The sequence below is a fragment of the Vanellus vanellus genome, assembly GCF_965231255.1.
Source record: "Vanellus vanellus genome assembly, chromosome: 5".
In the NCBI taxonomy this organism is placed as follows: domain Eukaryota; kingdom Metazoa; phylum Chordata; class Aves; order Charadriiformes; family Charadriidae; genus Vanellus; species Vanellus vanellus.
In genome coordinates, this window is record NC_138910.1 from 63770906 (window position 1) to 63842994 (window position 72089).

General features: G+C 39.6%; 1 protein-coding gene across 7 annotated transcripts; it reads left to right on the plus strand.

Moving 5' to 3' along the window:
- Positions 1–2136: 2136 nt before the first annotated feature.
- ZNF644 (zinc finger protein 644) lies at positions 2137–54371 on the plus strand (the record flags this gene model as incomplete). Of its 7 annotated transcripts, XM_082483692.1 has the most annotated exons (8): positions 2173–2189; positions 24580–24635; positions 37493–37565; positions 38875–40924; positions 41366–41921; positions 42133–42738; positions 52708–52810; positions 53445–54371. In XM_082483692.1, the coding sequence occupies 5 exons, from the start codon at positions 38906–38908 to the stop codon at positions 53635–53637; spliced, it is 3477 nt and encodes a 1158-aa protein (XP_082339818.1). In that variant the 3' UTR covers positions 53638–54371. The 7 variants fall into 7 exon arrangements, with proteins under 7 accessions (XP_082339819.1, XP_082339816.1, XP_082339818.1 ...); XM_082483693.1 differs by lacking the exons at positions 24580–24635; positions 37493–37565 and adding an exon at positions 45324–45446 and having other exon boundaries at positions 2137–2189; XM_082483688.1 differs by having other exon boundaries at positions 37493–37598; positions 38875–41921.
- Positions 54372–72089: the final 17718 nt, after the last annotated feature.

Sequence of the window (72089 nt, forward strand, 5' to 3'; positions counted from 1 at the left end):
CCATATCATAGTAAAACTTTTTCTAATGTCTGTCCTAAATGTCTTCCAGTGCAGTTTAAAACTGTTAATTTTTGCCCTCTCTGCAGTGGATTTAGTGAACAATGTATTTTTCTCCCCATATTCTTTTCTTCTCTAGACTAAAAAATCTCAAGCATTCCTATTTTCAATTAGAGCCATGCTTTTTAAAAATTTTTTGTTTTGTTTTGTTTTTTGTTTTGTTTTGTTTTTATTTTTTTTTGCTCTTCCCTGTATGCCTTTCTATTGGACTTTTTTGAAAGAAATTTTTCTTGAAATGCAGAGCCCAAATCTGAACACAGTATTACAGTTGAGGCTTTACCAATATTAAATATGAGAATTTCTTCATATGTCCTAGATATGACAGGTCTGTTTACACATCTCTCTGTAGTGCTTTTTTTTTAACGGTGTGACATCGTTGACACATGTTCAGTTTGTGTCTACTCTGATCCCCAACCCCTTTTCCTGAAGACCCAGTGTTTATTTATCTGTTTCCAGTCTTGTAACTGTGCAATTGTTATTTTCCTACTTAAATGTTGAAGATGGCACTTGTATTTATTCAATTGCATCCTATTTCTGCAACCAGTTTGTCAAGAACATTTTGAATTCTTTTCTTGTCCTGCACCATACTTCCAGCTCTGCCTGCTTGGCATTGTGGGCAAATCCAATAATGTAAGCTGTACTCTGTCATTCACATAATTAGACTTGGTACCAAACTCAGGACATACCCACCTCCAAGGAAATGTATTCTCTATATCCTGCTAGTTGTCACAGTGAAGCATTGCTGATGTAGTTTTGTACCACTGCAGAGTCATTTCATTATATGTCTTTTGCTTGCTTAATTAAGAGTTCTCTGAGATGGTGTCAAAAGCCTTACTTAAGTTATGCCATAACAAATCTACTATTACTCCCATCCAAGGCCCATTATACTATACAGCATGGGATGATTTTAGCTTGATATGATTTTTTTGACAAATCCATGTTGGCTGTAACTTATCACTTCATTAGCTACCATGTACTTAAAGATGTGTGATTATTTGCTTCAATACTTTTCTGGGAATAGAGGGTGGAATGATTGACAGTTCTTGGCTCTACCTATTCCCTCCTTTTGAATTATATGTGCTGTTTTTTTCCTTTTTCTCTCTCCTGAAATCTCAGTTGTCTTCGTGAGCTCTCAGTGACGACTACTCACACCTCGAACGTTGCTTTAATCAACTTCTCACTCTAGTGTGAAATCCTCTGGGCCTAGCAAATCCGAAGAAAAAAAATCTAATTTATCAAGGTGGTCTCTATGCATTTACTCTTCTCCCCTGAATCCCTGCCCTTTTGGATCGGGGTTTGCCACCAGAAGCACTAATCTGAAGAAAAAAATGGCACCGCGTGCTTCTGCTCTCTCGCTGTCACCTCATAGCTTCCCGCCCCCCCGAACGGACTGACAATCCCCGGGTCGTCTCCTCTCTCCTCTCGTCGCTTCTCTGCTCTCAGGTTTCCTCTTCCCCTCTCACATCGGCCGCCAGCCGCGGCTCGTCGCGGGAGCCTGCTTTTCTCCCTGGCACGGCGAGCGCCTTTGTACCGCTCCTCCAGCACTTGACCTAGTTTTCCACTTTCTGTGGGGAAAGGCACCGCCAAGCAACCGACGCTCCGGCTCCCCGCTCCCGAGCGCGCTGCGCGGCCTGGCGCAGGTGAGGGGAGGCCGCGCCGGGCGGGCGGGCTGGCGGCAGCCGCGCTGGCAGTCCGCCTTCGAAAGAAAGGCCTTTTGAGGAGATCGCCCTCCCGCCCGCGGGAGGCATTTCCTCCTCGCCCTCACAGCCCCGCCGGGAGGCACCCTCTGGGGGCCGGGGAGAAGGGGGGCCGCGCGGCGGTAACGGTCGCACACCTGCCACCCGCGGGAAAGGGGGCGCGAGCCCCCCCCCGGCCCAGCGACTGGCTACGGGTTGGGGGGGGGGGAGGGACGAGGGGGAGGAGGGCTAGGGAGCGCCGGCGCGGGAAGGCCGCACGCATGCGCGCTGCGCCCGCCGGGCCGCCCGTGGGGCTCTGCGCGTGTGTGAGCGCGTGTGTGTATGTGTGTGTGTGCAGCCGCGCGCGCAGTGGCGGGGGTCGGGAAGCTTGCGCGATGACGTCATGACGCCGCGCGCAGGACGTAACCCCGGTGTGACGCACACCCCGGCGAGCCCGTGAGTTTCCCGTTATGCCTTTTTTTTTTTTTCTTTTTTTAATGCCCTCCCTCCACCTCTCCCCCCTCCCCCCGCCGGCCGCCGGGAGGGGAGGCGGCGCGCGCCCCTCCGCTCCGCTCCGCGCGGCGCCGCGTGGGGCGGGGGCGGCGCGGGCTGGGGCGGGCGCGGCGAGCCGGCCGCCCTAGCGGCGGTTGGCGGGGAGGGCGGCTCTGCCTCCATCCTGCCGCATCGGGGAACATGGCGGCCGCCTCCGACCTGGTGCGGCACCGCGACTCGGCCGCAGCCGCCCGCGCCGCGGTAAGTGGCCGGGCCGAGGCGGCGGCGGCGGTGCGGCGGAGAGAGGGCGGACGGGCGGGCCAGGAGCTCCCCTCCCCGGCCCTCCTCGTCGCCTCCCTCCGTCGCCGCCGTCGCCTCTCGCCCCCTCCCCGAGCCGGTGAGCGGCCTTCCCGGTGCCCCGGCCGGGCCGGACACAAAGGGCTGTGCCGAAGAGGGTTTTGTTCGGTCACATGAAGCGGCACAGCCAGTGAGCGCGGAGCTGGGAGGGGGGAGCGGGGCCGCCGCCATTGCCAGGCGCGGAGGAGCTGGGCAGCCCGGTGCCGCCGCGGCGGGGCCTAGGGCGCGGGGAGAGCCGCCCGGGGCCGAGCCGCCAGCGGCGCGGGGCGGCGGGGAGCCAGGTAATGCCCCGCGTGGCACCGCGGGGGCGGCCGGAGCAGGAGGGTGCCGTCGGTCGGGGTGGCCGGGGTCACCCTGGGGGGCTCCGGCGGGCGTCGGTCCACTCCCGACGTGCCAAGGCGGCGCGGCGGGTGCTGCTGGGCGGACCTGCGCTCTGCTTCTCGCTCGCCTCCCCGGTGCGGGTCGCCACACATGCTGCCCACCCGGGCTCACGGTCAGTCCGGGAAAGGCTGCCTGCTGCTGTCCTGGGGCAGGGGTAACGTGCGATCCCCCCCCTCCCTTTCATTCTCTTCCTTCTTGGCATGAAGCAGGGCGGCTCTGAAATGCACGGTGTTGTTACAAAGGGCTGGCAAGTTCCTGGCCTGCCGTGGGACTGGCCGGTGTGCCCTGCGTACCGGGGGCAGTGCCGCTGTCTGCAGTGCGCGGGGCTCCCGCACCCGAGGTGGTTGATTACAGCGAAGGAAAAGTTATCAGTTCAGGTATCAAAGTCGTGTGTTCGGGCTCACAGCTGCTTCAGGGTCTGGCGGTTTCTCTGACAAAGTTTGTGTTACATCAGGTTGCAGTGATGGGCATCATCTTGACCAGCGTGGTTTGTCTGAAATCTGGAAAGTTTTCTTTCTTCTTGTGGCTTATATGTTACCTTTAGTCTATTGGAAATACTTCTGTTGGGGTAGTGTGGGCTGTAAACTGACAAGTCACAGTGGTAATGAAAAACAAGCACGGTATATCAAAATAGGTTTCCATCAGTGTTGTACAACTCCGGCCCTTTAAGCAAGAGCTCATTCGCAGTGATATTATAATTCCTGCCTTACCCTTCTAGCACATAATTTAATTATGAAGATTGTGTCATGGAACTTAGCTTTCAGACGCATGTGGGGAATGAATATGCACCAGATTTTAGAGTAAGAAGCCATTTCATGTTGTATAGATTAATGAATTAACACACGGGACAAACACTCTTAAGAGGCTGATAAGCATCTCTGGAATTCCACCACAGAATTATACCTTTTACTGAGAAGTTTGTGCAATACGTTACTTTTTTGTACAAGTTGTAAAATATTTTTTTCATTCAAATTATAAAACAAATCTCTAAAGAGAAGATTCTTCACAGTTGAGACTAAAGTACTTTAGAGTTTTGATAACTTAATGTGATTTTCTGCATACAATTCTTCACTACCTGACTTGTGCAAGACAGGTGACTTGAAGGCAGAATAAATGGACTGCTTAACCAATGCAAAATAGATCTGAAGAAGCTTTTAGTGGGTCACTTAGATACAGAGAAAATGCAGCAATTTTCTTATTCGAGAGGAGTTTAAGTAGAATGCATGGAGGAGCAATGCAGTGTGACAATCCTATTACACTGACTTATAATCAAAGCTGAAGTTCCAGACCTGTCTTAATGTAACTGCAGAGGGATGTGGTGCAGAGTTACACAAGTAGTACAGTGAGAATTGAAATTAATAAACTTCAAAATAGTCTTAAAATAGTTTCTTCTGATGTCTAGCATTCATTCAAATTAAATTTTTTAATTTAATAAAATTTTCTGAAGGAACAGGAGTTTTGCGGAGAAAAAAAACATTGTTAATGTCACCAAAGAAACTTTTCTTTTTATAGACATTTTTTTTTTTCTTTTGCCTAATCTGTATGGTATGGTTTATATTTAAAAAAATCCTTGGCAAATATAATTGTAACAAAGTCAGAGCAAAGGTGTATACTATTATAACTTTTATTTTAAGTTTCCTGAAATTGAGCATCTAGTTTATATAGAGTAGCACTAGGAGGAATATGCCTAGGAAAATGTGTATGAAAGTTCTTGAGTGAATGCTAAAAGAGAATACTACTGTCTTGAAATCTCAACAGGTGACCTGGCTAGTAGGAGGAAAAGGCACTGCACTCAGAGCATCCTTGTGAGGTTATTTAGTACAGCAACAATTGATTGAAACAGGAGCATCAGCAATTGAATAAACAGGATGTTAAACAATAGTGGCAAAGCATTCCACTTTAAAATAACAGTGTAGGCTGAATTTCAATATGGACACTGAATTCAAGGGTTGTCAGTGGAATTTCTTGTGGAATAGTTTGTGTTTATACTTATTAGCAGAATCTACTATCATGTATACTTTTTTTTTATTCAGGCCTTTTGAAGTCAGTTCTGGAGAAAAGAGAACTGAAAAGGGAATAAAACACGTGCTCATACACAGTTATTAATTTCAAACATTTTCAGACTTTTTACCAGCTTGCAAAAGGTCTGAGAACTTAAAACTGGAAAAAATACAAGTTGTGTCACTTGCTGTGCAGTTTCACCTGAGGTTGGTTTGAATTAAAGGTCTTTAAACAGTTGCTGACTGGCTGCCTTTGTTTGTCTAGTTGATAACTCATTTTCCTTGTGTTTTTACATTTTCAAACAACTTTTTGTCTTCAACAAAGTTCAAGTGGTGTGCAGCTGTTAGAGGACTGCCTTAAGATACTTATTTTATTCCCTCTATTATTTTAATACCAAATGCACTACTCTAATGTTACAGTTATTTTAAGCCAAATTGAGTTCCCTCTGTGCTCTGGATTGTGACTATACTGTAATATGTATTCAGAGATTGGGAGGGAAATAATTTAATAAAATTAGGTTATGTCTGAACAGTGTTGCATTCACTTAAATTGACTTTGAGACTGGTTTATGTTGGTGTAGCCTCCAAAGCCTGATTCCTTCAGATGAAACTAGTGTCTGCCTAGCTTCAGAGTGTAAAGAAATCCCTGGTGAAATAAACCAAAACAAGTCTATCTTCTCTAAAAATATGTTCATTTATTTTCTTGAGCACTCTAAAGGTAAGCTGATTTTTGATAATTAACATTTTTCCTTGCTGCTTTTTTTTTTTTTCCCAGTGTAGATGCAAACTTCATACAGCTACTGGAAAAAGAGCTTCAGTTACCCAAGGAAATTGTGAACGTTGGTCATTCTGACTGATATGCATAAAGATATTACTGGGTTGTCTGGGTTAAAGAATTTAATGTAGTTTGTAGTATCATGAGAAAATATCCTTTTCATGCTTTTCAGGCACATACACTTTTGTGCCTGTGTGCATTGTGTCCCTGAAATCAAAACTTGTGTCTGTTAATAGGAACCGTTCACACAAGCAGTGATGGTAGAAAAGCCAGGCCCGTGTTGCTCACAGAACTGTAGAAAGGCTTCTTTTTGGTAGGAAAGGGTGTGGAATGGTCATTCTGACTTCCCCGGTTATGTAAAAATGGACACAAACAGAATGCATCTTTACAGCACAGGAATGCTGTAATGCTGTGAGATTTAATTTGATGCTCACGTCACAGCTGCCTGTCAAGAAAGACCATGTAATGAGTTCGCCTAAACTTCTAATGTGTGGGGTTTTTTGGGTGTTTTTGTTTTGTTTTTTAAAAAAAAATTGAAAAGGGCATGATAGTCATGGGATCAGTCATGTAACCTAGTCAGCAATGCAGTGTCATGTAATGAGTATTTCATCTTGGTACAAAGTCTACCCAGAATTCTGTGGTATTTACTCATTGCTTCATTGAGGGAGAGGAAGTTTGTTTTTTCTTAAATTTAAAAGTAAGGAAATCAAATAATCCAAATAAAAATTAGTATGCAGTTGTGCTGCATTTCTGTCACTGTTCAACTGTGCTCAGCAGCTGTTACGTTGATAAAATGTTGCAGCAACACCCTTATGTTGCCAATGAGGTTAAAGAGGGGGAAGACAGCGGCATAACAGTGAGTATGCATTTTTTGGTCTCGGTTATGCTAAATATTAACTGACTTAATATTTCTGAGCAAACTTGGTAATGCAGAGAACTCTCACTCCAGTAGAGGTAATTGTGATACCCTTGGTATGGGAATTGCCAGTTTCAGATGAGACTAAATCCAGCTACTGGAAATTTTAAGTCTCTAGGATTGCTACTGAGTGCTTAATCTTACATATAATCGACTAGTTGAAGGATGGTGGGGTATTTAGTAATTCAGTGTTTCTTGAAACTTAATCCAGAGGATGTGAAGTTTGTGCTCAAATCAGAATAAAGGTCAGATTGCTGGGCTTTGGAATATTTCAGGCCTATTGTTAGTGTGTAGTAACTATTTTCAGTATGTTTAACATTGCAAGTTAGATACCATACACCATAAAAGCTTTGGTGTTTTGGAGACTTTTTGGAGTACAGTCTTATTCTTTTCTGAGTGAAAATAAAAAAGGTAGAAGTTGCAGTCTTGAGATACATTTGCAATCAGATTTTTTTTTACAAAGGAACATTATTTTGTGAGTATTTGAATGATTATATTTTTTGCTTGCTTTAAAAGAGTAGTTGATAATGTTACAAACTTCACAAAGCAGCTGGAGCTGGGGAAAGGATGCATCTTGGGAAACAAGATGGAAGGAATTACAGGTGCCTTATTGATTTGTCCAATTGTAGCTGAAGACAGGGATTGAGATCATTGTAACTTTCCTGTTTTCTGGGCCAACTCTTAGCACTCCCTTGTGAAAATACTTTCCGCAACAAAGTGATAAAACACAAGCAAAACAAGGTGCAAAGTGTAGGTCTTGTATAACTTGCCTTTATGTACAGGCTGTTACCTGATGTGTCCTTCTTTAGGTTGAGTGAACGAGATGAAGAATTCCTTAACAAATGTAATCATCATAATGTTGAAAAGTAGTAATGAATCACCCCTGCCTGCCTCTTCACAGAATGATAATTTGGTGCATTGATAGCATGTGTGGTGTTTTATCCTACCTACCTTCCCAGTGTGGCTCTTTCATGGAGACAGGGATGAGTTTTCCACCCAAGATTTCTTTCCAGAAAAGGCGTACAGCAGGGTGTCAGGGGACTGCTTTTGGAAAACTGTTACTTAGGTCTGCTTCTAAAGCATGGCAGCTCTGAAACTGCTCCTTGCTGCTGCTGGTAGGAAGTGGTGGGTATCTGCTTCTTGTCTGGCTGCAGCCAGTGGGGTGATGGGTGGTGGTTATGGTTTGGGGTTTTTTGGTTTGATTTGGTTTTTTGTTTTGTTTTGCTGCTCTTCATAGAGTGTTCTGGTTGGTAGGTTGCTCTTTTTTTTTTTTTTTTTAAACTCCAGTTTTGTCTTAAGTGGCTGTCCTCTGAATATATCTGCTGTTTGCTCCTGATTCCACTTGCCTCTCCTAGGAGTGCGGTCTGTTTGATATAATTCTTGAGTACTTTTTGAAAAAGACCTTAATGTTTCTAATGTTGTTGCTAATATATTTCTTCAAGTGTAGGCACATACAACAGTTTTGTGGCTGTATAGTTTCAGAAACTCTCTAATTAATTTTCCAAATTTATCTTTTTCAGTCAGAAGAGGTAGGAACTTTGTAGAATTTATGTCCTAAAATTATGCTCCTGACCACCAAAGCAGTGAATGTAGGTTACTGAAGTGTTTATTGTATTTATGATTTATTTTGTTTGCAAAGAAACTGTGTATTTTTATGCATATTCTTAGACCCTTCACCAAAGACACTAGATTCTGTGTTCCCCTGTGATAGTTGGTGGGGAGTAGGGAGAAGGAGTGTTTTTTCCGAAAGCTGCTTTTTTTTTTTTTATTGTTACTGTAAGCTGGCTTGGTATTAGAAACTATATTTTCAACAGAAGACAGCCTTTGCTTGAAAAGTTCCAATATAAATAACTTTGTTTCTTTACACAGAAATGCTGCTTTTTGTTGTTCTAATACTGTAGTTGTTATGAGTGTATCTTCTGTGAGAAAGTCTTGATTGTATGTGCTATCACAGGGGGTGGGAAGTGACAGTTTTGCAGCTGGCTTCTCTCAGCTTGCTCCCACAGTGAAGTGGGTACTCTGTCCTCTTCTGCTTCCTTTTTTTTTACGTATATATTGACAACAGTGAAATCACTTAATCTTTTATGTTCTTCAGCAGCACTTAAAAACTGAGAACCTGTGGCATGTAATAAAAATAAATGCATTGTATACAAATTATAATGAATGTTAGAACTCTGAAGTTACTTTAAAAGCAGTTTTTCATCTTCTGCGAAGTTGAGAACAAAATACCAGGTAGTACACCTTACTCAGGTACTTATTAACAAAACAAAACAAAAATATGTTGTGGTAGTTTTCTTCCGGGGAAGAAGGGGGAAGGTAAGTTGGGTGTATGTGTGATGGTGAATTAACCTAGATAAGCTGGGATGAAAAAATTTGAGGCTTTGGAGCAATTACAGAATGGGAGGGAGTAGAGCTTGCATGTCTAGTATGCAAACTGAACTGAAATGCTGATGAAACTGAGGTATAAACCAAAGGAGACTGTAGATACTGTTTGTTGTATATTCTTTCTACCTCTTTGCTTTGGGGAAACCTCTGAAGGTTTGTTTCGTCTGACTTGTTTTCTTGGAAGTGCTTTGGGATAGTGATTTTCTTTTTCTTTGTCCTTATGAAGCCTTGAATGTATTGGACAATAGTGACACCTGTTGTGACGAGAAGTGGCAGACTTGCTGATTAGCTGCTTTAGCACAGATTCTCACAGACCTTTCCTTTTGTTAGTGTTTTGAAGTAAGGTAGGTATATCACTAGTATTCAGTGCCGTGTTCCTGTAAATGACAAGCCCCTCTTCCCAGACTTTCTAGGTGGTGAGACTTAACTGGCTAAGTTCACTGTGATTCTCACTGCTATCCATGAGGCAGAAAGTGCTGGTTGTTGAGAGAGGTCCAGTTTCTTTCCTGGCATGTGTGAGGGCCGAAGAGAAAGAGGAACAGTCTGTTCAGAAAAAAGTTGTTCCCCAGGTCTACGTCTCTAGTGCAATTGTAAGGCTGCTATTGCTTTTCCCAATTTTACCAGCAGTAATGTGTGTTAACAGGTATAATGTAGTTCTGCACAAGAGAGTACCAAAAATAGAAATGATACTTAAGAGAAACCATTCAGGTTCCTATATAACTGAAGTGTCACACTATTTCTAAAAATACTATGCAGGTACTCTGATAATTCATTTTTAGAAACGTCTTTTAGACACTAAAAGCAACTTGGGAATTTGCATTCCATTTTTTAGTCCAGTGAAGTTCTAGCAGAGGTGAGCAGAGAAGGTGATGTGCAAGAGGTAGTCTAGCAAGGATTTTTGTCAAAAACAACCAAAAATTGCAATGTTATAGTGGGAGGGGTTTTGTGTGTGTGTGCAGTTTGTGTGTTCCTTTGCCTGTCTGTCCAGACAAATCTTTTTTTATAAAGATTTATATAGACAAACAATTTAAATCATCTTTATCTTCTTTATTGTTTTCCAGTGTTGGAACAAGATAGAGTTCGAAATTAAGACTATATTTAGGGTAATGTATTGGCATTTAGTAAAATTGTGAAGACATCCAGGTTCTGGTCCTGAAGCATGCTGATGCATACTGTTTTCAAAGGATATAAACATAAAGGAGGGAGGATTAATTAGTGATCTCTTGTGTTGTGGTTTCCATGATCTTCGTAAAACAAATTCATCTTCCAACTTAGTAATACTAATACTAGCACCCAGGGTGATTTTGTTCATAGTAATCTCTCTGTAACTTCACTTTCATTCTGCCAAATGTTTTTACCTTAACTTTTCATTCATTTTTTTTCAGTCATCTTCTGAATGCCATTTTCAGCAGGAGAAAGTGCAGTGATTTTTACATTCTTGAGGTTGTCCCTTTTCTTAATGTTTTCTGTCACTGTAGATTCATTAGCATTTCTTCCTGACCTTTCATTCAGAAATGAAAACCAAAGCTGCATGATGTTAATCAACAGTTTATTTGAAGGAATACAAAAATATTACTGTTACTTTTTGTTACCAATATTATTCTATTCAGAATTCACACTGTGTTTTTAATAGGACAACCCTATTAGTGTAAAAAAAACCAATTAAAAAAAAAAACAAACAAACAAACCAGAAAATAACAAAAAAAAAAACACCCTAACCCCCCCTCACCTTTTCTTTAGTCTTGCCTTCAGTACAAATCTGACTGTTTTATGACTACCTATACCTCATAAAAAATGAAAAGACACAAATATCACATTGTTTTCCTCTAAATATTGTAAATTCCCAGCAATTTTCTGATAGCCTTAAATATAGTAAATGAATAGCTTTGGTTAGGGTATTTTGAACTCTAATTTTGGAGAAGTTGACCTGTTCTGTGCCCTAACTTAATTTGTTTTCTGTTTTACTTGTTTTCTGAATTTTCTTTAGTTTTGTGAATCCGGGGATAAAGATGGAATATTTCTTAAATTAAATTTGTAGTTATACCTTATGTATCTCTGTACATTTAACAGCGTTCTGGAGAGTGGTTCATGGCCCTTATTTTCTCTGAAGCTTTTTAAAGTTGATTAAGTAGGAATTCAGTAAGTTCTGAGCATTTTTATCAGAATTGATCTAATTGCTTCTATATGTTGTCCATGAACTTAAAGAAAAGTTCCTATCTTTCCTTGAATCCATTTAAACCAGAAGATTTCACATTCATAAGTATTCTCTAAGCATTTAGTGTTGATTATATTTTCTTCAGTGTTCCAGCTGAAAACAAACATGAAATACTGGAACTAACCTTGAAAATCTAACTTGTATGTTTACAAAATTCCCAAGAATGAGCTAAGATAGTAGCTCTGGGGCCAGTCAGTGGGCAAATAGTCAACCTTATTTATGGCCTAAAAGTAAACACAGAACCTCTGTTGACATAGGTGACTAAGTTTTGGGGACATAGTATTAATTGTCTATATGAATTTATGAAGCCTTTGCAGGAGGTATTGTGGTGGTTGTTTTGTTTTAACTGTGGATGTCCAAGACAATGACAAAATTTCCTTTATCTTAGGTGCTCACTTTCATTTGTTATTAGTGCAAATAACATAAGCTGTTTACTTGCTAGAAGAAAATATTACTGTCTCAGGGTTACCTGCTTTTTAAGGTGCAAGGGAGGTGTGGGAAACATACATGTTTCTTTGCCTCAGTTAAAAAAACTGTCATTTGTGTCCATATGCCAGAATGGAGCCATATGGATGGCTTGTCCTAGCTGTGTGTATATTCGTTTTCTACTTTTGATTCTCTACGACCCTAGCCAATGTAGGTCCGGTTCTTTTGCACTACCCCTGTAATCCAATGTAAAGCATATGAAACTGGTTTAGCATATATGTCTTGTCTTTTCTGTTTCTTGGGCTACTTTTGAAAGTTTGGTTGGGAAATCTGTTTTGGTCTGCAAAACTGACAATTCAAGCGCATATATTTTTTAGCCCCAAGCAGATTAGGTGCCTGAGGACAGCCAATGGGCTGGATATGCACAGGTGAGAACAACCAATGTGGCATGCTTTTTGCTGTTGTCTTTTCTGAAAATCTTACAACTTTGAGGATGTACCAGGAGGATGCTTTCCTGTAGCCAGAACAGGGGTGTTCGGTGCTGTAATTGATCATAGGATGGACACGTCAGCACTTTTATCATGAGATCAGTATTTCATATGACTGGCAATTTATTTCACATGACCAAATGGTGGCAATGAAGTGGCCGAACACATGCAATGTAATGGGTTTTCCGTTTTGTGTTGTGGCAAGTATATTGTGATCCTTAAGTACATTTGTTAGAACCTGTGTGCCCTGCCTAAGTTTATTGGTTGTGCATCATTATAGCTAGCTGGTGGAAACTATGCCAGCAGGTATGTATTTGCAGGTGTGACAAGGCAGTAAAAAACAGTATACTTTACTACGTGTATGCAAATGAATGGAGGTAAGTCTTTGCATGAAACGCTGCACACTTACACCTGAAATCCCAGATATCTTATTACTAAAAAAAATACAAGTTGGGAAGACTGAGTTTGTCCATTGGCAGTCATGTGTTTGGAAGAATTAATTCAACTAATAAAAGAATCAAAGATAGAAAGGTTTTGTCTGATTGTTGGCTAAGCAAAAGGAAGCGAATGGTGGAACAAAGTCCACAAGCGTTCAAAGGGTTCAAGTTTGAAGAGAGAAGCCCTAACCTAGAAGCAAAGCCTGTCTAGGACTGCTGTACCTTCTTGCAATCTGATGTGGAGACTCCATGGAAGTTTATTAAACGGTGTGGAAAGTAGACCGCAAGGTACTGCATAACTTGGGTAGAGGGACCTTGGGAATGGTCTTGAGAATATCTGCTTCATAGCAAAATGCTTTTCCTAGAGTAATTTTTGAGCAGCTTTAGTAACTTTACAAAACACTTGGAAATTATACTGTAGGAAACAGTCTTGTATGGTGATGTATGATAATAGTATGTATGATAATAGTAAAACTTGTGGTTGCTGTTTGATTGAACACAGGGACCATGAATAGGAGCTTGCTAATGAGACATGAATGTTGTGTCAGAGCTGATCTGTGGTTGTGGTGCTGGTGATGTGTGGTTGGCACGATGGAGTGTTCAAAAGTGTAACTAGTGGTCTTGAACTGTCTTTCAAAGAGGTGTTTGGACACGTTTGCCCCAGTTTGCTTGCCAGGTGTGATATTAGAACCTGGGTTGTAAGATGTGGGCTGTTCCTATTTAAAAAAAAAAAAAAATCAAAATACCTAATGCAGCTATCTAGCATAAAGATGTAAAAATAAAACACGATTGGTTTGATTATGTTGCATTGCTACGGCTTATCTAAAGTAGGAAATATTTTTTTCCTATTTATGTAGGTGATGGACAATGTTGGAAGCTTAAAGTGCCTCCAAACCAAGAGCAAACACTGAGTAGCTTAGTGAGGAATGGATTTTTACTTACTTTAAAAAAACATTTTTGATAGCTATTAAGGTGATAGTGTTGACAGCATATTCTAACTTTACTCCTTCACCAAAACCAATCCTCTGTCATCAAAAAGCAGGCTCCTGCAAAATGAAGGAGAGGCTTAACATTACTGGTTACATATGTGTGACTCCCCAAAGTGATGTTTCATAGGTTATAAGTAATAGCATGTGTATGAACCCAATTAGAAAGCTTCACTTTTCACAATTGTAGCTTCACTTCAAATCTGATTAGCAGTAGTTGAATCCTATTGTATAAAATACATGTATATTTTGTTTGGACAAAACTATTGCAGGAAGAATGCCATTACTGGAATTTATATTTTTAGATTATTATTCTTTTATATGGCTATTTTCTTCATACTGGAGCATTCATTGCAGTAACAGCTTAGTCCTCTGATAAGCAATCAGGCTTTTGGGGAGTTAGCAGTGGTGTTTAAAGATGCTGATACTCCAGAGTGTCTACTCTGTCCTCTGCTGGAGGTTATAGTCATAGAGATATCAGAATAAAATCTCAGCCACACCAATCCAGAGTTCAGCGTAAACCTTTCTTCACTTCAAGCTTAAGCCCTTACATGTGAACTATTTATTACTAGTTTATAAGCAGAGGTCTACAAATACTTATGGAAATCTAAGCGTGAAATCTCTAGGAAATTTTTGTTAGTTTTTGCATTTCCACATGTGCTTCCTCTGAGGCTATGAGCAGGAGATTCTCTTGCCTGCCATGGTCTATGGGAAGTGTCAGAAACACTGTCTAGACAGACAACAGCAGGTATTATTAGAGCTCGTGATCCCAGCATAGCTACCTGTTGAACTGGAACAAACTTGTGAGAAACTGAATTTGTACTGAGGATACTTATGCACTAATACCAGTTCACTGTTTCCTCCCATCGCTGTTAAGAATGGTTATATGTGTCACTTTCTTGTTAGTGCCCTCCCACCATTGCTTTCTTCCAAACTGTCATGATACAAGAAAGGGAGATTTTTATTTTTTTTTTAAAGAAGTGAAAATAGTGTCATTTATCACTAATTTTGAGCTGTAGGATTTTAGGTTCAAGCTTTTTAAAAAGCTGCATTGCAGTCTTAAGAAAGCCAGGAAAGTGTTTCAGGTGTTGTCATTTTTAAGACTTGCAGAAATGTAGTGGAGGAGTTGGAAATGAATGTGTACACTATTTTGTCTTAAAACAGTTTTCTAAATACAGAAGATTCAGAGACATATCAGTCTACTAAGAATTGCTTTTGACTCCAGCACCTGCTGATTTCTTTTAATCTGTGATCTGAGAAGGTGTTCTCTGTGGCTGCTGTCACTGTAATGACCAAGGCTATAAGCCTGCTACAGGTAATCTTGTCTTGGGCTGTGTTCCTAGAGACTGCAGGTTAAAATAATGAATTGCATCACTGTTCTTCTCTTCCAGTGTCCTGCAAAATGTTAAGTCTCCTAAATGTAGGTTGTTGGTTTTTTGTTTTCTTTTCTTTTAAGAAATGGACTGCCATACTGTTCTGTTTTCATTAGTGTAAACTGAAATTGTGTCGAGTCCAGCATTAGAGTACTGTTAGGTAAGTACATTAGATTGAAGAAGACAGTCTAGAGGGAGATATCTGAAGTATGTAGCCAGAGGGAAAACTCCTGAGCAGTTTGCCGCCTTTGGGTTTAAACAGAGATTGCAGTAAGGACTGTTGGCTTTGGAGCAGTGTTAAAGCTGAAAAGAAAATGGCTACCAGAAATCATTGTTGCTACAGTAACAACATGGCTTGACTATTAATGTGCTGCTTTAACTACTATTAGAAATGTTGTGTGAGATACTGCTTTTAGGTAAAAGTGCCCTTAATGGGAACATTAAATCCATTAATAGATATCATCAGGCTTCTTGTTTTAGAATAGTAATGTGTTTATTGGAAAAACTAATTTCTAGTAAGTATTTTTAAAAATGTGATTACTGCTTTTTCTACCCCAAAAAATTGCTTAATGGTTTTACGTTGTATCAATGAACATAACGTCCTTATAAAACAACTTTCAGGGAGGAAAAACAAACAAACAAAAAACCAACAGTACAGAGTAATTATGTCTTTTGGTAATCTTTTTTTTTTAAAAAACCCTAATACTATTTCACAAAGTATGTGGTATCTGGTAACATAATTCTAGCTTTCAGAAATTAAGCCATTAATGTGGTTTTTTTTGTGCAGCAAAGCTTTTGTTTAAGATATTTTTATATTTTGAGTTCAAAATAAAAAAAAAAAAGGCCAACCTAAGTCCTGTTTGAAGATTTATAAATAAGGATCAGATTTTAGAGTGGAATCTACTCAGGGATCTGCATTGTATTTTATTTTATAAGGATGTAAGTGTATGTATTGTGGAGTAAACTTTTTGCAGGTATTTTTATTAACAGAGAAGAGTGCAGTTATGTTGAAGAATTTCAGAGGTGTGTAATGCAGTATGTCAGGAAAGCGATATATGAAGTGCAGTGAATGTGAGAAGGTTAATTGATGCATTTCCCTGTGTGTTGGGATTCCACAGGTGGCAGACTTGATGGCAGGTGTGGACTGAAATTAAACTGTGTCTGCTCTTTGTCAAAGTCCTGTATGTGTGATGTGTCCTATATTACCTATAGCAGATCCCATTTTTTTGTAGTGCTTTTGGTTTTGGGGAGATTTTTGTGACTGTCAGACTTCCTGACTGAGAAGGCACTGGATTCATTCAGTGGAGATGGAGCTGATAAACTATTCTCTGTTCAGGGGACATAAGAAAGGTTGTTCAGTGGTCACTGGTTAAAATACTTTGCTTAAAGTGTGCATCCAAAATATGCGGTTGCCTATGACTTGGAATGCAATTATCTGTACTTAAAGCAGGGTATTTCTCAAGTAGCAGACGTGCTTTATTTACTATGTATATATTATTTTTATTGTACAATCTTATTTCACACAAATTTGGTGGCCTTCTATGATGGTGTTACAGTGTTGGTGGATAAGGGAGGAGCAACTGACATCATCTACCTGGACTTGTGCAAAGCATTTGACACTGTCCTGCACAACGTCCTTGTTTCTAAATTATAAAGACGTGGATTTGATGGGTGGACCACTCAGTGGATAAGGAATTGGCTGGATGACTGCACTCAAAGAGTTGTGGTCAACGGCTTGATGTCTGAGTGGTGACCAGTGATGAGTGGCGTTCCTCAGGGGTTGGTGCTGGGACTGGTGCTGTTCAACATCTTTGTCGGCAACATGGACAGTGGGATTGAGTTGCACCCTCAGCAAGTTTACCGATGACACCAAGCTGAGTGGTGCAGTCACGCTGGAGGGAAGGGATGCCATCCAGAGGAATCTGGACAGGCTTGAGAGGTGGTCCTATGCAAACCTCGTGAAATTCTACAAGGCCAAGTGCAAGGTACTTCACTTGGTTCAGGGCAATCCCTAGCATAAATACAGGCTGGGTGGAGAATGGATTGGGAGCAGCCCTGAGGAGAAAAACCTGGGGCTGTTGGTTGATGACAAACTCGGCATGAGCTTTCAGTGTGCACTCGCAGCCCAGAAAGCCAGCCACATCCTGGGCTGCCTCAAAAGCAACGTGGCCAACAGGTTGAGGGAGGGGATTCTACCCCTCCACTCTGGTGGGACCCCACCTGGAGTACTGTGTCCAGCTCTGGGGCCCCCAAAATAAGAAGGGCATGGACCTGTTGGAGCAAGTCCAGAGGAGGGCCATGAAGATGATCAGAGGGCTGGAGGAACCTCTCCTATGAAGACAGACTGAGAGGGTTGGGGTTGTTCAGCCTGGGGAAGAGAAGGCCCTGGGGAGGCCTTATAGCAGCCTTCCAGTGCCTAAAGAGGGCCTGCAGGAAAGACGGGGAGGGATTCTTTATCAGGGAGTGTAGTGATAGGATGAGGAGTGTTTTAAACTGAAAGAGGGTAGATTTAGATGAGCTATTAGGAAGAAATTAATTATTCTAAGGGTGGTGAGACACTGGAAAGGTTCCCCAGAGAAGTTGTGGAGGATCCATCCTTGGAAGTATTCAAGGTCAGGCTGGACGGGGCTTTGAGCAACCTGGTCCAGTGGGAGACGTCCCTGCCCACGGCAGGGGGGTGGGAACTAGATGAACTTTAGGATCCCTTCCAACTCTAACGATTCTATGGTTCCTTCAGTATCTTGTACAAAACAGTCTTCTGACTGATTTCAATGGAATACTGCCTCATTTGCAGGCATATGTGCCAAATACATAAAACGCAACTTCAAAGTTGTTGAAACTCTATAAAGACAGTCATTTGGACAATAGAATGCTGCTGCTGCACTAATTTGATGTAGACAACCTTAACTTGAACTTTTCTATTCTTGTGCTTAGCTTTGCCTTCTTCATGGTTTTATTAAAATTCTGTGGGTTTTGTAGAAAGGAGAGGATGACAGTACAAATGTCTAACACCACTGGACAGTTTGGTATTTTAAAAATGAACCTTGAAATGTAACAGGATGTTTTCTTAAAATGAGCACATGGAAGCTGCTGCGTCAGATGCTTTCTTTTTTTTTTTATGTGGTAAGCAAGATCTCATGTAACTTTTCTGGAGCGTGCTCATGCAGTGCTTATAGTCAGAGGGTATGCCAGTGTATTTTGGGGTGCTATATGTAAAGCTTCTGTGATGATATGGTGAATGTATAGTAATTCAGACTGGAGGAGAGAGTGATTCCATAGCTGAAGGGTAGTGGCAGTTCTGGCACAGGTAATATATTGATGAGATTTTGCTGGCAGCATAATGAAAGGAGGAGTGTTCAATGTCAAGGACGATGCCAAGGTTATGTACAGTGCCATTAGTAGTTTAGAGTGGAATGGAGAGATGATGTCATTCTGTGCTTTAAGCTTTTCCTATTTGAGAGAAGCTGTTATACTTAAGGTATATAAATGCAGCAAATGAAGAGCTAGTTTATCTGGTCAAGATAAGGAGGCTGAAGAATGACTGAAAATACACAGGTGTTTATTATGCAAGTGGTATGTTGATCTGTAGCTTTAACTGGTAGAGAAATAATAAAGAAAGCAAGCAAATTATTTCTCTGCAGCTTATTGCTTAATGGTGATTCTCACTGTGAATAATGCCATTCAATTTAGTTGCATATTGATGGACTGTAAACTTATTAAATATCAATGATACTTAGAATGTTACAACTAATATTTGCCGAGGGGGAAACTGCATTGATAAGTAACCTTCAGAAACAATATATTAATATTTTCTCTTTAGGCCTTGAAGTTCTAAATATTTTCACAACTCCATCTTTAAACTGATGCTTCAGTTTAGAACTGTTATGATGCTTTCATTTGTATGTGGATTGTTACATATTTGCTTACTGGATAATGTATGCTCAAAGTAAACAGCTCTTAAATGATGTTGTTCTCCCCTTGCTTGTCTGTAGACATTTTTCCATCTTTGTTGTTTGCCTATTGTGTACATCTTTAATTGCTTACTTCTTTATCTGCTTAGTGCTGGAGAGGAAAAGTTATCTTTTTGACCAATATGTGTTTTATTAGTCCAAACCCCAGTTAGTGTAGGATATTTTTCCCTCTCATGGCTTTCCACTTTTTCCAATTTGCGTAATAGAGATTTTTGAAATAATGATTAAATCTGTTGTTTGACTTAATTGATGGTAAAGACACAAGTTCTTTTTTTCATTCAAGCTACTCTGATTACTTTTTTCCCCTACTGTGATACTCCTGTTAATGTTGCATTCATCTACTTGTAATCTTGTTTGGACTGAAATAGCTTCACAGTCTGAGGTATGATCAGTCGTATTAATTTCCTACGCTGTCACACTTTTCCTTGAAGTGCTTCACCATCCCATACGGGGTGTTGTCAAAAAGCAAAACTTTCTCTAAGTAGAAAAATGAGAGATTTCAACACTTCCACGTGAAAGCCCTACCACAGCTTTGGGAACTGTGCATGTGGCTTTTACTGTGATGAATAGACAAAGGAAGAACTGTAACTTCTTTGAACTATTTTTCAGATAGCTCACAAAATCTAGCAGGAGATTCAAAATGCAGGAGGCAGTCTTCTCTCTTGCAGTCCCTTGCTTGCTCGATCTCCTTCAGTCACTGCAGATTCTTTGAAGTCAGACTTCTGGATAATTCAGGCTTCAGTAGGGTACCTGCACTTAAATATTGCTTTGCATTAACTGTTTTAGGAAGAGTGATTGCTATTTTTCCTTTGCAAATTTAATTTTGGTAAATTTGATTGTGGCATGTATAATTCAGTTGGTTAAACTAAGGTTGGAATAGCATAGATTGAGAGGAATTTTACAAATTCTCAAAGGGAATTCTGTGATTTTTAGAAAACCTCATGTTTAAATTCAAGTGATTATTTAAATTAATCTACAGTGAATGTTCTAGATATTTGTGGGTGCTGAATGTAGATTGTTATTTTTATACTTTTTCATAGAAATCAAAGAGCATCAAAGCCCCTTGTGTAAACAGAAAGCAGGAAACTACATCTTTTACAAACAAAGTCATTGTTGACTACTTGTTGGGAAAATGGCAGTATAAGCTTGTATTTAAAAAGTTTTTCAGCTGTATTAACTGATTTACAATACTATGGTCAGCTACGTTTTAGCTTTTTCAGTACTCTTCTGAAATTATGTTATCCTTGGTAGTTGTGTGTACAGTTTTAGCTGGAACTTCTTCTGGGCTTCTTGTGAGAGCCTTTTCTTAGCGTAATCTCTGCTTTCTACTGGCTATTTTTTCCTTTATCGATTCTTAGGATTATTAGATTTCTGTAAGATTATGGACGGTTTCCAGAAGGAAATTTCTCCCCTCCACTCCCCAGCTTTTAAATTTAGCAGATTTTAATGCTGGGACAGCAGTATTCTGATAAATGTAAATGCCACTCTCAATCAATTAATCTTATTTTGTAAGTCCCAGAAAGTACCTGAAGCCAAGACTACAGTTTCAAACCTTTTGCTGTGGTTTTATGTTAAGGTAGTGAAATGGACTGTTTAGCCACAGCTTATACCAACAAAAGTCATTCCTATAGTGTAGATTATTCTAGCCTTTTTTTTTTTTCTTCTTCCTTCCTTCCCCCACAAGCATAATCAGCTATGGGGGCAAAAGCTAGTTTTGTATTACATTCTAATTCTATTTTTAAAAAAACACATCAACAAAAAAACAAACAAAAAAAAAACCCAAACCAACCAACCCACCAAAAAACTGCTCTATGTATTATGTTCCTGACTGCTGACTGCAGCTGTTCCAGGAGAAGGTGGTGGTTAAAGATGGTTAAGTGTCTTTTCTGAGATAGGTGTAGAAATGTCAGTTACCACAGATCTGTTAGGAAATAAGGGCTAAGTAGTAGATAAATAGGTCAAAACTCTTGTCAGGATTACCGCAAATTTTATTTACTCATTGTACAGTTTTGCATTCTACTGTTTCTCAAACTCTTTCCCCAGAGAGGGGCATGTTATAGGAGATACTATAGCAAACAGGGCCCTAATAACATAAATAGAAAGGGAATAAACATAAATTTTATCTTGTCATAAGATCCATCTCTAATGACAGGAGGAATAGTTAGGCAACTTTTGTGTAATAACTTACATTTGAACTCAGATCAATTGTCTTCATAAACCTTCTATTGTGAGTGGTTATGAGCTTGATTAAAGAGTCACGGATAAAATCTTTTGTGGTATCTTTATAGATGTAAAAGTAGTTATCCTGGTTGCTCTTTATGAACCTGACGTTTGAAGTAGCAATTGTAACTGTTGCTCACTTGGCAAAGCAGGATTATGGAAGCTTTCATAGTTGTTCTCTAGCTAGCCAGAAAGATTAAAAACTTCAACTAGTCTTGTGTGATTATCTGTAACAATTATTTTACAGTCTATATATACAGCCTTTTAAATTATTCCGCAAACAAATGCTTGTTGAGAATCTCTTTGTGTCTGTAGCTCAGATACACATGAGGGGTCGTACTTCTGTCCCTGAGCAGTACCCACAGATGGGACTTTGTCATTGCATACAGACTGGAGAACTTCTTGTGCTTACTTTGGCCTTTTTCATGTGTTGCATGAAAAGAAGTATCATCGTTATGCTGCTTTTGTTTTGTTGCTGGGCAGGGTGATCCTTGCGAGCACTGAACCCGCCTTGGTTCATGTTTACCGATTAATGACAAATGGTTACGCTTCTAAGCACTTTCAGTCCATTTGTGTTTCTTTAGTATCACTGAGGATACCCAGTAGCTATCGCCCATCTCCACCATTGCAGTTTTCTGCCACTTCCTGTTCTCTGCCCTTATCAGAACAGGCAGTTGCTTATCAGTGATCAGAAGCCTAACCATTTTACAGCAGTCCTTTTACCTGCTGTGGGCCCCTTTTCACTCTTTGAATGGTGACGCCTCAAGGTGAATGCTCTGTAACTACGTTTCTTACCTGCTTCTGAATGCCTTCTGATGCTGTCTTTGTTACCTGGTGAGGGAGAGTGGCTTTCATTCTCACTTCGTTTCCTGATAATGAGAATTAAGACAGGAAAATCGGAGCCACAGCATTTGTGATTTTGAAATCTTTGCCTTTCCCTAAGGAGTCTTGGAGAACTCTCTCTCTTGGATCTGCTGGTAAAGAATTTCAGGTGCTCAGTTATTCCAAATGTCAACACCCTTGAAATGAGGTGTTAGAGTTTGATTGTTTGTGCTGGAGTGAGACGAATCTTCCTTGACAGCAGAAAGACCTTTGAGAGGTGAGTGTTGGTTAAGTACTGTAGGTTGGGTGGCTTTAAACAGCGAGAATCTCAATGCTACCAGTAGTTCAGGCTAAAATCTGGTGTCTTGGTGCGGATTGCACTGCTTTCATCAAGATGTTTGCATGCCACTGCCTGTACTGTCTCCCACTGAGTGGAGCTTTGAACACCAGTGGGTTTGAAATCCCCAAAAGGGGGGTTAACTCTGCAGGGCCCATTGAAGTTCGTAACATAGGGCTGCAGTGGTCAGCCCTTTGGTCCTTCAGCAGTTTGCTTGCTGATTATCTCTGTGAAACTTCTGTCACCTTGCCATTGGCTGGACACTATCCAAATTATGATGGCCCAGCTTTTCTATTCCCTTCTTTTTCCCTCTGTGCCAGATGTAGATATAGAGTAACTCTGTATTTATCCCCAAAGTGTTCTGTGAACTCCCTGTGAACCAAAGAATACTTACATTCAAGAGTACTTGCATTTAAGTTTTCTCCAAAGAGCACATTCAATGAGTACGTGCCCTCCAGATAAGCAGTGTAGGGTAAGACTTCCCATGTTATATCAACAGAGTAAATTGATCGGTCTGAAGTAGTGTGTTTCCATGAAAAAGCTGTTGCAGTGAGGAACGGGTTGTATGACAACCTGCTGTATTACCAGTCATCTACAGTCATCTGGGCTTCGGTGCAAAGATTCTGTCTGCTCTTGAATCACAAACCATGAAATCTATGTTGAGAACAGTTATTGCTAATGTTGAGCTAATTGCAATGTTCAGAAGATGTGAAAATTGCTATAGTGTTGTTGTGAGGTCATTTTGCATGGGGGCGGTCATTGATGTAGTTCTTACTTGCAGTGAGAAGTGTTAGTCTGGGATTCACTCTGCCCAGCCAAAGTGCAGAGGTTTACTGCGATATCTGGTTTAATGCTAATCTTGTTTTTTGACAATGTAAAGCCTGCGTAGAGCTGCTTTCCCATTTTTTGAACGGTGTTTTGGTTCTTCATACCCACAGGGTGTATTTTGTGGGCATTTTTAACTGTAGCTTTACATTTACCTTCTGTAGCATATAGTAAGGCTCCACTGCGGTTTGAAAATAACACTTTTGCTTCTCTAGGTGCATGAATATTACTCTAAAACCTGACTAAAGAATTTTAATTTTTTCTGTAATACAACTTGAGAAATGAGCGTATCTTTTGAATAAAATTAAGGCATAAAGGCTACAATTTCATGTGATATTTAGAAAGTGATCCTGGGGCTAGGGAATGGAGCTTGGGGACTTCTCTTCTGTTGCTTTATATTGCCCAGCATGACTTTTTTGAACAGTCTGTCTTTCCTTACTCTCTTTGTAATTTAGGCAGGTGGCTTTGAGACAGTTACAGGCTGACTGGGGAACTCAGAATCAAAAAGCTGTGTGTGAACAAATTGAGAGAAGGAATCTTAGGCAGTGTGTGAGGATAGGTATCTCTTTCAGAGTTAATTCTGGTGATGGATACATTAGCTTAGTCTAGATATGAATAACCCCCTGTAAAGCTGTATGCTAGTTGTTGTGTCTTCATTAGAAATAGACCCAGTTCTGTAGAGATGCTGTACCCAAACCCATTCATGGTTTTCTGTAGCTTCAATGACTTTCAGAGGAAGAGAAAGATTTCCTTGTATAGTTAGTGTTGTTAAAGATCTGTGAGCAAAACTGAACTTAGAGCATTTAATCTGACATTAATCAGCTTTCATGAAGGCAAAATTAAATTATGATTTTAAAATGCGCCAGCTAGCCTTAAAATAATAAACACGACTTTGTCCTAGGAAAGGTGAGGAATTACCGAGGCCCAGGTTTAAAACCTTCCAGCACTTAATCTCAGATATGTTGATTGGTTTTGCTAAAAATATAATTTTTAAAAACTTTCATTTATAACCATTACCTTTCTGTGCTTCATTCCTGATTCAGGGAACTTAAGATAGCTGACTTTGAAGGCACTAGCAGAAAATGCAACAGAGTTTTTCTTGCCATACAACCTTCCCCCCCCACCCCCCCACCCCCCCCCAGTTTAATAGCATATGTAGGATATATTTCCCCCGCATAGTTTAATAGCATATGTGTATTTGATATGATTTCTTGGTGGGTTTTTTAATTAAAGTACTAGCATCTGTGTTGTTTGAAAATTACATATGTATTTGAAAGATGACCATGGAAATTTTGATATTTCTACCCTGAGACAAAACTGATAGAATACATTTGTAGCTGTGAATTTCTGATGTCTGGCTTTGCCTGTCTTGTCTGATAGTCTAGAACACAAGCAGAAAACAATGACAGCTATAGAGTAAGTTCTTCTTTTATTTTGCAGGTTTGTTTTAATGTGGGAGTGGATCTCACAGCTTAATGCAAATCAAACAATCAAAGGTGAGTAGAAGTTTTGTGGGTTTCGTTGGGTGTTTTTTTTTCCAAATTCCTTGGATCCATTAGTGTATTACTGTTTAACACTCAGAAAAAGTGGTCCGTGAAAATTGTATTGAAACTTGTATCTTGATTACTGTAATTTATGGACATAGACTTCTATGATACCAAAATAGGAACAATACACACACCCCTAATATTTTAAGACTATGATTATAATTATGCTTTTCTTCCATAAACAATTATAGTCAAAATGCTATCAAGGCATTCTGCTAGCTGTTGAAAGCCAAAATTATAAGTACTTCAAATGAATTTCATCCTTTGCGTATCATCCACCTGCTTTCAAAGTACTGGAAGTGTACTTTGCATTGCCAAATCAGTGTGTTAAACTTGCACTTATTCTATTAATAAATAACTGTGTGGGAAACTTGACCAGCTACTAGAATAGCATTTCAAATTTTTAGTCATGAAATTTTGTTGTGGGTTGGTTTTTTTTGTTTTTTTTTTTTTTTTTTTTTTTTTTTTTCCCCCCTTTCCTGTCCTCAGGAACCCTTTTGGGAGCTATTTGAAAGACAAAGTATATGAAGATTTACTGCTGGTACTCATGGGCTGTAGAACTTAAGTGTCCATTTGCAATTGCAAAATATCCATCTAGGAAAACTTTCCTGTAACATTGGCATTTCTCCTCCTCCCCTCACCGCCCCACCGCCATTATTTTGAGAAAAAGAATTTATCTAAGCCCAGATTTTGTTTCTTTTCATGTTACTTGACATTTTACTTCAGGAATACTTTTAACTATAAAATTAATCTCTTCTCCATGAAATTATATGAAATTATTGTGTACATAGGCTTCCATAACAAACAAAAGTTGGTTTCTCAAGTTTCCTGCTTGCGGTTTGACTAATATGCCATCTCGGAATACAACTGCTTGCGGTGACTTGATGTTTTGAAGAGGTGAGAGGGGATCCCAGTGCTCAGATGAGATTGTCTTTCATTTTTAATCTCTGATTAATATGTAGACTTAATGTAACTTTAAAAATGTAGTATGTGCACTTTAAAATAGACACGACCTGCTTTGTTTGAATCTTCTGCTCTGCTAAGACTTTTTTTAGACCTACTGCTGTCAACTTTAAAATACTGATTATAGCAGAACGCTTTGAGGAATTTAAAATAACTATTCTGTTCAGTGTTGTTCTTTTGTATAATGCATAACTGATTCAGGGCTTCAATTATAAATTCTTCCGAACTATGAACAATTAAAAGTATACAATACTATGAACAAGTAGAAGTGTAATATGCATATACTTGTGTGTAGAGGATGTTTGCTGCCTTAGCCTGACTTTGCAAGTTTCTAGAATGTGCTGCTTCGAGAATAGGAATAAATAGAACTGCAAAAGGAAACACTTTTCTTTATCTGAGGATGAGCATAAAACAAGAATCGTGGCTAGGGAGGGGACTTGAATTCACAGCAAGATTTAGATGGTTCCCTGTGCCTTCTAATGCTTCCAGTACTTAATGCTTACAGTTTATGTTCTGCCTCTTTTTAATTTATGTGTTATCTCATTACTGGCTTAAATACAGAAAGTTAGTTGAGAAGTCCAATATATAAATAACTGACTGTGTTCTTTAAGCATGAAATCTTCTGAATGAAACTCCAAAGACCTTTCATCTTAATGGTGGTTAGCTGTGTATAATAGAAAAAAGCTGTCCCTGAGGAGAAAGCCTGTACTCTTGCATACATAACAAGAGAACAGAAAAATGTGTAAAAGAATACATGGAAACAGTGCAATTAAGTTTGATCATTATTGCTTGGAGGAAATCTTGAGGTCTGACAGTTCTGTGAAAATGACAACTGAATAGTCAGTAAATCAATGAAAACATTAGACATTATTGGGGAACAAAACAAAAACCAGAACAAAACAAAAACCAGATCCGGTTATACAAATTTGTGGTGTACCATAGATGCATTGCATTGCAATGTGTATTGCTTCTTAAGTACTAGTCTAGTCCTGTGGCTGAAAAATGACATAGTGAACTGAATAAGGTTCAGAGAAAGGCAACAAGGATGACTGAAAGAGTTAATTGTAAAGAACAACCTGCATTTCCCAAATGCCTCTGTCTTTTGTCTCCACTCAGGAGTGTAGTGGCTGCAGCATCTTGTAGCCTTCTAAACAATGAACTTAACTCCCACAACTCAGTGCAGACTTGTCCTTTTGTGTAAGCTTATGTCATTTAAAGCAATAGCTGAAAATGTGAGTTAATGATTTGCTCAAAGTTTTTCTTGTACTCTTGACCAGATCGCATTTCCTAATGACTCTGATAGTGTGCTTTCCATGTAGGTTTTCTTTGAGTAAAGAATTTCGGGGTTTTGTTCTTCTAATTTCAGATCATTTGCTTTACTGATGCAAATATGAAAGGTATGATATCCTGCCTTTGGGAAAATAAAAAATGTCTATTGCCAGTTGAAAACACACAGGTGTAAGATACTGTTTACAAATACTGTATGTACTTTATTGGGATAACCATAATTTTTGTTCTTAGATTTTCTGACTTCCAGACTGTGTCTTCTGAGCTCCATAGGAGGATGTATCTTGTTTTAATAGAGGAGAAAGGAAAAAATAAGCTTGATCTCAGTGTGTTAACGGTATAATGGGTCACACTTCTGTGTAACAGGAAACTTTACAGAAGATAGATGCTTGTGCTAAATTTCCCTATAACACTGTGTAGAGCGAGGTCAGATTTTGAGCATTTGAGATACCTGCAAAACCAGACTTGCTTCCAGAAACTGTCTTGAAAGTATTTAGTATTGCTTTACCTAAAATAGAGGATGTAATGAATGAATAATAGCACCACAGATGTTGAAGAAGGATAGGTTATATACAGAATTCTGCACAGGATAAATTTGAGTATGTGGGATTTGTGTTTCTTTGGCTCAGACAGGAATCTCATAAAATTTTCATCTTGTTCGTGTTATCCTGGTAACATGAAATTGAGTTTTTTGTCATTAGGTCACTTGTGGTGATGACTTAAAAAAAAAAAACAACCAAAACAAAAAACAAACAAACAAAAAAAACCCCACCAACCAACCAAAAATAAATTATTAGGGGAGTGACCTTACCTTTTCTTGTCACTTGGAATTATGAGTTTTGTCTGTTCGTCTGATCATGTACGGAGTTCTATAGCTTTGGGTCTTTTAAAAACTCTTTATTTCATATGTTCTTGAGTAAGGATGATAACTTTCTCCAAGTTTACAGAATTTTTTGTTCTTAATCTAAAAATGTCGAAGGTGGGGTTTTGACCTTACGTAGCACCGTTACTTGCAAATTTAATAGCTTTTTAACCCTTGATCACTGAAAGGATATAGAGGATGGTGAGAGCCAGTTTGCTGGTAAGGATGAGTGAATATCGGTAAAGTAATTCATTGCACTAAGGTTCTAAATTAAATGAGTAAAAGCAAAGTGGTCATTTCGGGTAGTTTTTTATAATTGGGAAAGATAGCGTACTTTGAGTTCAGTCTTTCTACACTAGCAGGAGAGACAATCTTAAAATTTGTGATATATTAAAATATGGACAGCAAATAGTTATTGGCCGCAAAAAGCATGAGAAACTGCTAGATACGTTTCAGGTCATGCTGGATAAAAAGACTTAAAACTTTTATTTAATATAATAGGAAACAAGGTCCGAATTTTTCCAAAGTTGAAAGGTGTGTCATGTTCAAAGATCTGTCTCAATAAAGTTGGGTTAAACTGTTTTTTAATGTTGTCTTTAAGAAAGTTGTACTGTCAATCCATTATGCAGCATCATGTTGTCATACAAGTTTTAATCTGTGATCTGTAGGACTGACACTTCAAGACTAGTTCATGCAGGTAACTGACAATATAGTTTAATGAACTTGAGAAATATTCTTGTAAAAATAGTGAAATATACCTGGCTCCTAAAATGCTTCCCAGTCTGGTTGTGATCTTTACATACTAACAAAAGTTCATTGAATAGCTTATCCAAATAACAAGCTGGATGTTTGTACCTTAGGAGGTATTTTGCTTCAGTTACTGAATTCACCATTCTCTGAAGTTTGGGGTTATGGTAAAAATAAGACTTCTGTGGCCATGTAGTTGTAATCGTTGGGGATTTGTACAGAGTTATGGAAAACAGTTCATTGATATATTTGTATTGGAAGAAAGGGTTCTTTACCCAACTGCTCACAGAAGGTGTCTGAACAAAAAGACTGAATGCTGTTATAAATTGAAAGTCAGTTTTCGATTTCGGTATGAAAATTCTGTAGGTTTTGCTTTTTAATTTTAAATGGCTTTGTGTTAGTACACCATCGCTCATATTGGCAGCGGGGGGAGCGTTTTCCGTTCTGTGTGCTCTACACGTGGGAAATAATTAGACGTGCGTACAGAATTTCACCACCACTTGGTGGCAGTACCTGGCTTCAAAAGGACTTGTTTCTGAGCACATAAAGTGACTTTGATCCTGTAAAACTATAGGTTATGGGGCAGTAGATTTATTTTAAAATTTCGAAAAGTTAACGATGTGTTTTAGAAATAAAAATACTTTTTATTTAACCTATTGGAAGGATTTGCATTTGTACGTCTCTCTGGAAAATCTAGCTATCATGTCTAATATGTAATTTAAGAGTATTTTTAGTGTTAATAGTATTCTCAGAAGATGTATGTAATGTTCCCCAGTTGAATTATTTCAGCCTTTACTTCTAGCATTTTTCTTCGCTTGAGTAGTGTACTTCAAGTAATTTTAGAACATAAAATTTGCTTCATGATAGTGTTCTTCATAATGTTGTTTTTTGCAGTTAAATAGGGGACTGCCAAAGCTTCTTTTTTGCCTTCTGAAATGTTCTCTGCATTTTCACTTTTAGATTTATCGATACAAATTTTAGGAAAAAATTCCCCAGTAGATTTTCCTGTCAACAAAGCTACTAAGGGTTTGTGCCCTTACTCATTGTTGCTGCCTCTCGGTTGTGCCAATGCAGCAGTGCGTGGGTCCCAGCCTTTTAAACTGGATAATGAAATTGTTGATCAAGTGGGAAAGAAGGAACACAAGGGAGCGGAGGAATGCAGGAGTTATTTAAACTGGCCTTGCTGCAAAGAAAAGCATAATTCCAATGTGTAGCACAGTAATTTGACAGCATATGCATATGTTGATACTACTCCTCTGCAAGCCAAAATCTTCTGCAATGACAGCAGGTCTTTCATTTCAGTATTATCTCCCATGTAAGGACTGTAGTGATGAGACTATAGCCTGGAAGAATGCAGGTACTTTCCTAAACATATGCTCTTTGTGAAATGTCTCACTGTCTGTGGCTGGAGTTACAACAGCATTGCTGGTGGGAGTGGGTTCTATGAGGAGGAGATATTTTTGTTGTATTGTGTGAAAAGCTGACACTGAGAATCCAGCATCCTTAGGCTCCTCTGAGGTGTGACATATCAAGAAGGCATCTAAGTAAATTGTGACATAGAAGAGGGATTCATCCTGTGGAAAGTCCTGAATTCTAGAAATATTAATAGAAAATGAGGTGGAACTTGGAAACTGCATGTTTGTAAATTTGAGTGTGATGATATTACTTTACTTAGTGAGTGATAATATTATTTAGTGAGAGAACTCTGGAAAACAGAAACACTGGAAGAGAGATGGAAAGGAGAGGAGCATCAGATTATAGTTTTGCTGTGAATATGTTCTACGTAACTTAGGATAGAAAGAATGTGCTTTTGCTGTATATCTAATTATTTTTGTGTAATCTTCCTAAGCTGTCAGAATGATAAATCTGAAGTTAGTGGCTGGAATTTCATTTTCTTAATTCAAATATTCTTGTGCCTATATTGCTGATACTTTGAAATGAAAGAAAAAAGTGGATAGTCTGATCATGTCTGAGCACTCTAAAGAGAAGTAAAGTAAGTGAGAATTGGGATACTGTGTGGCAAAGTGTACTAAAACAGAATCGCAGAATAGTTGAGGTTGGAAGGGACCTCTGGAGGTCTTATCCAATCCTCTGCCTTAAGCAGGGTCAGCTAAAGCCGCTTGCCCATGACCGTGTCTGGACAGCTGTTGAATGTCTTCAAGGACAGAGGCTCCACAACCTCCCTGAGCAACCTGTGCCAGTCACTCTCAGTAAAAGTTTTCCTTGTTTTCAGATGGAAACTCACATATTTTAGTCTGTACCCATTGCTTCTTGTCCTATCACTGAACAACACTAGAAAGATTCTGAATCTGTCTTTTTGTACCCTCCCTTCAAATGTTTGTACACATTGATGAGATCCTACTGAGCCTTCTCTTCTCCAGGCTGAGCAGTCCTAACTCTCTCAACCTTTCCTCATATGAGATGCTCCGATCTCTTAATTGTCTTAGTGGCCCTTTGTTGGACTTACTCCAGTAGCTCCGTATTTCCCTTGGACTGGGCAGCCCAGAACTGGACATGCTGCTCCAGATGCAGCCTTACCAGTGCTGAGTAGAGGGGAAGGATCGCCTCTGTCAGTGTGCAGACAACACTCCTAATGTAGACCAGGATACTGTCGGCCTTCTTAGCCATAAGGGCACATCGCTGGCTTGCTTTCAGCTTGCTGTCTGATGGGACCCACAGGTACTTCTCTGCAAAGCTGCTTTTCAGCATGTACTGCTGCATGGGGTTACTCATGGTGCAGGACTTCATACTTCCTTTGTTGAACTTCAGGAGGTTTCTGTCAGCCCATTTCTCCAGCCTGGCGAGGTCCATCTGAATCACAGCACAACCTGCTGATGTATCAGCCGCTCCGCTCAGTCTCATATAGTCAGCAAACTTGCTGAGGGTACCTTCTACCCCAGGATACAGTGCTAGTTACTGGCCACTGACTACACTTTGTACCACTGACCACAACCCTTCATTTTTTGGCAGTCTGATAAAAATATTGGTTTACAACAAGGACTGGGAGCAGTGCTTTTATTTATAGACTGTAATGGGAAAAAACTTTCTTGATTTGTAATGCCGGTTGTTAATAAAGTAAACTATTCATTGTATTGTGTCTAGATAAAAGCAATTTTTAGTACCATACTTGGGGCTTAAGAATACATTTGACTGAAAAACACAGGTAATGGTGATGAGAGAGATGAACAGTGTTTTCTCAAACATTTAGTTTCTTTAGAGAGAAAAAAATGTGAGCATGGGAGATTGACATAAAGGAAAAGAATTTTATCTACGCATGTAGAAGTATGCAAGGGAACAGTTTTGGAGAGAAATAGTGTGTATTATCACACAGCATTAAGTCTGTGTTTTTCAAACTTCTGTGTCTCTTACTGGAATGCTGGTAGTCATTACCATCTACGCCTGCATTTAGGAAGAATCAATATTTGATTGTAGTTCTCATCTTTAATAGAAACTAATGGCAGTGCAATTCAAACTAGATCTTACTACTAAAAATCCAAATTAGACAAAGAGCTGCAGGAACGTGGAGATTTAAGTACTTGGCTGTCCTCTATGAACAGGATTGTGGAGTGCTGGGGGGAGTTATGGAAGCCTGTGGAGTTGCCAGACAATGTGTGACTGACTGTTCTTAAGTTATCAGATTCAAAGTCTTGGATTTTTGTACTGGCTAGGCATCTTTTAGAAATACCTAATTCACTTTGAAAAGTCTCTACCAATGAAACCATCATAAACTGCTGCATTAGCACTTACAACTGGAAGAGTATTTTTTTAAGTCATACATCTGATTCTTGTGACACTTAAATTGTATTGTCATTTATTTTATTGATTTCAGTATTGAATTTTAGCATGATGCACCCCATTGTGACAAACTGGTTTATTTTCCCAAGCAAATCAATATTAGAGGAATAAGATTAAGAGTGGTCGGTGGCAGTAATGGTATTCTCTTTTATGATTTCTGAATTGCAAGACAGTCATTCCTCAGTTGTGTACTGTTTCCTTTCACATGTGAGGTGTTAAAATATCACCATTAAACATTTTAGACCAGAAATCAAGTTTCTGAAATGTTGACGTTTTTAAGAAACATTTGTTTGTTTCCTTACTACCAGACACATAGCTTGTTAAAGAAACTGTTTTGTTAGAAACAAAGTTTCAGGTAAATAAATTTTCTGAAAAAGTGTGCCTCAGGTTTGATGTTCCTGAGTATGATCTTACTGAAAAGATGGGTGCTTTTGTTTGATGACTCCTCTATAATTCAAAGTGTCTCTTTGGTCGACTTTTTCCACAGAGATACAACAACTCAGTGAATCTTTCAACGGGATACCAAAAGGTTATACTGTGGGTGGCAATAACTTTGTATTTCTTTATTTAGGCATAATACCACTTCTTAGTGTTTTATCAGTAATTTTTTCATGCTGCTTTAAAAATAATTTTTAATATGGGAGTCTGATTAGCTATGAGAGTTTTCCAATGTTTGTGTTTTCATGTGAACAGCTCTGGATCTGGATTGAAGATAACTAGTTTTCAGTGGAACTCCTCAGACTGTAGTTATATTAATAACCATATACTTGTATGTAAAGTAGGTGTGGGAGGGCAGTATTCGTGGTGTTGTGCATATTAAACAAGCTGCCTCTTCACTACAGAAGGTTAAAAAAAATCCAGAATTGTTCAGGTGAATTTGTAGGTTTCAAAGCTAAGTAAGGCAGTCTACAAATAGTCAGTGTGTCTGCTGTGTGGAAAGGGAATCTATTTTCAACTTAATTTGCAAACATAGGTAGGAGCTGGAGGAAGAGGAGGTGAGTCACTGACTCGTCCTCTGCTTGTCAGGCGTTCTGGTTCTATTTCCATTTGAAGGGTGGGTGGATCTGGATAGCTTTTAAGAAGAGAAAGTGGGAAATGAGTAATAGGTATTCTTCTAAAGATCTAAATCTGATTTTATTGACTTTAAGTATTCGTATTGCTAGATAAATGCAAAACTCAGGCAGTGTGAGCTGTGTGTGTTACTGTATGGAAGAGGCAAAAATATTGTCCAGCTATCCCTGAATAACTTGGTTTTTTTTCTTTTCTCAAGACGTGGCTGGTTTATGCCAGTACACTACTAGTTTGTCCTATTACTCTGTACAAACCTTGGTTTTCTGAAGGTTCATAAAGATATGGTTTTGATGGAAGTTCCGTGCTTGACATTTGCCATGATTAAAATAAAGGAATAGACTGAGTAATGGGACAAAATGGAAGGAGATGCCTCTTTTGTCATGTGCCATGATATACTTAAGTTCACTCTGATCTGTCTAAAAATCTGTGACTTTGGTTCCATCATCTGTAGTATCATCTGTCATTTGAGAAAGCTTTACTATAGGTATGCTTGTAGATAAAATGATAGGTTTTGTTAATTTTCTCTATTTACGTAACAAAGTCTTGAGGAAAAATCCAAATGGGAATAGTGCAAACCTGGAACACCTTTCTTATCTCTTGAATATTTGAATAATCCCTTGATTGAGTGTCCTGGTTATTCACAAATCTGCTTAAAGAACTTGACTTATGAGGAGTTACTTAGCACAGGACAAGTATATTTTTGCCTTCATTACAGCACTGCTGAAAGACTGTATTTCTTCAGTTACTTTAACTAGGCTGAGTATATTCAGTTCATCTAGGAGACAGCTAAGTTTTTGTGCCACTTAATATTGTCGCTCTGTGCTTTTAGCTTATTGGTTCATATTTATGAATTTAATGAGAAACTTGCTATCAAAACACAAAAACACTTTGTGCTTTTCACATACTCAACGAAATCCTTCCATCTTAATTTTTCGTCTCCAGTGTTCTTTCAAATCTATTGTAAAACCTTGTAAAATAAAGTGGGGTTTGTAACAGAAAGTGACGAATCTCTAACTACAGCTACTAGTAGGCAACAGCATCGTACATGTACCACTGGAGTATAAGTTTTAATGAACCAGTATTGCATGAAGGCAGTACTCTTAGTGTGACCCTATTACATAGTGAAGGTTGTCATTATGAAATAAGAACTTGGAAGTGTCGTCAGCCTACTGGTAATAAATACAATTAATAATGTACATAGAACAATGGAATTAAGCACATTCCTATCAAAAAGAATTATTAATGAACAGAAAGTGGACAGCATAGATCTGATGACAGGAAGGTTGCATCTAACCTGAATTACTGAGTGACCTAGGAAGCTTGCTCAGAGGGATTACTGAATAATTATGTTAATATGCAATTATCACCTCATTTCTTCTGTAGTAACCTCAAGATGTAGTGTAGTAAGGGTGTTATAGCAAGTGCTGATAGTTTGCAAAAATACTGATGTTCAAGATTTTTGAGACAATAAGATTAGCTTAAGGCATTTAAATGATGATCTGTCAGCTTGAAGATAGATCTGACCTTACATTTTTTTTAATGCTTAGACTATCTGGCCACAGGCAGTCATATCTGCAGAACTCATTACGGTTTTAAAAACTGATATTTTATGAAGAAAAACAATATTTTAAAAAATGTAAATTTACAAGTACTTAATTTAAATAGGGACAGAATGTGGCTTAGTCGGCTAAATAATGGGTTGTTTTCTATTTTTGAATATGAAATAATTTCTCTATAGTAAACAGAGTATGTGTAGACCAGGAATAACACTGTTAACTGCACTACAGTCATTCTAGGCTTAACTGAAATGATTGAATTGAATTTGGCCTAGCATTTTAGCGTGTTTCAAAGCTATGAGCCTGGGATTGTGTACGCTTGAGTAGGATATTTGAGCGTTGCCTGTTTTACACTTACACATCTCCTAGGTATATTGCATTATGTGCTTAAATAAGTTACCTCAACTGTATAGTGCTTGCTGTGGTAGAGGATATAACAAGCACTATTTGCAGCAAATTTAAAGCTTGATCTCCATGTTTAATTTTTCAAATACACTAAGTAAGGATTAATTACTATATATTTTGACAGAATTAATAATTTGTGTGTTTCTGATATAGAGAAGATAATTTTAAAGCTATGATGGAAATACACAAAGAATATTGTATAGCCTTGATTTAAATCATAGTTGTTACCATGATTTTATCTTTTTTTTTCCCCCCTGAGTGTTCAAATTAGGTAGTGTTTCAGTCTGGCCGTTGCGATTCCTGAATGGTACAATTTAGATGCTAACATTTCCTCAGAAACAATGGCATTGTGTGGAGTATGTTCTTGCATGCGTCTAGTTACGCCTATCATTGTTACTGCATCGATTTCTACATATGGAATAGATAATGAAGTATTGTATCTTGGCATAATGTCATCACAAGACTCTAAATTACTGTAATGTAAAATATATTTTTTATTTTTTATTTAATACCACGCTGTTAAAACTGCTAGCTTTCTTGTTGTTGTCCTGCATATAAAATAGTGAACTGTACCACCTCGGTAGCTGGAAAAAATGTGATAATTAGCAGAAAACTATTAAAATGTAACAGCGATATTATTGATACAGTAAGCATTTCAGGCTTGATTCAAAGACTGAAATCTGTAGGGACTGCCAGAAGACTTCTAATCAGATCCATATGGAATAGTTCACAATCTCCATAAATACACAATATAGAAAGGAGTCTCTCACAAGATTGCACGCTGTAATGTTTTAGATATTGCTCATGATTAACTCTGAAGAGAGTCTCAGTTCAAAGGTCCCCTAGCCACCTTTTTAACTTAAGCTTTAACGCTAATATTTAGCGTTAGTATGGTTTTGTACATAGAGCAACGTGATTTTGTCTTCATCACGTAAACCTGTGAAAAGTTTTCAGGAGCCATTCTGATAATGAGAGTTGCAATCTCCAATCAGGCACGATATTCTCAGTTTGCCTCCCCGCTGTTCAGGGGGTACCGATGAAGTTGCTTTAAATGGGAAGCGTCTGTTCTTCCTCTGAACCCCTCACACCAGAACAGATGGGTGGAACTTGGAACATGGAAGGTTTTACCTCAGAGGTGGTAACAGTGAAGCCACTCATTAACACTGAATTTACCACTTCGTTAGCAACGTTGCTTCCTGTTGAGAAAAGCTAATACAGCTCTCAAATTGACTGAGCATGTATTTTTCTACCTCTGCAGTAATACATTGAGGAAAACGCAAATCTTTCAGGCAAAATTGGCTTACTAAATTTCTTCTAAGCTTTTTGTGAACACTTTTATACTCTGCTGCTTGACGCTGTATGAAGCTTACACTGTTCAGCTGTAAAACTGTTGGAGCTGTTGTGCATCCTTGGAGGTTGCACTTCTTTTAATTGACTTTTGCATTACTGGTTCTTAGTGCATGTTTGCACTGCCCATTTCTAACTTGGATACGTGATATAAAGGCTCATGCTGGGTGGTGCATTATCACCATTTTAGGGTGATAGCTTTGAATATGATCTTATTGGAAGTCTTTATTATGGTGGAAAATGACCCATCTCAAAACAGCAAAGAAATGCAAAAATGTAAGAAATGGGAAGATAAGAAACTGGGGTATCTAGTAGAACATTTGCATAAAGGTATGTTAAATAATAGAATAAAACCTTTCATACACTTTAAGCATTTATTACGTGTCTGAGGTGAGCTTTGCTGTATTTCTAAGTTGGCTAGTTGAATGACTGCGTAGCAAAGAAAACACTTTTTAATGGCAAATTTTTTTCATTGTATTTCTACCCCAAATATAGTTACTTTTATCTTCAAAATAGTAAACAAGTTGTATTACATTAAGGTTTCTATTTTACAAACTTAAAGGAAGTTAAAGGTTTTGTTCTGTCCTTTTGCTGATTTGAAACAAAACAAGCACAATAACATAATTTCTATGAGGCCGTAACTAGCTTTGAAGTGTGTGGATAGCTATCATAATGTTGAATTGAAAACCAAATAGAAATGCTGGACTCATTTTAGAGTGTGACGTATAAAGATGAAAGTGGTGTCGTTTAACCATGTTGGTTTCTCTCCTTAGGAAAAAAGGATGTCAAGTGTGGTCTTCCTTGGTTTCGATGAAGGACCATTGCGGGGAGCCATGGATATTAGTTGTGAGTTATAACATCTTAATTCAAAGAGTCTAGGTAATGACTTCTTTTAACTGAGCTCTATTCAAAATATTAATTCGTAACTGAAACTAAGTATGTGGTGGGAGGAATCAAATCCCCCCAAAGATCAAAGCAAATAGTGTTCTTTAATGGTAAAATATGTGATTTCTGTAAAATATAGATAGATGTTTCTGGCTCCTAGATGGATGTTTTAATGCTTTATGCTTACTGTGTTCTGAGGACCTATGTAAGAGGTAAATGCCAGGGTAGACTTAAGTTCACACTCCTGTTACACACTGATTTTCATGTGGAGGCAACTCCTTTGTGCTCACTAAGCATTGGGTAGATGATTTTGTGTATGAATAAAAGTCCCTTGTAGAAAGACATTTTTATGTACATAAAGCTTCCCAGAGGGAATTACTGTATAGTAGTTCTCTCTACTAGTAGATACTATTATTGTCATGTTCTGGATTCAACATGGTGATTTCTTCTGGTAGGTAAATCCTATTTAAGTGTTTCTTTCTAATTGTGGGGCTTGTTCCACCTTTAAGAAGATGCTGTTTTATTTGCTTATCATTTAAAATGGCCTTATAACGTAAGCAGGATCTGATTTATTTATTTTAAAGCAAGTAGAGTCCTTTTGTGAGAAGGGAATGGGAAGACGTTTAATTTTTTTCAGTGAGTTTGGTCCTTTTCTATGTCTCTATCAGTAATCAGATGTTCAAAATCAGCTTAGTGGTGTTTTCTCCTTTAATATCAAAGTAAAAATTTTTGCAGGCTTCTGTGTAGCATCAGGTCAGTTGTATACAAGAACTTTGAAAAAAAAATAATACCTTGAGATATGTAAAGATTATTTTAGTTTCCTAGGTGCTAAAGGGAAGTATGGGGTTTTGGTTGGTGGGGGGTTTTTTAAGCACTAAAATGAATAGCAGATATCTAGGTAGCCTGTGTATGTTAACATACATGTAGAATGTATTTGCACGGGTTTTGACAATCTCATTTCCTCCATCTTGCTTGCATGTAGGTGTTCAGTCTTTTTTGAACTGGGATGCTAGGCAGTGACTACTTTGCTGTATGGTTATTAATATAGCATAGCAAAAAAGTATATTTTTTAATTGCTTTGTTGATTAACTTTAAACATGTCTTGAATATCCTAAATGAAAAAATACATTTTTTTAAAGTTCAAGCATATTTTTAGATTATAGTGTGAAGAAGGGTGATCCCAAAGAAAACTGTAAATTGAAACAGCCGTTATTTATTTCTGTGATTGTCTGATTCTTTTCTTGGTTTTCTTTTTTTTTTTTTTTTTTAGTATAAATGTACTTAATGGACAGACCAGCAATATGGATGATCTAGAGATAAATACTGAAGTCACTGGTGCTAAAGAAGAAGAAGAAATCCTATGTGATGATAGTTTCATATCTGAGGAAGAAGGTGGCATTCCTAAACCACAAGAGAGCAACACGTCATTTCAGAAGAACAATACATTGACTCTGCCTGAGGAGCCATCAAGGGACAGATCTGAAAAAGCCTTAAGTGGAGGCCAGACTTCTCTATTTATACACACTGGTGCTCCTACTGTTTCTAGCGAAAACTTTATCTTGTCTAGAGGAACTGCTGTTAATGGACCAGTTTCACACTCCACCTCAACCAAGACTTCCATTATGAATAAAGGCAGTGTTTCATTAACCACTGGACAGCCTGTAGGTCATCACACAGATTCCTGTTCAACTTTGACAGTGGTTCATGATCTTCCGCTGCCTGCGAAGAGTACATCACAGAAATCAAATCAGCATCCAGTTTTATTTTTGTTACCTGATGTAGCACATGCTAAGAACCTGACTCATTCCATTAAAAATCTACCTACCTCTGCTTCGATTGGTTGTGATTCACAGAAATCAGTAGGAAATAGTGTAGATAGCACTTTAGTAGGCCAAGTAGAAGTTTGTGAGGATGATAAAAACTTACTAGTGAAAGATGATTGTGTCGATACATTAACAGGCATTTCCTCAGGTACAGGTGGTTTCAGATCAGGATGTGATCCCAGCTGGGATCCACAAAAAGAGTTTATACAGTTTCTTATGACAAATGAAGAAACAATAGAGAAGTCTCCCATTCGCTGTAAAGTAGGCTTAGAAAAAAAGCGAAAAAGGAAAATGGATGTTAGTAAAATAACACGCTATACTGAAGACTGTTTTGGTGATACAAGTTGTATTCCTAGTAAATCAAAACTATTAAATGTTGACTTCTTAGAGCAGAATGAGGAGCTACAAATAGTAGAACCACAAAAATATTCATTGAGTAAAGTAAAGCCTGAATCCACAGATGAAGAGCTGGAAGCTGTTGATGCTATCCAGCAGCTCATTTATAGTCCCAGTAGTAACTGTGCAGAAGATACTTCTCCTGTTCACACTAGCACTTTTCTTTCCAATACTTTAAAAAATAAATGTGAACAGAATGATTCTGAATCGCCATCTACTTTCAGTACTGATGAACCATCATTTTATCCCTGTACAAAGTGCAATGTGAATTTTAGGGAGAAGAAACATCTGCATAGGCATATGATGTACCATTTAGATGGGAACAGTCATTTCCGACATCTCAATGTCCCCAGGCCCTATGCATGTAGGGAATGTGGAAGGACATTTCGAGATCGTAATTCACTTCTTAAACATATGATAATTCACCAGGAAAGAAGACAGAAGCTGATGGAAGAAATACGTGAGCTGAAAGAGCTTCAGGATGAGGGTAGGAGTGCACGGTTACAGTGTCCACAGTGTGTATTTGGTACCAATTGTCCCAAAACGTTTGTGCAGCATGCAAAGACCCATGAAAAAGATAAAAGATATTATTGTTGTGAGGAATGCAATTTCATGGCTGTGACAGAAAATGAACTGGAATGCCATCGAGGGATCGCTCATGGAGCAGTAGTCAAATGTTCAATTATCGGTAGCGACATGTCCCAGAGGAAAACGCAGAAAAAAGCATCTTTGAAAGATCCATATTTAGGATCCTCAAAAAAGTCATCGACATATATGTGTAAGATGTGTCCATTTACTACTTCAGCTAGAAGCGTTTTAAAAAAACACATGGAATATTTGCATCCAGCATCATGCATTGATCCCTTTGGTAGCCATCTTAGACTAGAAAAAAGAAAAGGCAGCATAATAGAAGAATCTTTAGATTTTGGTAGCAGGACAAAACAGTTGATCAAACAATCTTCTACTTTTCCAAAGAACTCTGTTTTAAAACAGGATGTAAAAAGATCATTTGGCTCTACTTCACAGTCCAGTAACTTCGCAAAACTTCATAAGAGACCCTACAGGATACAGAAGGCTCGGAAAAGCGTTTCACAGTCATCTGTAAGTGTGTGCAATCTAAATTCTACAAACAAGACTTTTTTCATTAGAAATAGCATTGAACAGAAACCTAAATATTTTCGTCAAGCAGCAAAGCAGAAAGCTAGTGTCAAAACAAGCAGTAATTATTTATATAGGCACAAATATGAAAACTACAGGATTATTAAAAAATCTAGTGACTCTTATCCTTTGTGTTTAAAAAAGGAAGAGTCCAACTCTGTCAGTTCTTTACGTTTATTTTCTTCATCAAATAGTCCCCGTAATAATTGTTTTGTCATGGATTCGAATAATCTTGATTGCAAAAGGGCAGAAGGCTGTAAAGATCATAGGCATGTAGCTGTAAAAAGAGTGGTTAAAGAATCCAAGAGGGAAAGCTCTGTTACAGGAGATGATATGGATTGCTATCCAGATTTTCTGCATAAAATGACTGTTGTTGTTTTACAGAAACTTAACTCTGCTGAAAAAAAAGACAGCTATGAAACGGAGGATGAAAGTTCATGGGATAATGTTGAACTATGTGATTACACTACACAGTCTGTGGAGGATGAATCTTACAGTGACATTAATCAGGAGCATGTAAACCTATTCCCCATATTCAAAGGTAAAATGGAAGATCATGAAGCTGGTGATAAATCTTCGCTTAGTTATGAGCAGAACGATGGCTTTTATTTTGAGTATTACGAAGATGCTGAGGGTACTAACTTCCTGCATGATTTGCATGATCCTCAGAATTTAGAAAATGTAGGATCAGCATTGCCAAAGCATAATTCAGTTTTCCATTGGACTGATTTGTCACTTGAAAAGAAGTCCTGCCCATACTGTCCAGCAACCTTTGAAACAGGTGTTGGATTGTCCAATCATGTCAGAGGACATCTTCACAGAGCTGGACTAAGCTATGAAGCCCGTCATGTTGTTTCACCAGAACAGATAGCAACAAGTGACAAAATGCAACATTTTAAAAGAACTGGAACAGGAACTCCTGTTAAACGTGTTAGAAAAGGTAAGTTGTGTTGTTTTCTGTTCGTGGTTTGTTGGTTTGTTTTTTTTTTTTTAATTGGGTATAAATTAAAGGGGACAAAGGGATTTATTGAGCACTAAACAAGACTTGCTTTATCTTGTTGTAAAGCCTCTCTTCTTGTCCTTGTTATTTTCTATTATAATGTTTAACTGTATATAATTGTCAAAAAACATGAAAATTATTTTCTTTGTAGCGATTGAGAAATCTGAAACTTCCTCTGAGCACACGTGTCAGCTCTGTGGAGGCTGGTTTGATACTAAAATTGGATTGTCTAATCATGTGCGAGGACACCTGAAGAGGCTTGGCAAAACCAAGTGGGATGCACACAAGTCTCCGATCTGTGTTCTGAATGAGATGATGCAAAATGAAGAGAAGTATGAAAAAATCCTGAAGGCTTTGAACAGTCGCCGTATTATTCCCAGACCATTTGTTGCTCAGAAATTTGCATCAAATGATGACTTTTTATCTCAGAATGTTATACCTCTTGAAGCATACCATAATGGCCTAAAGACTGAAGATACATCTGTGTCTGCATCAGAGGAAGAAGGGCTGAGTTTCCTAAATGAATGTGATGAAACAAAAGCAGTACTACATGATGGGAAAAAAAATCAGTCACTTACACTGATAGAACTCCTGAAAAATAAGAGGTTAGGAGAAGAAAGGAATCCTGATATTTCTCCTCAAAAGATTCATAATCAAACTGCAAGAAAGAGGTTTGTTCAGAAATGTGTTCTTCCATTAAATGAAGACAGTCCATTGATGTATCAGCCACAAAAAATGGACTTGACTATGCAGTCAGGTAAGAAGACGTTTCTACCTGTCTTGACAACATTTCCAAAAAGTCCTTTAATTCATTGCAAATGTATGAGCGCAGAGTATTTTGTTTGGGATTCTGTTCATTTAATTCTTGTTTCATTTCCAGAGGACGCTGACTGCAAGAGGTAGCAGAGCAAATTCTTCTGACATGTTTTTCCTAAAGTAAAAAAAAAACCCTCAGCAGCACTGAGGGGTTTTTGCGTGGAACATGGTTCCTGTTCTGCATATAGCTGGGCATACAAACTCAAAGTGGACACAAAATGAGCCTCAATAAGGAAGACGACACATCCTGCAATAATAAGTTGAAGTGTCCATGCATATTTGGTAGACTAACAGTTCTGAAATGTTTGGGCTTGTAACCCAGTTTCTTGGCATTAAAACAGCTGGTTTGGGAACTACTTCATTTAAATCTTTGAGGTTTGTGCAAAGCAGCATTTGCTCAAACTAACAGAACTGTTGATACCATTATAAATGCATAATATTCCAAATTGATGAATCACTGTCAACTGATTTTGATGGTTTTGGGCGAACATACGCTTACAACATAGATTGATTCTTGTTTGTTTCAAAATTGCGGCTGCTGTGAGAAACTGATGCTTGCTTAGGGCCTGACTATCCTGAGTGAAGACCTGTGCTGGTTCGAGCTTTGTTGGGATACAGTTGTAGCCAGCAGGTTTCTAATGCACAGCCCCTGACTGATACGGACAGACATTGCCCCTCCACTGAGAATTGTGCTAATGAAACAATTCTATAATCAACTTCCTAGATATTCTGTGTACTAATAGGGGAGGGTTTTAGAGTGATGTTTTTAACTTACTTGTCACATAAGAGTTACTTCTAGCCTTGGAGAATTCTTACAACCTCCTTTTTAATGTGTCTGTAGAGCTTGCATTTACCTGTTTCTTGTTTGGACACCACCTTATAATGCTGCAGGATTCTTTAGACTGAGGAGCAGGATCTTGTTTTTATACCCCTGACTTTTTTGGTTCTGTTGGCTTTCTTGTTATCGCTCAGGGCAGGTTAGTAAAACTGGCAGTGCCTAGTACATTTTCACCTATATTCTTCTCTTCTTTTAAACAAATAAAAACAGCAGCAGCAATCCAATGTACTCAGATGTTCTTTTAGGGCACTACAAAAGTGTGGCAATCAATTTCTTAACAAAGGTGGCTTTCTAAAATGACATAGTAGAGGTGGAATGGAATTACATTTAATGTCTTCTGGACGTCTGTGGTTGTCCTTTAAAACAGGAGATTGTTCAATAAAGGAAGCGTATCTTTGACAGGCTTAACGATTTGAAAAACGACACTAAAGGAATAGCTTGCCAAACCTGACACTGTGTATTGCTTTTCTGTTTAATATTTACTGCTGAATACTAGGTAGCATCTGTTTGGTTGTGATGATCAACCAGGTAAAAATAAACATGCTTGCATAGTACTAACAGTTACGAATGGGGCCCTATAATTATCTGTGGCTGAGGTAACAGAATTTGACAACTAACGCACTGTGCCAGTTGAGTTAATAAGAAAATATTTAACATCGAGCCGAAATTCTTCTGTTTTCCCTAAGACGACAAATATTTCTAATTCTGGTTTTAGTTTTTAAAAAGGTTTTTACCAGCCAGGTGTTCTTCTTCTGTAACTTGCCTGAAAAAACAGCATGTCTTCTGTGGGCTGCTGGAGAATAGGATTCTTTCTTTCCTGCAAACAGAGGCTTTCCAGCTGAGTAGTTTGGGCTTTTTTATTTTTTTTTTCTTCTAGTAATATATTAGTAGTGAACTTGAAATACTAGTTGTCCAAAACAATGTATCTTTGGTAAAATGAAGGGAGAAACGTTATGGTGAAGCTGAGCAGGGAATAAGTTATATTGGTTTCTTTGTCTGGTAAGTGAGGAGTTCAGTATTGTTTCACTGTTTTCCTGTGATAAATAGCATGTTTCTTTGTTGATCATTTATTTAGCACAAAGATTTTAGCAAAAAACGTCAAGTCATTAACTTTCATTATCGATTGCGCATCTAAAGTAATGAACAGAAAATGCACTGAACAAAATGTTTTGTTTAACAGCTGTTCAGTGGTGTGTTTTACCACCTTTTTATCTGAGTCTTCAACGACAGCCTAATTTAGTATTGAGCTCTTCAGTCATATGGGTAAAACACAAATTTTAATTACCACTTTGTCAACTAGACTTTCAAAATTCTCTGTATTGAAAATGTTGCAAGCTCTGAAATTTCTCAACAGAATTGTGCTATTCAAATTGCAGGATTGTTATTTTGGGATTAGAGCTTCATAATGTGGAGATCTGTAGGAACTTGATAGTAGGTATTAAATGCAGAGTAGCCTAATGGGCTCAAGTTGCCTCCTTTCTGTTCTTTTTCAAATAACATGGTTTGGCTTAAAGCACTACATGGAAAACTAATAACGGTTAACTTGGATCCTTCTAATATACTAAACAATTGCGTCAATGCAGTGAATATATTTTAAACCATCTTTATTGCAGAAAACTTTTTACAACGCTTTGAGAATTTCATTTTTTGAAGAGAGAACTGGATTATAGTTTTCTTTTGAATGATAGGTATGCCTGTGAAGCTTAGAACGTGTGTGCATTGCAATACGACGTTTACAAGTGCTGTTAGCCTGTCCAACCACTTACGCGCTTATGCACGAAAGAAGAGTGCTGGACTTTTGACTGGGACAGGTATGTTTTGTTACAGATGTAAAAGCAAGTCTGTCTATGATACATTTTCCTCATCAGACTGGACAAAAGCATATGTTAATTCAAAATAATTTTGAAGCTTCTGCTGGTAAACAATTTATTTGCCATAAAACTTCAGCAACTTTTAAGAAAAGGTATGTTGCTGTTGTCCACTCTCATGTCTGATTTTCATTCTTACTCATTTATTTTGGATCCAACACTTAAGGTATGTAAGCAAAACTAAGAGATGGTCACTTAAATTCATTCTCCTACAATATCACAACTTCCAAACCAGCTAGCTGGCCTTCTAATGAAGTGTTTGAAAGTACCTCAAAAAGGAGAGGAAAAAAAAAACCCAACAAACAAACCCCGCAACAAACCAACAAGTAACTTTTACAGTCTAGTACATATAATTACTACGAATCCTGTAGTTAAAATAGGAAAAGCAAGTAATTTTGCAGTTTATTTCTAACAACATTTTGTATGTAGTTAGTTTCATTTCTTGTTTGGCTCAGAACCCAAAAACTACCTGGTCTGACATGAACTGAGTGTAGTTACAGCATTTGGCACTGCTATTAATGGTTTTTATTAAAACACACTTCATTTTGCAATTCCTCTGATATTCCATATTTTGACTCTTTTTCCAAAGGCCTGCAGTTTGCTTGGCTGTAGGCAGTTTCTGAGTTTACTTGGATTATTGTTGAGATTAGTGGGACTTAGTATGATCAACAGCAAATTGGGGAGCAGAGATGGAATATAGTGAGGAAAATTCAGAGGTAGGAAGTCTGGAATATCCAGTAATTAAGAAGGGCAACCATCAGTTTTCTGTGTCAACAAGCACAGACTTTTACATGATGATTTGGAAAAATGGATAATCCTTTTATTTATCTGCAGATGTAATTCATTATGATAAGAATCACAAACTGAATTTCAGGATTTCTCTGCAGAAGGCTCAAAAATATTTTAGCCCAGCAGCTGCCAGGACTTACGTTATACTAAGTTAATGCTGTAACAAAGTAGATTTAGGAGGAAGTCAGCAGATGCAGTAATATCCAGCGTGGAGGAGTGTATACCTTTAGTTAGTCATTCTGAAAGTTTTCATATTTACTCAGTAGAAAGATGATGATAGTGGACTTCATTTACCACTGCTGTGATATTAGCCCTGTGGTAAGTTACTTTGCTTATATACCTACTGGTGAAATATTTTTCAATAGCTATGTATTCAAAATTGCATGTTAAAATCTGAACAATAATTAAATGGAAGAGGCGCTGTGGCAAACAGGATAGTACACAGAGATTGGATCCTGGACAAGCTCCTTGTACCTCAGCTTCCCTTTTGCTAAATGGGAAAAGTGAAGGTAGCTTGTTAAGGTGCTTTCAGGGATATTTTGTTTGTTTTCTTTAAGAAATGTATTTTGCTAGCAAAGTAGTAGCACACTGAGCAGAACAGTTGCCCCTTTCTTTAAAAGAACTGAAAGAAAACTCTCGAGTCTTGTATCATCGGACCTAGAAGTTTGTTTAAAATTAGGTTAGAAACAAAGCTTAAAAAAAAAGGTTAGAAATAAAACTTTAAAAAAAATAAAAATCTTTTCATCTCCAAAGCTGGAGCTGGGCCAGATAAATAGCCTGCACCATGTGGATAAAGGCCTCTCACTGAAACTAATGACTTAAGAGAGGCTTAAGTTCTAGCTGTAACATTATGCAACCAATGTATATATTTGTATTGACTTAGTCATTACCATTAAAACTGTTGTAACTCTGCAAAGTTTGTAAACTTTGCTCATTGACTTTTCATTCGAGCAAGTTCAATGCAAGGCTTGTAGACCAGAAAATACACTTTTAAACAGTGGTAGTGTGTGATATTCCACTTAAAATATAAAGTTTTGTGAAGAGATTTTAATGCAAGATTTCACTGGCACACACTAGTTTTAAACTTCACTATGAGTGTTGCTCTTGGGGAGATCTCAGTTTTTCTTATTCAAAAATGGTGCCAGTTAAGAGCAATTTCGAGATGTCTTCAGTTTGGCTTCAGCCTGGAACGTGTATGGAGACAATTATACAGATTCTTTCTTCTGTTTTCAGGAAGCCTTTCTTATCTCTTCTAAAGTAAACATAAGTACTGGAAAGAAGTCACGTTGGTTAATATTTGTCTCGGTTTCTTGCTGTAATTAAATAATTGTACGTAAACATGAATGCTGTAATTCTTTTATTTGGCAATTGTTATGGGAGCTAGGCATTACGGTTTAGTAAGAGAAATATATTAATCTCTGCACATCACCAAAGTGAGACCTTTTCTAGTGCTACATTAGCTTATGTACCAGTGTTCCACTCAGTTTTTCAGTTTGTCTGCATGTTTTTGATATTGACTATCGGCATATTGCTTTTATAGCAGATGTCCTGCTTCTTCAGAGTCAGTAATTTGATCACATTTAGTTAACTCTAACCCCCCCCTTTTTTTTTTTTCCCCCAAACTTGACAGTTTTAGCAGTATAATAGACGTAGTTAAGCATAATGGTGAATTTTGAGAATGAACTCCAGAAAAAATGAACTCCAGAAAAACATCCCAGAAGTCAGTGTTTATTAAACTTAATTTGTGCCTATAGTTATGCAGTGTGGATCCACTGTATAGCAAATGCCATCTAGGTTCATTTGGATAGTTACTTGCTTATGTGTATTAGTGATTGCGTGATGGTCTTCAGATGTCTGGCTGGAACATTAACGTTGTTGTTATGCGGTCCAGTTTTGAACAATGTGATGATTTAATCGCTCGTCTTGGGTAGACACTCATTTCCTGTTTTTGATGAATAGCAACATACTAGTGTTTCTCAGAGCATGTGGCAAACTTGCTGCTTTCTTCTGATTATCTTTAAAGCATTGGACAGACCTACACAAAATCTTCAAAATGCATCTTGCTCTTCTTGGTACTGTTGTATATCCATCTTCCTTCCTTTTCTTCTCTCTAGGCCTCTCTTTCCCTCCCAAGTCTCTTGATACTCTCTTGCACCCTCGCTTTTTACATCTTCTCTTTGTTGACTCTTTTCACATACTCAGTCTCTTCCTACCAGCTGTCGTTTTCTGGGAATTGCCACTCTCTTCTTTGCTCTTTGCTTCTGTAGATGGAGACTGCTTTTTCAGGAGTTTGGGAGAGAACAGTAAAATACAGAGCAAGGAGTCTGTCTGGCCTTTGAGTCAACAGTATGACTAAGGTGTCATTTCATGTGGCCACTACACTTCCAAATAATTTCTAATACTGCTCTGTCAAAAATGTAGCTTTGGGAAGTTTACTGTGGAAGCATATGCAGCTACAAGAGAAATCTGAGATCCACTGGCATTGTGTGTCTTTATCTCTGTGCTCTTACAGTTATAAGTGATCAACTGGCACGATCAGCTAATTCTTAGTATCTCATAAAATCCTTCAGGGAGCAAATTACTGGAGGGATGTTTTTAATGCATTTTACTGTGCAGTAATGATGAGGATACATAGCAAGTGATTGAATTTGAAAAATTAGTGAATAAATATACAAGAAAGGTAATTCCTTATTTTTTACTCTTTAATTGGCAGTGTTTTTAAATGGTTAATTAGATCTATTTATGCGTGCAATTATTCAGCTTGTGTTAGCTTACGTACACTGTGACAAAAGGAATGAAATCTGAATAAAGACCCAGCTTCAGTCTTCCTGAAATGAAAAGTGTTCCATTTTGGGGGACATCACGAAGCGGAGCATGCAAATTTGCGTAAATGCACTTTAACTTTGAACCTCAGACCAAATGTCATGGCATGAAGGACCTCTAATTGTGACTTTGCTAATTCATGTTGTCTTAGGCATGCTCATTTTAGCCTCCTATCTCCATTTGCTTGTAGTCTTTCTTGATAAGTGGTTGCAGAGGTAAAGAAGGTTTTTTATATGCAGCCTTTCTACCTAGCGTATATTTTTCTAAATAGTGTGCTCTGAAATTGAACTTGAGTGCCTCAAGGAGATTACTCCAAAGTTTAATTGCCTTTTGTTCTAAATGGGTTATTTCTCTGTTATGCTGTATCAGAGGTTTGAAGTGGTGTAACCGGTTGTTTACAAAAGGTTTTTGGAATAGCAACTAGGAAACACCAGGTGGCCAAACTTGAAAGAAGGAAGCTTCTTCCAAAAAGAATCGAGCCTTTATGGACAATGAAAGATGGTAGTTTGGGAGCTGTGATAGCCACAAAGTAGGCATTAATGGTAGGTAGTTCCTGCCTGTCTCTGGCAACTTGCTGCAATTTCCATGCAGCTTACTAAAGCTAAACTATCCTTGATCTTTTTCTGAACGTGCTACTTTCTGAGGTCATGCTTTATTGCAGTTAAAGACATTGGAAGAACAGTAACTGAGCTCTGATCAGAACATGGTTCTGCTTTCTTATGGGTGAGGCAGTGGTGTGACTTACTTGATGCTTGGCAAGCACTTGTAAGCGACATGTCAACAGAGTATTTAAGTGTGTGCATGTGACTTCATTTAAACTTGTTACTCTGTGGATAGACAAAAATGTAGTTTATGTGGTAGTTGCTGGTACATGTCTCTGATAACTGGTGTTGGAATTACCATTTTCAATCAGCTTTACCCAGACGTTACGGCTTCTCTGCTTACTTTCCTGCTTCACTGGAGTAACTTGAAAATGTACTTGTGCCGCTTTGTGCCCCCTAAAATGTGAAGGAATATGTTCACTAGGTCAAAAGACAAAGGGAACAACAAATACCCCTTGCAGAACACAGGTTTAGTATTCTTAGTATTTTCTTTTATAACAGTTTCTTGCTTGGACAAATCTACTTCAGTCTTCACTAAGTTACTCTGAGAATGCGTTGAGTGGTCTCAACTTTTTTTCTTGATGTCTTTTTCTGTTCTTTGGTTTGTAATTTCTCTATCTAGAGCCTTCGTGATAAATGGATCAGGGAAGATACCCATTCTTTTGTTTTCCTTGTTTTTCATTGTTCTTGGGAAAGGTACCTTTCAAGGAAGTAGAAACTACCTCTCCTGGTACATTATGGCAGTTTCTGTTTGTGTTGCTGTCTGTTTGATTGCACAGTAGATCAGACTTTTTTTTTTCTTAGAAGATTACACACACACAAAACCATTATGTTTCAGGAACTCTGTTGCAGAAGCCCAATTCTGGTCTAGTAAGAAAGTGAAAGCTCTCTGAAATGCTTGGGATGTATGTGAGTAGAATCAGATTTCTTGATGGGAATGAATGTCATAAGTTTGCTAACATGAAGGAAATAAGCTAATTCTTGTTTCAAATGCATGTAGGCTTCTCTAGAAGGAGCCTGCTGTCTACTGCTTTTTTTTTTTTTTTGGACTCATATCAACTGACATCAACTAACTGACATCAGATGAAACTCATGAATGTGTTTGCATTCGGATGATACTGACTTCTGTTTCCCTTTTTCCCATGATGTTCTGCAAAATCAGCAATGGCAAAGCTTTTGCTGGAATAACTGCTTCAGATAAGTCGTCCCTCATGCAAATAGTTCTCTTCAGAGAATGGGTGTCTGGGTTTCAGTATTTTATTTGCTTACATTTCTGGTGATGTTGCTACCGATTTTGCGGTATGTAAAGTATTTATACTACTTGGTAGTTCCTACAGCCTGAAAGATAGTTAGCTTTTTTCTTCCTGATTATATGAACAATGTGCTTTTGATGAGACCATAAAGCATTAAGAACCCTTTACCTATTCACTTTACCTGAAGTTGTCTTGGCCATTTCTATCTCTCTCTCCCCTGCCACCTTGGGTTACTGGCTTTATATCCACACTGCTTTCGTTGTTGCTATCAGAAAAAATGCTGTTAAGCTTCATCTTCCTAATGATGGCTTGACCCAGGGTCTGAAGGAAGTCTTTTTAGGTTTGTATCCGCTTTCTGCTTGTTTGATTAGTTCTCTGGTACCTTCAAACCACAAAAATTCATTCTAACTCTTCTAGATACTGTAGGAATCTTTCAGTGTGGGGTGGAACTGGGGAATGTCTGGTGTATCTACAAGTTAAAAGTTTGGCTACAGGGTAAAAGCTTGAGAGGTGCTCATTTGGAGGACATAAGAAAAATGAAGGATGCAATCAAGACTGTGTGTTCTTTAAATCAGCATGTTTTGCCTCACCAGGTGATGTCTTATGTTTCAGAATACTAAGATGTTTATCCTTCTGTTTTATATTACAGGAGTCAAAACTTAGACAAGTGTAACAATTTTTTAGTTTTACTGTTAAGATGCTTCAGTAGCACAGCATTATGCTTTTTTGCTATCAAGAATACCACTTGTTACTGTCTTTCAGGCTTCTGTGGAGTTTTAGCGTTGGTGTCTTGTGTTTTGGGAGGGAGAATAGCTAGATACACTTCTCAGTTCAAGCAGTCCCAAACTTCGTGTTTTTCTTGAGCTTTATCAGCTGTTTTGATCATAACAATATTAACTTGGTTTAATCCTCTCATCTCCCAACTTTGGCTGCTTCTTAGAATCTCCAGGTTTTGTTACAGATTCCTATTATGTCTATTTACGGGAGGTACAGACCTCAATGCTAACCGAACCCATTTGCTATGCATTTCCTGTGCACACACATTATTTTCATACATAGTTTCAAATGCTTAGACTGAATTTAAAAAGTGGCTTTGCCATCCCTGTTGAATGTCCTAATACCAGCTCCCACTGCCGTGGATTAATACATAATTTTTGTAAGATGCATTAGAATTCAGACAAGAGTGAGGGGGAAGCTTCATTTGAAATTCTTAGAATAAAAGGACAAACTTTTGCTTTACGTTGAAAACAAATGGCAGGTGTTTTATTCAAACTAGAAATTCTTGATTATATTAGCTGAAAGCTACAGCTTTGTGAAGTTGTAACTTGGTTGAACATGAGTGGTCTTATGATGGTCCTTGAACTACAGAACAAATTCCAAGATTTTGACAGCCTTTTATGCATGAAAGGGAATTTCCAATGGTGCTTTGCTTTTGTGTAATTCTGCGATAGGTTAGTAGGTGCTTGCTGATACTAAAACAACAATTTAATGCTGAATGTCAATTATCTAGTCTTTTAAAGAGCAAGCACTGTGCTAAACTAAAAAAATAGCTTCATGTGTTTTGCCAGTAGATTTCTTAGAAGACACTGTAATTGTTTTGGATTTACATTATAATTAAATGTAGAATAACAAGGAGGTAGATGTCTTTTCACTACTGGTATAGGGGATGCTTGCTAAATATCTGGTTAACGCTCATTGAAGTATCACTTTCACATGTGGAAATTTCTCTCTTCTTAGCTTTAGACTGTAAGCAAAAGAAGTCAAGGTCAAGATCTGGAAGCAAGAAAAAAATGCTGCCATTACCTCATAGCGCTGATGAAGTTTACATACTCAGATGCAGGTACACGGGGTTATTTTCATTGGAAGAACACATTCTTAAGAGTTTGCTAATTTTAGTCATAGAGAGATTTGAGATTGTATCCTGTAAATGTGTTTGTGATTAAATTGAATAATAAGGGGGGGGGGGGGGGGGGGCAGTTGCTTATTTTCATTAATTTGAACAAGAGGACTCGAATCAGTCATATTCAGGTACTAGGTTGCCAGCTGTTTCTCTAGCTAAAATGTCTTTGGTCATAGAATTGTAGAATGGTTTAGGTTGGAAGGGACCTTGAAGATCATCTCATTCTAACCCCCCTGCCATGGGCAGGGACACCTTCCACTAAACCAGGTTGCTCAAAGCCCCGTCCGGCCTGGCCTTGACATGTCTGAGTAATATTCTGTCCTTCAAAAGAAGCCTTACCTAAAACCAACAGATGGCTATTGCTAGTGTTAAAAATGTACAAGTGTAAGTTGTATAAACTGCAAAGGTTTTGCGCTCACAGTTACTATGAAGGAACTCAATTACTAAGGTTTTCGGCAAAAATATGTAGAAGCGAACCTCAAGAAAATTGAGACTTTCCACTTAATGCCTGTCTCTTATAATTTTTCGGTAGAGCTTGATATATCGTGATGGAATAATTTTGATATTTGCATAGGTTTTGTGGTCTGGTCTTTCGAGGACCTTTGTCTGTTCAAGAAGACTGGATAAAGCACTTGCAGCGACACATTGTCAACGCAAATCTTCCACGGACTGGAGCTGGCATGGTTGAAGTTACATCACTACTTAAAAAGCCTGCTTCGATTACTGAAACTTCATTTTCTTTACTGATGGCAGAAGCAGCATCATAGAACAAGGAAACATTTTGAATTTTAATTGGATGTAAATTTGAAATACTTTGTCATTTTTTTAAAATAAATTGCTACACTAAATTATGTTTATAAATGCTAAAGACAGAAAAATAGAGGAAGTGGATTACAGTAACATCAAAATAAATTGAATACTTAACAGTTACAGTAAGTAGTCTTTATATTTTATATAGGGTGGAAGATGTGTTTTTAAGGTTTATTATGTTTTTTGTCAGTTACCGTGTTCACTATCAGTACAAGACCATTACATGTATGGCAGCCATTTTTAAATTGTTGCACATGAGTACTTAAAAGACAGACTTTAATAAAAGAAAAGAAACCACGTTCTCTTCAGTGTTACCCAAATCAAGGCTCTGTTTATTCCAAAAAGAATTACATAGTAAAATAAGATATTATATTTTGTTTGTATGTATGTAGTGTTTTGTATAATACCAAGAACTGCTAATACGATTTACTCAACTTAGGGCATTAAATATCATGTACTTCATAGTTCAAGAGACTGTTTCATTCAAATAGGGCAATTAGTACTATTCTATCTAGGTGTGTAAGTGTTTTTTTTAAATCACATGAGGCTTTTTGTACTAAAAAGTGGAGGGAAAGTTGTTTAAACAAATTTCTAAGAGAAATATGTACATAATACTGGAAATTTGTGGTAAGGAAATATTCTTTACTTCAGTTGCATTTCTCACTGACAATAAAGTGGTGCATCCATGCTACCTCCTACTTGTCAACAAAGATGGTATTTACCCTTATGTTTTTGTATCATAGTAGATTCGATCCAACTTTCTTTATTACCGAGCATCTTTTTGTTAACAAGTTTGTTTCTTTATGATGATTTACTTAAAGTCTGACTTGCTTACAGAAGTTTGCCTCTCTACTATTTTATTTAACACTGTAGAAATGTACTAATAAGCATTGCTCACTACACGGTTAGAGTAGACTTTTCATTTATAATTCTGTTTAAAAGATTGATCATTTTAGAAAATTCGAACACAGATTGAAATGTTTCTACATATGAAGAGAATGTTTACAACTTAAATTTTAGAGCTTGTTTTGGATGTGATTATATGTATGAAAACTGTAACACTATGCTCATGCTAAGGACCTACTTACAGAATTACTGAAATAAATGTGCTGTGAGGATGGAAATACGGTGCAGGTGTCTTGGTCATGATAAATTGTGTTTGTTCATTTAAACTGTTTCAGAACATGATTTTTGTTTAAATCAAGTCAGATTCCTCTACAAATCAATTTTGTATGCAAGTAACATTTCATTTTACTCATATAGGGTAACAGATACTGTAGTTAAGCCAAGGATATGCATTGATATTTTCTTTATATGTAAATAAAGTTAAAAGCAGTTAAAACAAGAGGAGTATTTTGGTAGAGTATATACATACCTCACTGCCAGTGAAATTGCTTTCCTATGGTATATCTCCTTACCAGAAAAATCTCTAAATAAAAAGGTTTAAAGAAAATCTAAATGTCTATAATGTGAAGCATTTATTTGCATTGTGTGAATTAAGTTTGTGAAATTGATTTGTCTTGCTTGAGAGTCGAATCTTCTCATGATCTTAAGTAAAAGTACATTGACTTGCAATAAACTGACTTGTTCACAGACGCATTACACTTGATTGGTGGAAAATATGAATCAATGTCTGTCTTCCTGTATGTGCGCAGTTCAGAGTTAACACTTGAGGCTTGTTAATGTCCTGGTAAAATAGACGGGCTAAAAATACACAGCTGTGCAGGACAGTCCTGAGACGAGGCCATCCTAGCTCTGTCAAGACTATCATTAAATTAGTGCTATTGGGTGTTTTACTGTACAAGTTGCTACATATAACTTTAGCTTCATTGTCAACGTTTATTCCCCTTTTTTTTTTTTAACTGGAAGGTCTATATCAGTACATTTAAAGGCCGGAGGAAAAAGACGCTTCAGAGATTTTAGGAAAGATAGCTGGGATGTTGAAGTGTATTGCAGACAAATTATGTGTATGCAGACTAACAGATTTCTAAATTTGTGGATGATTCTGGGATTTTTTTGATATGCTGTGAAAATGGAAGATTTAAAGGAATGTGGTGAAACAGAATAGAGGGAAGTGATCAAATCACCTTGAATGTTTATAATGCTTTAATAGAGTGCTTGTTTACCCTTCTCACCAAAAAAAGGTGCTTGTGAGAGCACCGTGTTTTGTGGCTGTTTAACAGATGAAAAAATCAATTAAGTGCAAATGATATTTATCTAGTATTGTTAAGAATGCTTGTGAGGTGAAGCCATACCGTGTGGAATTTAGCAGTAGCAAAAAAACTCTATTAGGTTCATAATGATAAAACCCCTAGTTAATTCTATTTAATTCATTAAACCCCAACGGTGAGCTGCTTTGTGTAACACTAAAATGCAGGGTTGTGTCTGAAGAGCAGGGAGCTCTGGGCCCGATTAGTTTCCAAAACAAGATTCTTTTGACGAGGAGCAGCGGTTTACAGTGGCAGCCCTTTCTGAGTGGGTGCACTGGAGCTGTGTGCCCTGCTTGCGTCAAATCCTTGACAATGTAGTCTGAAATATATACAGAAGTTTTTGGAACTCTTCTGACTAATTAATTAATTGCATAAATGGTTGATACAGACTGAATCATCTTTTTCTTTAAGAAAAAAAATATATAATAATAGGGTAGCCTTAAGCTTTCTTTAGCCGCTAGTCCCCACGTGGGGCTATTTGTTTTCTTGGTTTCTGTCGTTTGGAAGTACAGATGTTCTGTCACTACCTACAAGGAGATATAAATCCCCCTTTCCAGAGTCACAGAAATTCTAAATAATCTGGTAGAAGAGAGTTAATTAAACCAGTCACTTTATTATATGAATCTCGTGTTTTGAGATGCATGGCTTGAGAGTCGCTATGGCAGTCTGTGCTGAAGAGCTGGACTTCCAGAATTGCACAGATAAACAGGAGCGTTAGTCTGTTCACGTTAGCTGGATTGCTTTGGGGTAGAGGCTGCAGTGGCGTAGTGATTTTTGTCGAGTTGATTTTGGTTCCTTATCATAATCTTACCTGTTTCTGGAGTTACCCTAGGTAAAGCTCTCTTAAGTAGCAGCCTCTGGAAAATGATGAAGGAATTTTCAGAATGCTTAGAGAAGCCTGGGAAACTGTAGAAGATCACCCTCTGTGTTTTGTAAGATGATTTTTCATGTCCCCTGGTCCCAGTGATATTTCCAAATAATCTTAAATTAAAACTCGTTTGCATTGCTTGAAAAGAGGTTTCTGCAGGACCTTGGAAAGGTGATTTTAAGTGCTTGTGGTAGCTGCTGCCAAGTGGTAGTGTGTTAAGGCCGTATGCGTGGAAGACGGGAGATGGAGGCGAGTGGATAACAACTGTTGGCTCGCAAAGATCCCTGGGCACTTACTCCTTTGCCATATACTGCTACCTGTGGATTGTCTTAGGTGGACTGCTCCCACAAGCGGAGGTGGTCCAGCTCTGCCCGCAGATCCAACTCACCTTACCCAGCCAGCAGTGTCGGGAAATGAGCTGCTGACCCTTCTGCAGGGCAGAAAAAGCACAGGCCAGACAACAGCTACCACTAGCCACGGGGCAGGGAGAGCGAGCACCTAGCATGCCAAAGACGGGGATTGGAACAGCCGGGGTTTATGTCCTGGGCCAGACTTGTCATGTTTGAGCTACGTGCCTGTTCAAAGCCCTGCCTTTGCAGCCATGCTCAGGGAGGTCACCACGGTCTTTGAGGTAAGTGGATCACGGGAGGAACACAAGCCACGAACTGGGGCTCAGAGAAGTGCGTCCATCCACAGTTTTGAAAGGTCAGCGTCACGGGACTGAGACGGGGAGATGTGTTTCTGCAAAGCTCTTTTGACACTGATGCTTTTTCTGGGCCAGTTGTGGTTCTAGACGATCCCGCGTGTCAGTAGTGCTTTAAAGAGGTGTTATTCATTAAGTCTTCTGATTCTGAAAACCTACAGAAGATAAATGTTGGCTGAACAAATACGGAAAAATTAACAGCGAATAACAAGTATTTTTAACTAAATGGTAAGGGCTGTGAAAGAAGCCTGTTTAGTTGAGCACTATGGTTAACAGACTTACCCACTTTTTATCACGATAGTTAAAGGCTTGGATATTTAAACACCAGTTTCATATTAAAAAAAAAATGGTTTATATAGTTTTGACTTTGTTTAAAAAAAAAAAAATCTTTTCAGGGTGGTACTTATTTTAAAAAGCTGACTGCATTATGATATATTTCAATCCACCGTGCTTTGTAGGTGCTGTTGCCTGACACATGGGTCGCAACTTTGATGTAATGGAAACATTTGGCCATAGCGCCGGGTCTGTAATCTCTTGCAATAAAATGTTCTTTTTTTTTTTAACACCGCAATGCTTCGTGGTGTTCTTCCCGTTGCTCCGAGGTGAGCACCGTGGCATGCGTCGCTTAAACCGGGGACTTCCACTCTACCCTGCATAGTTGCCCAGCGAGGCAAAGGGGGCGGTTTTGCTGGCTGTAGCCTTCTGAAAGTTCAGAGGGGTGAGGCAGGGAAGGGGGTGTCGCGTTCCGCATTGGAGGCCGAGGAGGAGGCTTGGTGGTGGAGGGAACGTCACCGGAGCCAGGGCCCCAAATCTGAAGCCAAATCCCTCGCTTAACAACGGCCCTCAGCTGCACGCATCTTCCCGCTCCGCGCTCGGCACAGGCTAATTTTGCTGATGTCTTCTTTCCCAGTTAGAAGCTGGGTTTTGCCTACAGCGGTAGCTGCGCAGTGGCTTCCACGTGTACTTGGACCCAGAGTTCTCCGAAAAACCCCACCGGTGTACCTGGGGTGTCCCTCTGCGCTCTGCAATTCCCCGCGGTCTCCTGCTGCAGCATGAAAGGATTTATTGCCATACCACAACCGCTCGCGTGCAGGCACTGTAAGAAAAAAAAAACGTAGAAATCGATCAAATTTAGCATGAAAGTGTTTTCTTTTTCTTTTTTCCCTTTTCCTCCCCCCTTTTCCTTCCTTCCTTCCTTCCTCCCCTTTCCTGTGGGTAGCTCCAGTGGGCCAAAATAGGAGGTGGAGGGTGTGTGTGTTGTCTTACAAAGCTGGTTTGCGTGTGTTGCCTGATGGCTGACATACTGTTATTTTTGCTAAAAATAAAAATTGGAATACGTGCATCCCTGTAGGAGTGCTCTTCTCTAGGCAGAGGCAAAGTTTATTGTGAGAACCCCGGAAGACCTGTCTCGTGCAGGCTCTGCACACTTTTAACTACAATTAAAACCCAAGCAAATAGCATCCTTGGTGACGGTGAGCCCAGAGACCTCAAAATTACAATTCCTACTGTCCAGTGGGGGGAAGGAAGGGAGCCCCGGAGTCTTCTCACAGCTTCCGAAGTGTTTGTAGTATACGTGTTGTATAAATTGCAACACTCTTGGGCTTTCTGTCCTATATTTTCACTTAAAAGTACACTTTTAACTCGTAAGAGCTGAGGTTCACATGCCAAGTGATGAGGACGATCCCTCTGCGTTTGCGTCAGACCTGCAACATGAAACGTTCTTACATGACATTTATGGTGAGTGTTCCTAAATATACTCTACCACTTAAAAACAATCTGTTTATTGGAAACTTCATTTGATTATGTATCTTTAAGCCAGCAGCAGCTGTGAATCCTGTTTGTAGCTCTCTGTGAAACTCATCCAAATCCATCCTCATTGCTGTAGCAACAAATGCTGAAGCTCTGAATCCCATTGTGCTCTTTGAAATGGCTTCAGCAAAGAAGTGACTGATAAAGCAGAATGCAAGCTGACACCATTAACCTGTGGTTTAACCAAATAAGGAATTGCGTGTCACACAGGTACAACTCTTGCTGACAAGAAATAATTCTTTCATCTGTCTCTTCCCTGAAAAAAACAATTGTGTGAAAGCAGGAGAAAGAAAATAGCCTTATTTGGATAAAGAAGCGGGGGGGGGGGGGAATCTTTTAAAAACAAACAAACAAAACCCCATAGGTTGAAACAGAAACTGCAAACAGGGGAAGACAGTATAAGCCTGAGGTTGACACTTGTTTTGTAGTCCCTGAAATCCAGTTGATGGCTGCGTTTGCTGTGCCTCCAAATCTTCAGGGGTGCGTTTGGGTTCCTGGCACGGAGGAGGTTAGGGCAAATATTATCCTTAGCTGAACAGCCAAGGAATAAGTTTTAACCCCAAACTGAAAGAAATAGACAGTGACAAGGAAAAGTGGTTTTAAATCCAATCTCTTGTGTTGGAAGTCAACTGTACCCATTCCCTTTGCCATCTGGAGTGCGGTTACTGATGCTTTTTAAAGCGCTGAGTATAAATCCATAGGCACTTGGTCCTGTCATGAAGGAGCTGCTCTTCCCACATATGGCCTCAGTCACAAATTTGGTACTGAAATCTGAATTTTCCTGGTTCTGTTTCTGTAGGGATTAGCATTCACTGCCTCCAAAAAATCTCTCCTCTTTACTGTTTGCCATCCATCATTATATAGCAGCCTCTTCTCACGGAAATAACCTCCACTACTAAACCCAGTGTTCTCTGACTGCAGCTGACCACGAGCGCTAATAAACGACTAAAGACCCTGACCCAGAATGTGAGTGTTTCTCCAGGATCCCAAACTCATTTCTTTGCCCTCGGGCCCAGGTTCCCATCTGGGGACGGTACTTAGCCGCGTCTCGCTGGGCCGCTAGCCTGACCGTTTGCATTATCTTCATTCCTAGCTTGGTTTGTTTTCCCTTTCTGCGGTTTTTGCTTATATCCACATTTGCTGCTTTTTCTTCTTCATTTTTCATCCCTCTTGTACTTCAGGACTTTATTTTACTGCCGGCTACCAGCGATGAAGCTTTTTTGGTAAAGTCCTATAAGGTGTATCACTGTGACCACAGATAGAGTACTGCTTACTATTCTTAAAAGCATAGTTAATTTCTTGATTTCTGATTTATTTTATACGGAGGCGGTAGCTGTCTGTACCTAAGTGGTGGGGGGAGGAGGAGAAATTGCATGTTTGGAAGAGAAATTACACAGAAGAAAAATCCCAAGTTGTACAGTTGGTACCAACCCGGGACTCCGGAGCTGACTCCGCTGTTGGGAGCTGAACTCTTGTCTCATGAGTTACCTGACGGAGCAAGAGCCCATCTGGGAAAGTGAATGTCTTGTACCATCATTCTCTTTTGTCTGCATCAAAGTGGGTTGCTGGCTTTTCTTTTTTCTTTTTTTTCTTTTTTCTTTTTTTTTTCTTTTTTCTTTTTTTTCTTTTTCTTTTTTCTTTTTTCTTTTTTCTTTTTTCTTTTCTTTTTTCTTTTTTCTTTTTTCTTTTTTCTTTTCTCTTTTTTCTTTTTTTCTTTTTTCTTTTTTCTTTTTTCTTTTTTCTTTTTTCTTTTTTCTTTTTTCTTTTTCTTTTCTCTTTTCTCTTTTCTCTTTTTCTTTTTTCCTTTTTCTTTTTTCCTTTTTCTTTTTTCCTTTTTCTTTTTTCCTTTTTCTTTTTTCCTTTTTCTTTTTTCCTTTTTCTTTTTTCCTTTTTCTTTTTTCCTTTTTCTTTTTTCCTTTTTCTTTTTTCCTTTTTCTTTTTTCCTTTTTCTTTTTTCCTTTTTCTTTTTTCCTTTCTCTTTTTTCCTTTTTCCTTTCTCTTTCTCTTTTCTCTTTTCTCTTTCTCTTTTCTCTTTTCTCTTTCTCTTTTCTCTTTTCTCTTTTCTCTTTCTCTTTTTCTCTTTTCTCTTTTCTCTTTTCTCTTTTCTCTTTTCTCTTTTCTCTTTTCTCTTTTCTCTTTTCTCTTTTTTCTCTTTTCTTTTTTCTTTTTTCTTTTTTCTTTTTTTCTTTTTTCTGACAGCCTTTCTGAAACCGTAGAAGCGTTTAGAAAATGAAGCATTTGCTTGAACAATTTTTGTGAACAAGCAGCTGGTTAGCTTCTTTCAGCAAGGCAAAACAGGGATACCTATGGCAAAACAGGGATATCTGTTAAAAACTGGTTAAAACATATTGGAGATAAGAATCTCAGCCCATTTACTAGTAAATGATGAATGCGATAGATGGCATGAATTTCTTAGGAAATTAAACCGTGGTTTCAGACTTAGATGTAGAAATGTGCCAACAGTATGTGAGCAGCCTCCTCCACCGCCAGCAGCAAACAAAAGCAGCAACTTGCGGGTTTCGGTAATTTCCTGCAATACGCAGCAGCTGGCAGAGAATTTCATAAAGGGTGGGGAGACGAGAGGGAAGCCCTGATTTCCAGTCGCTCCTGCCGAAACACGCGTGGTGTGCTGGGCCGTGGAAGTTGCATGATGGTCCAGACTACGTTTTCTTCGTGTTACCTTAGAGACTGAAAGCAGCAGGTATGTTACACAAGAGTATCTACAGTCTAAATGTGTATGACACCTGCTACCGCAGCAGCCGGATTTACAGTGGATGGATCTTTTAGTTTTTTCTTTGCTGAAGCAGTAGGTGCTTATCTTGCTGTTGTCTTTTGGGTTTCAGATGTCTCCCCTAGCTTAGCAAACTGAAAATGTCCATCCTGGCTCCCTAGTGCTAGGCACTTAGCTACTGTCCCGGTCTCGGAGAGACCCGGAGATGCCCGGTGAGAGCTCCCCGTCGTCAGGCAGTCAGGCCTGATTTTGAATTTAGGTGCTTGATTTCAGCTTTCTGTCTCTGAGGAATTTGACTGGAGACGGCAAATCTGTTCTGCTGTCGCTGTTACTACCGTGCACAGAGACAAAGCTCCGACCGGTTTGGGATCACACTAAAAACGGAGCAGTTACTGAAAATGGAACCAGGTGTATTCGGAGCTTCAACTGCTTCGTATTCCAGCTGCCAGGAAACGGCAGCACGTGCTGCCCGCAGCCAGCACTGGTATTCACTGCTGTCGAGGGGAGCTCCTTCATCGCCAGAGAAAATCTGAGCGCTTTCCTGACTCTTTTTGAACTTTCCCTGCATGCACTTTCTCTCTCAGTCCTTTTCCCCTGCCCCCAGGAAAGCGTTAGTTGCGACGTTTTTAGCTGGAAAGTTTCTCGGTAAAAGTCTGCTTTAATTCTAGAAGCCTTGCAAAGGTGAGATTTCTTACCCCTCGTTACCCTGCGGCTCTGAACTACTTCCCCACCCAAAGGTGGTCTCTGCCTGCGCGGGTTAACGAGGCCCATCTCCAGTTCCATACCTGGGAAGTAAGTCAAATTAAATAATAAGTATAAATGTAGCCTTGCACTGCATCCGTATTTTGCCTTGGTTAAGGGTCAAAATGGTTTTGATCCTACTCGTTGGATGGGAGAGAGGAATTGTGCCTCTTGCAAAAAAAAAAAAAAAAGTGCTCAGAAAAAAATGGTATAAGTCATCACAAGTTAGTGAAGTGCATCTCCTTTAAAATACTCTTTGAGAAGTTAATAGGTGGGGAATAAGAAATGCAAAATGCACTTTCTTTGAAAAACAGGTGCAGCTGACGTCTGACATGGAAAAACATATTGATACTTCAAGTATTATGTAAGAAAATAGCAAAAGTGATTAAACTACTGCGAGGCGCCTTAATAGGTGTATCTGCTCTTTCTAAAAATGCATGTAAACCTGAATATTTTGTTTTCTCTCTTCCACGCAAAAAACGGCTGCCACGATAGAACGGGAAATGAAAGGTAGAAAGGATAGAGTTATCTCACTGCCCGATTTTCATTAGGACTGTGCAGAATAAGTAATTTCCCATAAAACGGGAGGGGTAGAGAGCAGCGGAACCCGCGTGTGCTGCAGCAAGGCTGGTAATTAGAATGTAGCCAGGCAAAAATCGCAAGGGGGTATGTAATAAAAGAAAGCTTTAATGCGATTTAAATACCGTGACGGAGTTGCATTCAGTGACAGCCTGGTCACCCGCTACAGGGCGACATCCTCCTCTATAGAGATGTGCTCCTGCAAGAGGCTTCTGCACCGGCCATCTGGCTCGGGCTGCAGGAGCGCAGCGCGGCGAGGGACACGTAACCCGGGGGGGACGCACCGAATTTGCTTGGAGGTAGGCGCAGCATCACCTCGTAACAAGAGCTTGAATGCGGCCCTGATTTTCCCTCGTGTGGGAGTATGTCATTTAAAAGAGATTAAAAACAAAGGCAGAGTGTATTTTGGGCACACGCCTGTAAATCTCCTTCGCGTACCTTTATTGCTCACAAGCAGAGTGGGGAAGGTGTGCGCTGAGCAGCATGGCTCGAGGAGAAGCGTTGTACGCTCTGGCTCAAGAAGTTTGGTAAAGCCGTAACATGCATCCACCGTTCCACAAGCCTGGGGATGGGAGGAACGCGCGAGCTGGGCTTTCCTTCTCCATAGATTCCTTTTGGCAGGGTACTTCTGCTTTTAAGTCCTTTAAAAAGGCACCGGTTTTCCTATTATCCATATTTTAACAGTAATATTTTTGGTAATCCATAGAATCATAGAATGGTTTGGGTTGGAAGGGAGCTTAAAGATCATCTAGTTCCCACCCCCCTGCCACGGGCAGGGACACCTCCCACCAGACCAGGTTGCTCAAAGCCCCATCCAACCTGGCCTTGAACACCTCCAGGGATGGGGCATCCACAACGTCTCTGGGCAACCCGTTCCAGTCTCTCACCACCTTCACGGTGAAAAAAATCTTCCTAATATCCAATCTAAATCTACTCTCCTTCCGTTTTGCCTGGTTTCTTCTAGCCGATGTGCGACTGATGGGGGGGGATTTATTTGCTTCCCCTTCTAAACTTCCTGTGCCGCCTACTAAGCGTTCCCCGAGTCTGGCGTGGGTGGGTGTTGCTGTCCTTTAAAGCACGATGGATTTATTTACCTTTCGCTGGTCCTCGAACAGAGATGGTCGCTAACAGCAGGCGAGGCAGCTCCTTCTTCTGAAGCCGCAGCCCAACCTGCCCTGCGCTCTTCCGCCCTTCTCGGGGAGCACCTTCCTTCAGAACGGGCCTCGGTCACTTCTCTCTCTGCTTGTCTTGTCAGCCCTCATCTTGGCTCTGATGGGAATTGTCCCCCTTACATCTCCTTCCCTCTGAGAGTACCATGTTTAAAAAATTGGCTTTTTCTCCTTGCGTGTCATAAATACACAGGCATCGTAGTGCCTCTAGTTGTAAGGCTCTGTTTGGGCCACACAGTTTTGTTAGTCGGAAATTATTCTGTGAACTAAACAAGGGTCTGGGTACTTTATAAGCATAACAATTCTATAAAGAGTTTCTATAAGTTAAATATTTTAAATTTAAGTATTTAAATTGAGGTGGTTGGTTGTTTTTTGTTTTTTTTTTTTTTTTCAGAAAGTAGGTGGATTTTGGATTGTTCACCCATGTGAAGGTACGAAAGGTACAATTTAAAGGCAAATGAGATACCGGAGTTGCAGAAATCTTAACGCTTCACCTGAACAGAGAGGAATGCCCAAACATGTCAGTAAAGCAGACGTTAGCTGATGCTGGAGCTCTCTAGAAAGATCTTCTCAGCTCTGCTGTGAACACTCCGTGCTGAGAAGGGTTATTCCAGACAAATACATTTGACTTGTGTCACCTTCTGCTTGTTTGTTCGCAGCACAAACAAGGCAAAAAGAAGATGTTTCCTGCCCCACTTGGGCTGATGCAGCAAAAGGTATCGCTGTGTGAAATTCCTGAGTCTTGGTCACAGGTGGTATTCTGACGATGAGGAGATTTGGGAAATGAATTGGTTGAACAGGATCAACGCCCCAAAGACCCAGTGCAACCTGCACTGAGGGCTACTACCTGTGCGTTGCCGTGTGCTAAGGCAATAGTAGACAGAGCAGAGACAAGGACCTGAAATTCTCCAGGACTGGCGATGCTTGGGGAGCAGAAGGTACATCATCTCGTTTGTTCTCCTCTCGTTTGCCCCAAATCCCGTTTGTGAAAGGCACTATTCTGGAACAAACGTGGAGCCTGGTGGAGTTTAATGGGTGGCTGTGCTGCTGCTGCTCAGGACCTGAGCTTGTTTTCCTCATTTTAGGTTGTGCTTTTTCCTTTAATCTACATTTCGCGGGTTTTCTATGTTGATTATGTTGATAATGAATACCCTGAAATGAGTAGCATCAAGAGACGAATCAGATTAGCTCTTTAAATTCTACTGTGTGTGATCTGGAGTAAATGAGGGGGCTGACGCTGCGTGTGTTAGAGCTGTGTATCTCAGCTGGTGGAGAAACTGGCTTTCTGTCTCGTGCGCCTGTGTGCCACTGAGGTGTTCGATTCTTTCTGAACTGTCACTTTTCACGTTGGATGTTACTGCTGCTGTTCTTTAAGAAAGTTACTAGGGAACTACTTTCTAGAAGTTGGGGTTTTTTATACTCCAAGAGGGTGGAGGCAGGCGATGGTACAAATATCACTTGTGAGAACAAAAAGGATAATCTGGCAAATTGTCAGTGCTGGATAATCGGTCTCCAAGGCACTGGATTTCTGATTGTCCCGGGCTGTGTTTCAACGTGTCATCAGGATCAAGGGAAAAAAAAATCTCTTTTCTATAATATTACAATAAAATAACTTCCAGACCTCAAGGTCCTTCCCAGCACCTGTATATGAGTAAAGTAATGAATCATTAAGAAATGGTGCAGATATGGTAATTTGGATGCTGTACTTAACAATTTCATTTGGGCAGAAATTGTATCAAGCAGGCTGATGCCGGTACAGGCTCTATCTGCAACGTACTGAGCAACAACTGCAGCAAAACTGGAAAGCAACAGCTGACCACCTATAACTCATACCGTGTGTTCTGCAATAAGCCTTACAGAAAAATATACAGAGCAGATGGGCAAGAAATGTTCATGGCCTTATGTGCCTGCGGCTTTTCGTAAACAGGTACAAGCGAACGTATCTCAGGAATTCCTCACTGGGGCTCTTGGGTCGTGTAAAAACATAAAATGGGCCCGCTGGAGAGGATTCTTGAGCCTTGAAATGAAACCATCATGGATGCGATTAAAAATAGTACTTGTCACTGTTACAGATGTAGTATTCGTTCCTCTAATACACCTTACAGAAGATCAGGATGACGTAATTAGAGCATCTGGTGCTCCACGTGAGACTAAATTAAGGGTGCCCCATATGGGGTTAGGAATAGGGGAGTTCTTAGCAGGGCTTGTCCCTGGCCAATGAAAGCGTTAATGTTTTACACTTCACTTCAAAGGAGGATGCCCGTAGGATCATTGCCTGTAGGATGCATTGCCCGTGATTCTGTGGGCCGTGATCCTGAATCATGTCGAAACTGCGTTTGAGATAACTGGTAGAGATGTAAGGGAGCAGGATGAGTGGGGCTTTTCCTTCCTTTCTGGATCTGACTGTGAGGGCGGCTCGTAATGCAGCACCAGTGCTGCCGCACAAACGCTGCCCGGCGTTCCTCGGGCCAAGGATGGTGTCCTGGTTTGAGAGACACAGCACCAATTTATCTTCTAATGCTTGGGAAAACTGCACTTTTAGAAGACTCCAGTGTCTGAATTGGTGAAAATATTTACTTTACAGCCAGCTATGGTGTGTGGGTCTCAAGGTCTCAGTGTTTTCGAGCCAGCCAGGCGCAGGGATGAGGAGGAGCGAGACCCGGGCACTTGACCCAAGCTGCCCAACAGGATTGTTTCATACCGTCAGGGTCACACTCATTATAAATTAGAAAGTTTGCTGCGAAGTTCGCTCTCTCCCTTGATGGCTGCCATCCTGAGAAATTCGTGCCCTGGTGCCGGAGCCCTGAGGCCTTCCCTTCCTCCCGAAGCCGCAGCGCTCGCAGTGTCCCACATTTGCTGTCCACTGCTGGGAGTGCACAGCTTCCTACGGATAGAATGGGCTGAGTATAATCTTTGCATATTCTGTATTGGTGTCGGGATCAATATCAGTTCTTTAGTGCTGTTAATGTTAATTATCTAATCTTATTCTGTTAAATCTGTTTATACTTCAGCTCCCGGCTTTCCTTGTTTTTCCCGATTTCCCTTTCCCAGGTGGGGAGGGGTCATCGGGTGATAGAATGATTGTCTAAATGACGACAAATTGTTATGGGTCTCTCAAACCGTAACAGATGGCCAAAAGCCAGCGTGGGCAGCGGGATGCCGGCACATCGGCACCGCGACTCCTCAGCACCCACGTTGTCTCCTTACTGAAGAGGACTCACGAGAGCCAGACGTGGGTTTGTGGCAGTTTTAGTGCTGCTGACTAGAGCGGACAGCCGTGCTGGGGCCCGGACTTCGTACCCGCAGCTGGGTGCGCACCCTCCTTGTGCCGGGCTTTAGGTGTCTGCGGCCCCGGGGCTGCGTCTCTGGGCTTGAGGGCACCTGAGCTGGTGTGGTTTCCTTCAGTGTTTGCAATCAATGTGGACTTCATTACCAAAAAAAAAAAAAAATCCCCCCTTATGACTCAAAATAATATGACACCTTGTTTTTCTCATCTCTTGCACAATTTCAGCTTAAAAATACCGTGAGAAGAAAGACTGTTACTTCTTCTGTACCATTTAATATATTTTTGATTGATACAAAAATGAAATGAAACAATGAGCATATGTATATATACACACATAAGCACACACACACCCATTCACTCGTGCACATGAAATGCAGATAATTTACAGCAGCATTTTCCCACTGACTTAAGTGGGTATAAAAATCCCAGACGTTTATTACTTCAGAGATGAAGGTCTAAGGCTACCTTGATGGATTGCGGTTCTTGTTATCCCCCAGAACAAGCCGTTCATTCCCTGTTTTCTTTTCTAACTTTAGTAACTCCGCAGTTTTTTATCCTTTCTAAAATCAGTGCGAAGGAGAGACAAAGCTAATTCTGGAAGCAGTGGTTTCCCTTTATTTGTGCCCGCAGCCGGCTCTGTGATGACTGTGCTTGCAGACGCTCTGCTCCTTCCTCCCACCCCCTGTCTGTACCACCCCTTTACAGTATACGCTCTTTGAGAAGGGAAGCGTCTTAATTTTGTGCCTGCGTAGCTTTTGGTACAAGGGATTTCATTTGAAGTTTCTTCTTGGTAATACGAATCCATAATAATCAGTGATGGTTTGTTCTGGGCAACAATAAATGAGCACCCCAAGCGGCGTGCCAGGGGGAGACTGGTTAACGGTTACTCGCGGGGAGGAGGGGACAGAAGTTGTCACAGGGATATCCTCAGCCAGTTTTGTGCCGTGATTTAATTCTCACGTGAGAACAGTATCGGAAGATTTATTTCACTTAGTGTATTTGAGACTGTTAGCTATGAGAAGCGAGATGCAGTAAATTATATAGTGTACAGAGCGTATAAGTGTGATATGAGAATCTGGTTACTGATGTATGAGAAGAAAAGGCCTGAAGCTGTGTTTTATTATTCCGTAAATATGCTGTGCTAGAGGCTTTTAAAGCGAGATGAAAGTAGAAGGGGTTTTTTTAATGTTCGTTACAAAGGAGTCCTTCTCGCACTTGGACAGGTGAATCCCCTTCTCTGACTGTGACTTCGTGTGGCCACTTGTCTGGGGAGTCCCCAGAGGTCAGCCCTAATAAAAGGTTATCAAATAGCGAGAAATGATGGACTTCTGGGTAATCAAAGTCTGCTCCTACAAAGTGCCAGATAATTTATTTACCTTCTAGAAACAATAGAGCAAAAAATGAATAAAGGAGGACATTCTTTTAAACAGAAATATGTAGTAGGAAATAACTTTAAATGGCATTATTAAAATTATGAACATAACTTAAAAATCGTCAGCAATGTAGCATCGAGGTGGCAAATTTTCCTAATTAAAAAAAGGACTCCAGCTGATCTCATTGGTGATACGAAAATTATGCACATGAGCTACTGTGTGCAAAGCTATGCGTAAGGCTGGACCTTTGACTTGTTCAGTTCTATACTCAGTATCGTAGAACTAATTCCTGGGCTAGTGTAAGCTGCTTGTGAAATTAATTATGGTATGGTTAAAAGGTACAAAAAAAGATAACAAGAAAGTAATAAATTCATATTAGGAAACCCTTCTTAACATCAATCCCTCCTGACATCACAGGCAATTTATAATAATAGACAAAAATTGATTAGGGGAGTAATTGAAAATTGTATTAAAGTGTGGTTAGAAAAGTGGGAAGAGATTTAGGCTTAGAGAAATATGGTATTTATCTGAACTAGAATCTTTTTTTTTTTTTTTTTAGCGTATTGCTTATTTACTGGAGGAAAGCCCCATCGTTACGATACGTACCTAGGGAGGAGGACTCACGTTCTGCCTTTGGGGATTGACACCCAGACCTGGGATGACCTCGGTGATCGGGTTACGGACGTACCTGAAACATTTTGGTGTAGTGTATCTGAGAGTCGTCCAACCTACTGACACTCCTCCGCCTGGCACACAGCACCTCCGCACTCGCCGAGCCGCAGGGCGGAGGTAGAGGGGTAACACTGGACCCCGGGAGCTGGGCTGTGCCGGGGGGAGGTGGGGCACCCGAGCCGGGCGCAGTGTCCAGCCGGCGTGAAACACCTCTCCAGGAGGGACCGAGCCGAAAGGAGACAGCAGAGAAGGGCCCCCTCCGGCACCGCGGCTCTAACGCTCTCCTCCGAGATGAGAGATGGAGGTTCAAATCCCTCCAGGCAGAGAAGGAATTGAACATGGATCTCCCACATCCTGGGTCACTGCCCTAATTACTGGGTTAGTGGATAAAAAGGGAATGACAGCAGCTGTGGTGAATCCAACCTCTTATTTCCTTTGTGGGTTGGTTTTTTGTTGTTTTTTTTTTTTTTTTTTTTCTGTTGCAAGTGGCCAAAATGAAACATTTTGGCTGAAACAAAGCACTTTCCTCATTGAAAAATTTATGGGATTTGTTTTGTTTCAGCAAAGAAAACCTGAAAATATTATTTCGGATTGATGTGAATGTGGGGTTTTTTGCTCATTTTACATGCATTCAGTTGCTTTACAGCAGAATCAATTATTTGCCCAAACCTATTTGTAAATGTTAAAAACCACAATTTGGGCTTTGTTGGAGGACAGTTGCCTACAAAACTGCAGCCCATACTGGAGGGCTGCGATCCTCCCAGTGACAATAACTCCCAGTAGAGCAGGGCTCACTGAGGTGGTACCGTAGGCTCGGACCTGAGAGTAGACAGGTGTGTGTACACACTATTGAAATACTGAACACTATATAAAATATATATTTACATTGATGTAGAAACTTCAGTAAAAAATTGGCAGTCTGTAGTCCGTTGATGCCTTTCATGGAAAACAAGGGGCAGCCGGTCCCATAGTGAGTATCTTTGGGAAGCGCAGCTGGGTACAAGTCAGAGTGGTCCTCCTTGGGGAAGGATACAAGCCTTGGTACAAGCCTTCTAGTGGCTCGTTTTGGATGCCTGTGTTTGGATGCTTTCTCGGTGGCTGGATGAGCCATCAGGTCACAAGAGTACTAAACCTTGGTTATTGGTACTCAGTGGAAGGAGACGAGGTGTGCTGTGAGGACACAGGGGCTCAACGTCTGCAGAGGGAGAGAAGCTGAACCCCCTTGCGAAGTCTCTGCGAAGTGAAAGGGAACTATGGACGGCTTTGCCGGGCTTTTTAAATACTCGGGGTCGTGTTTCTTTTTTACTACTCCTCGGCTGGTTGGGAGTGGGTCACCACAGCCAGCCTAGTTGTAGGAAGCAAATGTACATGGTTACTCTACTGCTCCTATTCCCTTCTTTGGGCCATTGTGGATTCCAATGTGTCTGTTAATTGTATTTTATAAATGACATAAATGTACATGGAACATTACAACAGGGAAAATATGACAACGGTAATACTACAGAGCATAATCCCTGCCTCAGGAGCTTGCTCTCCGAAGGCCTGAACATGTTCATTGTACTTAGGGAGGGAGCAGTGTGGAGATGTTATCTCCGCTTGGCTTAACACGAGATTTGGGGTTCTGAGAAATGGGCAGAGGAGAGGTGCTGAGAACTGCCTCTCCAGGGACCAGACATCTGGGCTGGAGCACCACCCATGAGGTTCTGGTGCTCTGAAAGACTCTTCTGCGAGATGGATAGGAGGGATATCAGCCCCTCATTCCAGCTAATGGAAAATGTTGGGGGGGGAAACTGGGTTGGATAAACAAAAAGCTGCAAGAGTTTACATTTCATTTAATTCAAGATGGTCATTAAAAAAGCAAAACCCAAAGCGTAGTCAGCAATTTGCCCAGCCTTGCTTAACGCTTCTCAGGTGCGGCACACTTACTCTCCCAGGATCAGGCCCGGAGGGGACGCCGAGAAGAGAAATGCTTGAAAGCAACATATGGAAATTGAACACGAAGTAAAAGCTCGAGTGGAGTAGGTGGGTCGGGAGCCGTCTGCAGGAGAGGGAGCCAAGGCTACACAGTGGGAAGTGTGTAGAAAAGGAAAGTATGTAGAAATTGAAACGTATTCAGCTGCAATCATGTTAACGTAATCCGTGCAGTCATTTCCTCTTGACGAGTGTGTGCAGCGCATCACAGAGCTGAGCCCGCTGTCAGGGGAAGGCAAAGGCAATACACACATGTGTGCGTGTCATGGACAGAACAAGGATGCGAGGGGGACGAGG